Source organism: Falco cherrug, chromosome 16, assembly GCF_023634085.1.
Source record: "Falco cherrug isolate bFalChe1 chromosome 16, bFalChe1.pri, whole genome shotgun sequence".
Lineage (NCBI taxonomy): Eukaryota > Metazoa > Chordata > Aves > Falconiformes > Falconidae > Falco > Falco cherrug.
This window is the reverse complement of record NC_073712.1, coordinates 7,072,992-7,142,161: the sequence shown is the minus strand read 5'-3', so window position 1 is coordinate 7,142,161 and position 69,170 is coordinate 7,072,992. Positions and strand designations below refer to the sequence as shown.

General features: G+C 54.8%; 3 protein-coding genes and 1 long non-coding RNA gene across 7 annotated transcripts in view; 1 reads left to right on the top strand and 3 right to left on the bottom strand.

The window, feature by feature from the left end:
- Window positions 1–666: 666 nt before the first annotated feature.
- On the bottom strand, window positions 667–10,516 carry LOC114018080 (uncharacterized). 2 transcript variants are annotated; one of them, XR_008735389.1, is made up of 4 exons: window positions 10,257–10,516; window positions 6,963–7,209; window positions 4,082–4,143; window positions 667–1,487 (listed from the first exon to the last, which is right to left on the bottom strand). It is a non-coding gene; the product is annotated as an uncharacterized LOC114018080 (long non-coding RNA). The 2 variants fall into 2 exon arrangements; XR_003563498.2 differs by lacking the exons at window positions 667–1,487; window positions 4,082–4,143 and adding an exon at window positions 4,605–6,886.
- IL10 (interleukin 10) lies at window positions 7,220–12,745 on the top strand. Of its 2 annotated transcripts, XR_008735378.1 has the most exons (6): window positions 7,220–8,002; window positions 9,413–9,475; window positions 9,784–9,936; window positions 10,661–10,726; window positions 11,019–11,231; window positions 12,494–12,745. XR_008735378.1 is itself a non-coding variant. In XM_005447094.3 (5 exons), exons 1-5 carry the CDS (start codon window positions 7,844–7,846, stop codon window positions 11,109–11,111), a joined length of 534 nt encoding a protein of 177 aa, XP_005447151.1. In that variant the 5' UTR covers window positions 7,220–7,843; the 3' UTR covers window positions 11,112–12,745. The 2 variants fall into 2 exon arrangements, 1 of the variants encoding a protein (XP_005447151.1); XM_005447094.3 differs by having other exon boundaries at window positions 11,019–12,745.
- A 15,344-nt stretch (window positions 12,746–28,089) lies between these two features.
- MAPKAPK2 (MAPK activated protein kinase 2) lies at window positions 28,090–54,851 on the bottom strand. Of its 2 annotated transcripts, none has more exons than XM_055728358.1 (10): window positions 54,434–54,851; window positions 34,199–34,338; window positions 32,437–32,501; window positions 31,642–31,721; window positions 31,411–31,537; window positions 30,813–30,888; window positions 30,491–30,615; window positions 30,111–30,196; window positions 29,928–30,008; window positions 28,090–29,620 (listed from the first exon to the last, which is right to left on the bottom strand). In XM_055728358.1, exons 1-10 carry the CDS (start codon window positions 54,680–54,682, stop codon window positions 29,477–29,479), a joined length of 1,173 nt encoding a protein of 390 aa, XP_055584333.1. In that variant the 5' UTR covers window positions 54,683–54,851; the 3' UTR covers window positions 28,090–29,476. The 2 variants fall into 2 exon arrangements, with proteins under 2 accessions (XP_055584333.1, XP_027672213.1); XM_027816412.2 differs by lacking the exon at window positions 54,434–54,851 and adding an exon at window positions 41,978–42,046.
- Window positions 54,852–68,233: 13,382 nt separating this feature from the next.
- Window positions 68,234–69,170, bottom strand: part of DYRK3 (dual specificity tyrosine phosphorylation regulated kinase 3) — an 11,847-nt gene continuing 10,910 nt past the window's right edge. Inside the window, 1 exon segment of the mRNA XM_055728357.1 lies at window positions 68,234–69,170. This exon segment is cut by the window's right edge and continues 5,596 nt beyond it. The gene's annotated coding sequence lies outside the window, so the exon portion shown is untranslated.

Here is a 69,170-nt window from a genome sequence, read left to right as displayed (position 1 = left end):
GGTGCGTCCCTCCCCGCACTGGAGCTGCACAGCCGCCCCCCAGCTCATCCAGCAAGGTGGCTTAATGAAGGACACTACCACTCGCCTAACGAGGAGCAACACAGAGCTCAGGCATGACAAACAGTGCCCCAAGCAAAAGTCCTGGGGGGCAAAACCGTCAGGGCGCCAGGGGAGGATTTAGGGGGTGCAAGCTGCCCCGTGAGCGGTAGCTGCGGGGTAAGAGCACGGTCTGCCCGGACTGATCAGGATGATTTCTCCCCTGAGCTCTGCAGGGTGGCTGGAGGAGAAGCTGGGAGGGAAAAGCGCTGTCTTCTGGTAAATTCAAGGTGCTGCCCAGGAGGTGTGCAGGCAGAGCCACCGCTGCCGCGAGCACGCCCTGCAAGGGGCCATGCACAGCACCCGATCCCCCACGGAAACAGCTTCGGCCCCGGGATGAGCAGGAGCTGCCACGCGGCTGCCCCAGGGCTCCACCAGCCTCCCCAGGACACAACCCCCACTCACCAGGTGCATACTGAGACCTGCGTGTCCCCAGAGCCCCAAAGGGTTTGTCCCACCCCAAGCCTTGCACTGCCCTCAGTGGCAGGAGAGCCCCCTCTTTCACCATCCATCACAGCCACCGTTTGCTTCTGGGTATAAATTCCCGGAAAATCATGCTATGAGGCAAGGTTAATTTGTCCAGAGGTTTATCCTGTTATCAGCCTGCCCGTACAGCTCTGCCCTGGCCCCAGCACACATGGGGAGCATCGGCGTGTCCGTGGGACATCAGCGTTCCTACCGCAGCCCGGGCAGACCCACGCAGGCAGGACGAGCCCTCTGCTAACCAGAGCACCCTCTCAGCTCGGTGGAAAACTGAAGACTCAGTCACCTGCTGCACATTCCCCCACTGCACAAAGAAACCAGCAAAATCCCTTAAATCAGGGGCTTTGCCAGGTTGTAACTCTTACATTTGACTATATTTTCAGCAAACACACTGCCAGCCTCTTCCAAGGAGCGGGTGATGAACTGCCAGTCTCCTTTCCTGACAAGCAGCGGACAGCTAGCAGGGGAAGTTCACTTCAGATCCTTCTTCTTTTTTTTTTTTTTTTTTTTTTTTTGTAATACCATTTGCAGTGAAAGGGGGTTTCCACCATCCAGGTTCATCTCCCACTTCCTAGTTACAGCCCTCAAAAGCTAATGGAAAGCAATAAGCAAAAAGGGACATAAGAGCCTGATCCCATTACTGAAGGAAACCTTCCTCAGACTTCCACAAAAAGATAAATCCTGGGCAAATTGCTGAAGAAGTGCAGTGAGACCGGTGCTGAGCAGGAGCGGAGCAGACAGCCCAGCTCCCATGGAGGGAAGCAGGTGTTACCCCTGGGCACAATGCCGTCTCAGTAATAGCTTTTCAGTTACTGAATTCTACTGCTTTCATAACTCAAGTTCACATTTGCTTTGGGTCTCTGTAATTAGGATACCTTGCAGGAGAAACAGCCAGTTTGTATCACTCCCTGTAAAAAAAAAAATTAAAAAATATAATAATGAAAAAGAGAGAGAAAACAGAAGGGAGATCTGAACATGGAGGTAGAAAATCTAAACAAAATACGTAAACCTCTTTGAAACCTCCGAAAAGCACATCTGAAGGATCATTTTTTAATCAAAAAATCTCTGCTTACGTAGGCGAGGTCAAACTATGATCATTCTTTCCCCGCCTACCTGTGGCACAGCCCGACGCGCACCCTGTGCTGAGGCTGTTAATTAGAAATTCCTCAACTTAAAATAAACAGATTCACCGAGAGGAAAAAACTTCTAGTAATTCTGTTTTATTGCTTTTTCACTGAAAGGGCAGTGGTGTCAGCAAGAGCCTCCGGGCTGACAATTCTGGGAATTTGCATCATGAAACTTGTTCACTTTGGCGTCTGGGGGGGTTCTGAGATGCCAGGTCCAAGTGCAGCCACCGCTGTCACTTTGCTGGTTGAGTAACGCACCAGCTCAGACCCCGGCTTCAGCCTGTACAGAACGGGGAGTCCCAGGACTCATGGCGTTATCACACTAATGATTTTGGAGCAGAAAGCCACAGCGGGGGCACGCAGGGAAATCCCCAGGCAGCGCCGGAGATGCTGCAGCATCCCTCACGGCACCGGGGATGACCCGCCATCACGTGCCGTCACGTGCGGCATCGCCAGTTGCGGCATGTGCTTATCTGCGTGTTGCGGAGTGGAAAAGAAAACCCGGGATTTCTCAACCCACAGCATGAGCTGCTGGGCACCGTACAAAAAAAAAAAAACCAACAAAAAACCACCCCGAAACTCCACTGCGTGAGTGACCCAGCGTGGTGTTTGGCTTCAGGCCGAGGGTCCTGCTGCTGATGTGGAAAGTGAGTGAAGATGCCTCCGTAATCCACCCCGACGGTCACGTTACACTTCCGAGCAACTGGTTTGCATTATCTGATTTCTCAAACCATGATAAACAGTTCCTGTCTTACGACTATTCATAACTATAAATAGTTTGGATTTGTATTATTGGTCAGAGTGTCGATGCTAAATCATGAAAGACAATATTGACCAGAAGATCCACACAGCCCAGTAAAACCAAAACTAGGAAAAAGAAACTCATCAAAACAGCACTTGTGAAATGACCTGTTCAAGACAGGGGTTGCTCAAAACTGCCTCTGTAGAATGTTAAAAAAAATAAATAAAAAGGCAGTGCAAGAGATATTTGGGTGAGTCAAAATGGACCATGTATTCAGGATTTTTTTGCCTACTTTTACCTTCTTAACTTCCCTGCAAACGAACTCATCTGAGATAGCTTCATTAGAATCATAGAAGTGTTTAGGTTGGAAAAAGCCTTTAAGATCGTCCAGTCCAGCCATCAACCCAGCACTGCCAAGGCCACCACTAACCCATGTCCCTGAGTGCCACATCTACATGTCATTTCAACACCTCCAGGGATGCTGACTGCACCACATCCCTGCGCAGCCTCTTCTGATGTTTGACAAGCCTTTTGGTGAAGAGAGGGGTTTTTTCCTCATATTTAATCTAAACCACCCTTGGTGCAACTTGAGGCCATTTCGTCTCATCCTAGCGCTTGTCACTTGGGAGAAGAGACCGACCCCCGCCTTGCTACAGCCCCTGTCAGGCAGTTGGAGAGAGGGGTCAGGTCCCCCCCCCCCATTCTCCTCCTCTCCTGGCTGAACACCCCCGGTTCCCTCAGCTGTTCCTCACCAGACTTATGGTCCAGCCCCTGCACCAGCCCCGTTGCCCGTCTCCGGACACGCTCCAGCCCCTCAATGTCTTTCTTGCAGTGAGGGACCCACAGCCGAACAGAGCATCTGAGGTGCAGCCTCACCAGTGCTGAGCACAGGGGGACCATCACTGCCCTGGTCCTGCTGGCCACACTGTTTCAGGTACAAGCCAGGACGCTGTTGGCCTCCTTGGCCACCTGGGCACACTTCTGGCTCATGTTTAGCCGGCCACCAACCAGCCCCTCCAGGCAGCTTTCCAGCCCCTCTGCCCCAAGCCCGTGGCGGTGCATCCTCCCTGCTCGCTTGGAGCACACGCTCCCCACTCCCTGAAATGCCAGCGCTGAGATCTCATCGGTGTCTACATGGTCAGAAACAGGACGGGACAGTGAGCATAAGAATATCCCCGCCAACAACTTATTTCAGGAGGAAAGAAAAAGAGAAGAAAGGTAATAACACCTCTGTTTGTATCCGGTCCCTTGCAGAGGGGTGAGGGCAGCATCCTTCACCTGGCGGATGGCCCGATCCTGCTCCAATGGGCTCCTTAGAAGACCCAGCAACAAGAGGGTATTGCAGCAGCACCACCCTCACCCACAGCTCCGCACACCCCTCGCAGAGTGGCTTGAAATGGCAACGTACATGCAACCTGGGGGAAAAAAGCACAACTCGCTCTTCTGAGTTGGCAGAGGGCACCCTGAAGTCCCAGGGCAGGATATTAAATAGGGATGTTCTTCTCTAGCTACTTTATAGGCTGCTGTGGACTTGCAAATATTGGGAGTTTTATGTATGCAAATAAAAAAGTACAAATATTTCTCAGTTAAGTTAATCACAAAAACACTGACTCTACAGATGGGAGGAACTCACCATTACTCGATGCTTTTATGTGATGATTCCAGCTTCATTTAGATCAAATGGAAGTTCTGGACCTGCTAAGAATTTTTATGTAAGGCTCTTTCTATGTCATATTATAAGTCACATTAGAGGTCACAGTAATGTCTTCTATTCATGATTAGTAACCGATTTCTGGACACTTAGATGTTACAAGACAAAAAAATGAAATTACTTAAATTTCCAAAGAGTAATTTGGGATTTACCTGTTGAGGTCAATATGAATCACATTGCAAATTTTGACAAGGCTGCTACAAAGCAGGTTTCCAGAAGTGAAAAATCTGATGTCATGCATTGCCAGCACAAAAAATTCTTGAGAAAAAAAAAAAAAAAAAGGCATCCACTTTATGCTTCACCCATCAGGAACTGTTAGTCATCAGTGATGGGGCCGCTGAGAGAGCATTGCTTCAAAACTGCTCTTCACACAAGGTGAATAAAAGGCCACCAAGTCTCCACTTCCCCCAGAGCATCACTGGCCGCAGATGTCCCAGATCTGAAGGGATGAGAAATGGGAAATTTTTGAAAAGGAAAGAAAGAAACACACCATTATGATAGCCTGGAAACCTGGGGGATCCTCCAAGCTATATCTAGAATAGATAGTGCTTAAAATGCACAATGTTTCTTTGTCTGAAAGCAATGGCAGAGACCAAGAAGGAAAAAAAAATAATAAAAAAAATAAAAAAGTAAAAACTTGCTCACATAATAGCTTGCCAACATAAGCAAGGCTACACACATAGGCAGCCCCTTTTAACAAGAACCATGAGATGCCACCCAGCTCCAGAGGACAGGACCCCTGAAGACCCCCGAGCCCCAGCCCTGCACGTGCAGGGTCAGCCAGCACAGGTTGCTCAGGACCATGTCCAGGACCAGCCTTTCCTCCTGGCACACTGTGGGGGAAAAGCATTTCCCTCGATGCCTCTGTTTTACAGCAGAAACATAATTCTGCTGTCCTGCTGAGCATCTCCTGTGAACCTGCCGCTCTTAGAAGTTTGTGGGAGGTGGGGTAAAAATGTGTGAATGGCTTTTGAGTAACACGCTTTCCTTCCTGAAATGATCTTCTTGGCAAACATGAAAGCTGTTTCCTAAAGGTTTAGAAATACACCCACATCCCCCGGACACTCTTTAGGAAAAGGTGCTTTATTCATTCATGCAACCACTCCGTAGTACTTGCAGAGTCAATGCCTTTCCACAGCAGTAAGCAAGAATGAGTCAGAGTGAAACTGCACCGTCAAGATCTCTGACACGGCAAAGGAAATACAGGTAAACACAGCAGAGTATCATCCGTGCGCAGGCTAGAGTTTCCTTTGTGGAATGGACACATCTGGCTTACGCTTGTACCAAAAAAAAACCACAAAAAAACCAAAAAAACAAAAAAAACCAACAGGTTCCAAAACAAGGAGGAGGGAATTGCACAAGGCAGAGAACTGCTCTGCACACTCTGGATGTCAAAGTGAAATGACCTCATGGGGACCCCCAGGTTGTTCAAAATAAGAGAAGGTTAGAAATGAGCAGGCAGGAAGGAAGGAGGGCTCCCGGTGCCGTGCTGGAGAGGATTCCCGTGTGCCCAAAGCCCCTTTGCTTAGCATCCCACAAAAATACCGGCACCTAAACCTACTGCTGAGGATGAGGAGTGATAGCTCCGCTGCAGGGGAGCCGGTTTGCAGAGCCCAGGGCTGCATCCTCCACCGAAGGGCGTGGGTTTAGCTCCGGGCTTTGGTCCAGGGCTGCATGCAGCCCTGCTCCAGGGCACTGGCTCCTGACAGCATCGCACCTGCTGACCTCACCACATCAGTTTTGGTGCCCTGATGACGCCGCACCAGCCAGCCAAGTCTTGGCAGTGAAGCTTTCTTGACCCGTGGCAGATTTGAGTTAAGCTAAAGGGTGCAAAACACTCTCCCAGGGTGGGAGCCAAGGGGGAAAGCAGGGAAAGGTGGGATCCTACCAGGGGAATGGGTCAGGTTTAAAACTGCTTGGTTTTGTCCGAGCCACCTGCTGCTGCTCGCTCTGCTCCTTTCTCATAGCTTCTGTTGGCAGTCAAGAGGAAAAAACACCTGGCTGCAGGGGAAGAAAGGCGGGCGACCGGATCTGCTGTGATTCAGATGAACTAGTGTGCCTGCAGTGATTCACCGGGACCAGGCTTCCTCATCTCCTCAGAAAGAGGCAACATCAACAACAAAAGGAAAACAAATCAGAACACAAAACCCCAGATCGTTTCTGCCTCCAACCCTTTGATTACTAATATTTCATCCCCTTCACTCTTACTCACACATACGTTCACCGAACATGCCTCTCTCTTTCTCCTAAAAATAAAATTTCCAAAATCTAAATACATGGAAACCAACACTTGGCATTTTCCAGCTTTTTTGTTTTTTTTTTAACAAGTTCCTTCACAGAGGTTTGCAAATTCAACTTGGAAGAAATTCAGTTCAGTGAATGAAATGAAAAGTGATTTGTCCAAAGCAATGCATTGCAGGCAGCCTGGGAAGAGCACACTAGTTCAAGATAACACGGGAGCTTTCAGGGAAAATCCTCCGATTTCAGGAAAGCTGAAGTCATCTCCACTTTCTCCTTCTTGGATTTTCACATTTGTCAGTGAAATCTTTATCACAAGGGAAGCAGGGGTGAGTGTACTTGTATATATAGAATAAGAGCAGGGAAACGGAAAAGGAGATGTCAGAGATGGTAGTTTTATCAGAGCTGGGACAATAAGGCTCAGCTAAGCCAGTACACCCAGTTCACGGAGTCACCGCTGGGTTGCTTGGATGGGGCTCGTGTCCATCTCTAGGAAATGAAATCGGATTAAATAACCAGAAACACAAATATTTGTGACTCGCTTATACACTTTAAAACCACTCACCGATGTGAACGTAGTAGCTCCCATGGCACAAACCCTGTGCTGGGTGAGCAGCCAGGCAGCCGAGCACCAGCCCCGAGGGCCCTGAGCATCCCCAGCCGGGCTGGGCTCCTCCGCTCCATCCCAGCACCCCACAGAACTAATCCTGTTAGCGGTCAGACACACCACCAGCTGCAGTTCGGGAGCACAGCCTCTGAGCATGCTGAAGGCAGGGAGAATCCACACCAACTTCAGCAGATGTGTGCATTAACTGGAAAAAAAACCCAAAACAAAACAAAAAGTTAACATTTATTATGTGTATTCTCAGTATAGCATTAGAATGCCAAAGAAGGAGACAGTGTGTTATTAGAGGTTCATCAAAAGCAATGCTGCTGAATTATGCATGATGCTGGGGATCCTAAGTGCAGGTTTGATACAAAGCTTTAAAAATAGAAACACTTTTTTTTCCCCTGACAGTAGGGCATTCATCTGAAAATAAAAAGTCATGGTGAGAATGCAGAAGTAACCTCACACACAGCACCTTTTCTTCTTTGCATTGTATCTGAAGCTTTCCTCTTTAGCCACATTTAAATTTACAAGAAGCAAGCAATGAAAAAAAAAAATGCAGAGTCTAAGCACAAAAGATTTGATGGGGTGTGAGGAGAGGAGGGGGGTCAAGAGAACAGGAAACCCAAGTTGACGGGAAACCCAAGTGACATTTGGTTTTAATGAATGACTTAAAACCCCAATATTGCTCGCCAGGAAATGGGGAGAGGAAATTGAGCGATGTTTTGAGAGTATAAATTAGGGGCTCCATCAAGGTGAAGGCTGCAGATCTGCTCTTTACCCTCCTGTGAAATTCAGCTGAGAGCTGGACCAAGAGGCAAGCAGCCCATCTCCGCAGCATGCAAACCTGCCCAGCCCTGCTCTTGCTGCTCCTGGCTGCCAGCGCCCTGCCTGCCAGGTGCTCGCCCACCGAGCCCAGCTGCCTCCACTTCTCGGAGCTCCTGCCTGCAAAGCTCAAAGAGCTGAGGATGAAGTTTGAGGAAATTAAGGATTATTTTGTAAGTATAATCCTGCTAGTCTCTTCTTCTTGTTTTATTTTTTTGTTGTTGTTTTGGTTTGTTGGGGTTTTTTTTGCAAAGTTCAGTGATTTGGATGAGGAGGAAGACAGCTTCCTCTTGGCAGAAACGATTTGGTTGTGTATTGCATTACGGGCTGGTGGGGGTGAGCAAGAGAAGCTGGGTTTCATTGCTTGCTGAGAGACAATGTGCAAAGGCTTTCTTCCTAGTTTCAATCACAATGAGCTCGAGATTTCATAATGAATCCTTGTGAGCCTGACTGGCCAGGCTTCCCCCCAAGTGTTGCAGATGAAAGTATTCACTGAATTTATAGGTAGGAAATTGTCCCTTCTGCAGGGTGACCCAGGTCCAGCCTCGCTGAAGTCAATGCTAGAAGAAAAGGGAAATCTTTTGCTACAGACTTTTTCTTTGAAACAACCACAAAAGCCTGAACATGATGTTTTATGACTAGAGAAACGCTGCAGTAACTAGCACTTGCTTCAGTGCCTGTGGGAGGTCACGGCTTTGCACAGCTGCTAGCAGGACCCCGGGGCTGCTGAGGAAGCAGTATGAGATCTACTCAGAGCACCTAGTGCACCAGGACTGATAGAGATGGTTGGTCGCATCTTTTGTTACTATTTTAACATCAGGTTGTTTTAGCAATAAAACAAGACAGTTCTCCAGATCCAACCTTAGGCTAACGTCCTGGCTTGCATTTATTATCAAACAAACACAGCCAAGACTTTAGATTTCAAGCTTGCTGTAGATCTCCCAGTTAACATTGGGAAGGAATATTGTTAGCCTCTCAGGAAAGCTTTTAAGTAACTCGGTGCCATGGGGTGACGCTTTGGGTGTTGCCAGCCCACCCCACCGCAGCTCTCTGGGCTGTCAGAGCTGACGGTGCCACAGGGGTGCCGCAAGAACAAACACCCTCCGCAGATCCCTTCTCCCCCATTGACTGGAGACTTACAGGGATAAGGAAACCAGGGCGATTAAACCCTCCTGCCCGGGGCAGCTGGCGGGCAGACAGGCTGGGGGGGAGGGGTACCTCGCCCCAGGGGCTGCCCTGAGTTTGACACTCATCTGAGGAGGGATGCGTTTGCATCAGCGCTCTTACACAAACACCCTTTGCAGGAGTTGCACAGGAACAAAATCAAGGGCAGGGAAGTCTGTGATTTTGTTACCTTGCTGCCTCGACTGAGCTGTGGTTGCACTGCAAGGTCCCCAACCGGAGCAGTGGTGACTCCTGCGCCTGGCGTCACCGCGCTGTGCACGCAGGTGGGCTGGCTGCTCTTTGCCTTTGCTTCAGCCGGACCGTCAATGCAAAGCAGCGAAACGACCGTTTGGCAAAGGCAAAGGGAGAAGTGTTGACTGCCCGACTAAAGCTCACGTTTCCATTGCATCCTTCCACAGCAATCGAAAGATGATGAACTCAGCATCCAGCTGCTCAGCTCTGAACTGCTAGATGAATTTAAGGTAAGAGTGATAACTCTCATCTAAGTCCCTTATCCTTCTTCATCCCTTGGCCAGTGTTTTGTAAGAAAGGAAGCAGATAGGAAATCAAGGCATTTCCCAATGTCACACAAGGTCAGTTCTCCAGCCCAGCAGTGACACGTGTGTCTGTGGCAGGGCTGACGCATGGTTCTCCCCACATTGCAGCCGCAGCCAGCAGTGCTGTCATGCTGCAAGTGCTTTGACCACCAGCACGATTTTGATTTTTAAAAACACCCACACACACCGGCACTGGTGGCTGGCCCCAACACGGTTACCTCCTCTCGCCCCAGGGGACCTTTGGCTGCCAGTCAGTGTCGGAGATGATGCGGTTCTACATGGAGGAGGTGCTGCCCAGCGCCATGAGGACCAGCACGCACCACCAGCAGAGCATGGGCGACCTGGGCAACCTGCTGCTCAGCCTGAAGGCGACAATGAGGCGCTGTGTGAGTGGGGCTCAGAGTCACGGGGGTGGGGATGACATCAGTGCAGGGTCGGTCTCAGACCAGCAGCAGTGTGGGGAGTGGGTGCTGGGTGTTCCCAGGAGCAGGGGGCAGAAGCATGGGTGTCAGGGTGGTGTGGAGGAGCAGGGCTGTGGGCTGGCAGCCCCTATAAGGATGGGGGTTCTCCTAGCCTTGGCTCTCCGGGCTTTCATCAGTTAAATAACGATGCTCAGAGATTCTGTTCACTTATTTGCAGCCAGCCTCACCTGACAGAGTCTGGCTGAGGAGATAAGGGGAGGGAGGGCAGAGGGTCCATCCCTTACCTGGGTGCTGGAGCAGCGCGGCTCGGTGCTGATGCCTCCTGAAACCACGCCTGGGGTGGCTGTGACCCCATCGCCTGCCGCAGGCTGAGTCAGACGGGACAAACCCTGCCTGGGGCAGGGCGCACCGCAGGGCTGCCCTCACCCAGGGCTGGCTGCGAGGGGCACGGGGCTGGGAAAGGGTTCAGGATCCATGCCTCAGATCACGCCAGGCTCCTTTCATCAGTGCACGGTGCAAAGCAGCCACAGTTACTGCCCCAGCGAGCCCCATGGCCGCATGGGGGGAAGGGGAAGGTGGAGACTGGTGGGGCGGCAGTGACGAGGGGCAGGAGGAGGGGAGAGTTGCTGCCACACACCCCGGGAAGGAAACCTGTGTGGTTGAAGCCGTTGCTCTTGTCTTTTTGCAGCACAGATTTTTCACGTGCGAGAAGAGGAGCAAAACCATAAAGCACATTAAGGAGACATTCAGTAAGGTGAGGTCACCGTTGGCGTGGCTGTGCTGAGGTGGGAGGGACCCGCTGTCCCAGTAGATTTTGCTGCTGGCTTCAACTTAGGACAGAGAACAGAACACGAAAAAAATCTGTAATTATATGAGTAACTAAGGCAGAGGAATCCAGAGCGCGATGCTTGAAGGAGCAGCCGCGGGTTCCCCAGAGGGGTGGGTAGAGAAGCTGGAGGTGTCGGTGGAAGCACAGTGTGTCTAGCGATCGCGCATCACCTACGGCGGCACGCTCGGGCTTCAATGGGCTCTGCTCTCACCTGCAGATGAACGAGAACGGAATCTACAAAGCCATGGGAGAGTTTGACATCTTCATCAACTACATCGAAGAGTACCTGCTGATGAAGAGAAGGAAGTGAGAACGCCTACGGGGCTGCACCTTTCACACAAAATCCTGCTGATTGTTTCAGAAACCACTTTAGGCTGCAAGAGCTCACAAGAGTTTTAAGTTATCTTAGGGTTCAAGCCAAGAATTACAGGTCAATAACTTCCAGATTAATGTTGTATTTAAAAGGGTCTGTTTAAACAACTGAATTTAATATTTATTACTTCTAATACCTCAGTGTTTATGTTTACAATATGTTTTGAAGAAAAGTGTGATGAGTTTGTAAATACTATTTATTGTTCAATGTTTTAATACTGGTTTTAGTAGTGCTATTTTATTCATAGCTTCTAAACACCCAAAGCAGGGTTCTTCTGGGGGGCAGATAATGAGCAGAGCTTATCCTGAGTCCAATTTCACCGAGCACAGTCACCTGAGCAGGAGCAATTCCAGCTCTGAGTTCAACAAACTTTAATTTTAAGCAAATGAGAGCTCTCCTCATGCTCTATCCCTCTATTTATTTATGCAATCAAATGTCTTTATGCATAACCATGTCACTGTCTGTCACAAGTTCTGCAGCTGGAACTAGGCTCTGAAATATTCAAAATTATTCCATGGCTTTGCACTGAGCAAAACAATCGTAAACGTAACCACAGGCATTTTTTTCTGGTGTGCATGAAAAGCAATGTGGGGGAGGACCCGCACTCCTGCGAACCACGTGCAATCATGGTACAGCAGCAGATCAGTTAACCCCGCCTCTAGTCTTCAGCCTATATACTAGTCCAGGTTAAAGAAAAGTAAAAAAAGAAAATAGCAGTAAGAATGAAATGTTTGGTTCTAATAGAACTTGGCTTAAATGTTGCTAATGACTGACTTCCAGAGCTGCTGGGTCGGCCACTCTGCACTTTCTAAAGTTAATCTTACTATTTTCCAGTCTTTGATTGGGTGGTGTTGTTGTTGTTAGTTTTTCTTTCAGAAGATAGAGGATATTTAATTAACCACCATTTTAAGGTGGCATGGGTAATTTGCATTCAAATACATGAAGCTGCGTGCAGCACTGACAATATTGGATGCTGAGCCAGAGGAAATCGCCAAAACCCGGAGGCATTTGCTTCTAATATTTAGAAGTATTAGGGCACGAATATGATGAAACACTGTCAGTTTGTTGTTTGCTTTGTAAGTTACCACTGAAAAGAGGCTATTTATACTTGATTTATTCTATTTGTACATTTATGGTGACAGAGGGGCATTCCTGCTGGCAGTCTGCCCACACGGGAACTGGTTATCCCAGAGCAAGGGCAGCCCCAAAGCAGGAACGCTGCTCCGTGCGTCGCTCCTGCTGAAAGCAATCAGGTGGTGTGGGCTCAAGGGCAGTGTGGCAGCCAAACACTGTAACATCTAATTTATGCTTCTTACCAGGACACATTAAGCTCCTGTTGAGCCCACTCTGTACTTGTTTTTCCACCAAACGCCTGGATTTCGGTGTTGTAGGAGAAGCAAGGACAGCCTCAGAACTGCAGCAAGAGCCCAGAGTGGTTCCACTCCTGGGGAGGTCACGCTGACGGGGGGCACCGTGCCTTGGCCACAGCTTCTGTCAATCTGTGAACTTTTGCATGGTTATCTGTATGAAAAGAAATCTTCTATTTTTGCTAATAAAGACTTCCTAATGAATACAGCCTCTGTTCTGTGGGCTCTGTTCTGTTCTTGCAAGTTGTTAACAGGGTTGTAAATCAGCACCAGCGCATAGATGCTGTGCCCAGTGTCACCAGGCTGGGTGACACAGATCCAGGCAAGGAGGACCACCGAGGGTGCGTTGCAGGCATTAATGACCAGGGAAGTGAGAAGACCTGAGGTCCTCACATTTAAACACAAATTTCTGATTAAATACCTGCCACTGATTTCTTACAGTAGAGAAACACTGGCCCCACAGTACTCCATGGGTCACTCCGGCCTCTAACTCTAGCAAGTGTTTCAGCCATTGCCCTTTTCAGAGCAGCATTTACAGTCACATAACTCATTATGTGCCAAAAAGTCATCGCTAATCACCAGGGTTCAGCATCCCTGTGCCTCCCTTCCCCTGGTTTACAGGAGAGAGCACTGCTGCCTCTGTTTATCTACTGGGATGTTTTTAACTTCACATCTGCTCTCAGTCAGAGGCGGCCTTGATCCTAGATCAGACAGTAGATACTAGCTAAAAGCTAGAATAACATAAACTAACAACAGAACCGCTTGCTTGTCCTCAGGCTGGGGATTATGTACCTATGCACATGGATCCGTATGCACAGCAGCTGAATCCTGAACAAAACCGAGCTGGCACACACGTGGGAATTAACAGCTCTGTTACTAAGAAACCCGGAATTCAACCAGTGTCACCATTTCCAAACTCCAGCTCCCACCGACAGCCTGGGGTGGCTGCTGGCAGGTACTCACCTGGCCACATTCCTGTTTCACTTTGGAGCCTCTTTTGCTTTCACTGCTCTTAGCCCTTGTCTTGCAAGTCCGGCAGACTCCAGGTGTTGCTTGGCAGCTGGGGTTCCTTTCCTAACTGCATTAGAAATGAAAAAAAAAAAATTCAGGTAATACGATAATTTCTAGACATCTGTTCCTGCCCAGACTTCAGTCCGGTGTTGGCCAGTGGAATTGCTGAATTTGCCCCAAAAGACTGTGTTCTCAGTAAAACCTGCACTTAGGGGCACTGCTCAAAGCTTCACCCCAGGCAGAGCTGGTCCACACGCTCCCCTGACCCTTCTGCACCTATTTTCCTCCCTTTTACATAGCTTTTCTTCCCTAGAGAGGCAGGGAAGAGCTCTCAGGTCGAGGCAGGAGCCCCAGGACCCTTGTGAGCTACACTGGTGCCAGGACCCTGTTCTGTGCGGAGAAAAGGGCAGCATCAGCTCAGCTGCGGTGAGTTTTTCAGTAAAGCTGTCACTCTGGTTAAAGTAACCACAGGAAAGAAGCAAAGGGGATGCCTCTTGCTGTATAAAGGTTTCCAGTTGCCTGATGCTACAGAAGTCATCTGAATCAGAAGAAAAACGGAGGCAAAGCAAGTCAGCAATCTGGACGGATCAGCTGCCTGCTGGCAGGGACATCAGCGTGGGAGGGGAGCTAGCACGACAGGGAGATACAGCTCCGCTCCTCCAAAACTGGGCTGGGAATCTGGAGGGGCTGCAGAAAGGAGCTGTGGGGGTCCCAGCCAGGGACACGGGTTCACTGGGGGGAGCGAGGAACAGGAGCCTGCAGACACGTAGTGCTAGATCACCGTGCAAGCCATGTGCAAAGAAGTCCATGCCATTTGTCACCAAAACACAGGCATGCCTGCGTCATGATGCAGATCTGGTGGGCAAAGTCATGCAGACACACCTCTGACTAAACATACTGTCCCAGTCTCTGCTGGGATGGAGTTTGTTTTCTTCTTAGTAGCTGGTGCAGTGCTGTGGTTTGGTTTTGCTGTGAGAACGAGGTTGATGGGACACATGGGTTTAGCTGTTGCTGGGTGGTGTTTGTACTAAGTCAAGGACTTTTCCGTTCCTTGGGCCCTGGCAGCGAGAGGGCTGGAGGGACACAGGGAATGGGGAGGGGACACAGCCAGGACAGCTGACCCGAACTGGCCAAAGGGCTATTCCATACCATACGGCGTCATGCTGAGTATATAAACTGGGGGAAGAAGGAAGGGGGGACACCCGGCATTATGGTATTTGTCTTCGCCAAGTAACCATTATGCATGCTAGAGCCCAACTTCCCTGGGATGGCTGAGCACCTGCCTGCCCATGGGAAGTGGGGAATGAATTCCTTGCTTTGCCTTGCCTGCAAGCGCAGCTTTTGCTTTACCTACTAAACTGTTCTTATCTCAACCCTCGAGTTTTACATTCCTTTCCAATTCTCCTCCCCACACCTCTGGGTGCCAGGGGAGTGAGCAAGCAGCTGTGTGGTTCTTGGTTACCAGCCAGGGTTAAAATACGACATGTATGTATCATCCCCAAGACATTTTAGGAAGGGTGTTCTGGAAATCCCAGCAGAAGCAGTCTGGGCAAGCAAAGACAGCATCTACCATGGAGAGATGACGTCTCCAGTGGAGGAGCAATTGCCATGATTCATTTCTGGCTGTGCCCTCAAGCAGCCTTTTCCCATTGCTAGACCAGCCCCGTCCACAGCAGTGCCTCCTTGCCAGGACATGCCACTTAAAAAAAAAAAAAAGGGGGACCCCCCCCCCCCCCCCCAAGGGTAGCCTGCAGAGCTGAGACCCAAGACACCACTAAAGTCATCTAGGTGACCCACAATACCTACCTCATACCAGAATCACAGCACCAGCATCACCCAGCTCCCTGCTCACAGCATCTCGCCAGCCTGCACCCTGACCTGGCAGCAGCTCTGCAGACTCCCTTGGGTCCCAATGTCAACTAACGCATGTCAAAAACATCTACATTTTGGGGGGAAAATGACAGAAACCCCTCTTTTGCTATGGCAGCATGATGCTCTGTGCACGCAGCGGGTGAGCTGAGCTGAGCCAAGAGCTGGCATGCTGCTTCTGCTGTGATAAGGCCCCAGCATCCCTCCACAAAACGCAACAAGACAGTGCCCCCCTGCACACTTCTGCCATGTGCAGCCTTCTGCTGCTCCTGCAATGCTGAAGCTGCTGCAATGGGGTGGCTGCGTGCCCCAGCACGGTGCGTTATCCCCATCGCTTAGTGCTGATGTAGTTCCTGCGAATCTCAGTGTCAGTCTGGCTGTTACAGTAACAGCACAAGACTGTCACATAGATCGGAGGTGGTGGTTTTCTGGTTTTTTTTATCCCACAGAAAGAAATGGTTTCCTGGCTGGGTATCTTCTTCCGGATCGCTCAGCCCACTGCCTGCTCAGCAGCTCGGTACCTGGGAGCCTGAGTTACTCGCCCGCCCTGGGCTGAGGGGTCTGCCTGCCCACCCAGGCTGAGCTCCTCACCTGGCCAAACGCTGTGCCCTGACCAGTGCCAGAGACATTCCCGTATGGCACAGGCTGCATGGGGTTAAATCACTTTTGGGGTTAAAAAAAAAATACAATAAAGGTTCAAATATTATACCCTAGAGGAAAAGGACTGGGGATTTGGTCTAAATACAGAGAACGGAGGATTATCAGACCTGCAGTTCCCAAGGGGTGGTTGCACTGCTTTTGAAGAGCAGTCACCATCAGGCCAGAAGCGACCCTGCTGGGAACAGCATGGCCAATCCAGCCCATTATAACATAGCCAATACTACGTAAAAAAATCCCATTTCTCCCTCCCAGCATGCCCCATCGGTCAGTGCCACTGGTGCTGCTGCCTTCAGAGAGTAACACCAAAACCCACAGCTAATTTCCATTTTCCTCTTTAGAAAGTCCAGTCGGTCTCACCCAACGCAAGCTCCAGCTGCGGCTGAAGCCCCCTGTTTCCAACAGCCCGGTGCGGGGCTCAGCGGCACAGCACCGGCAGACAGGGACAGACAAACCACTGCGGCCAGCAAAGTCCAGGCTTGCCTAACCGCGCCACCACGCAGGCAGGGGGTTTCATGGTGAAACCGGCTGAGCTGCAGCGGGTGAATCACTGCCAGCGAGCGCCGGAGCAGGCGTGGTGCCAATCATCCCCACTGCCCGCAGCGTGGCATTTGCAAGATGCTGCAGTGCAGGCAGTCACTAACTCCTTCCACTTCCCACCCCCAACCCACCCCCTTTGGAAGGAATCCCAGCTCACAGGAAGGTGCAACACCCAGCCAAGAGAGAAGAAAGTGTGGATGCTGGGTTTGCACATGGAAAAAGTGGTTTCACAAATGCTTTAGTTTCATTGCTGCAACTTGTACACAAGCACACGCAGACAAAACTCCTGAGGGCTGGAGAAGTGCCCGAGCATCAGCTGCTCCCTGGTACGTGAGGAAGTTTCACTTCAAATAAGGAACATGCCAAAAGCGGCAACACACATGAGCATCTGCTGCCTGAAGGAGCCGTTTCTTCTGCTTTTTCTTTTTTTCCCTGCAGAAACTTTCCTGAAAGCCGTAAGCACCTGGTGCTGGGCAGTAGGTACCTGTTGTCCCTCCTCCGTCAGCTCCTGTTGGGCAGCACGGGGAGGGTGGGTGAGCTGATCCCACCTGCACCCATGGGACTGTCCCCTGATCACAGCAGGGCACACATAGATGGCTCCTCTCGTGGGCTGGGCATGAGGAACAAAACCCCACTGGCCTCTTCCTTGTGACAGAAGAAAAAAAAATGTGTCCCAGCATGAGGAAAATGAGCACCTTCCCTGGAACCCTTCAGCTTCCTGAAGGGAGGCTTTTCAAGGTTCAAGGACCTGGCTTTTCATGAGACGAGGGACCATAAACACCAAAGCAAACCAAGCAAACTCCGTTTTAACTATTTTTACATTGCAAAAGCTTTCAGAACTTTCCTGATTTAGGTTGTGGTTACAGTTAATGCCTGTTATTTAACCGGAGGTACCGCTCAGCCCCACACAGCTCGTGCCTCTCCCGTGCCCTAGATTTTAGCAGCGTGTGACTGAAACTGGGGGTTTTGTAATGAAAGAGGTCAGGTGGAGCAGGCAGAACAGGGCAGCATGCCCCGGCGGGGCACACGCCTTACCCAAGGGGAGCAGGGGAAGCAGGCATGGCCCCGGCTTCACAGCCTGCCACTTTCTTATCTCGGCTGCGCCTGAGTGGCGAGAGCTTGACTAATACCGGGTATGAGAGGGCACAGGATTACTAAAGCCAGGGGCGTGATGCCACCAGCACCTCGCTCGCCACAGCCACACTTTCGGTGCTTGGGGACCTGGTTTCTGGGAAGGGTTCATCTCCATCTCCTGGGGCCAGCATCCCGTGGAGCCATTGGGGTACAGCTGGACGGCAGGACACCAGCCCTGAGCATCCCTTCGAACCCAGGCCACTGGCGCATCCCACCCTTCCCCGTGGGGCTGCACTCCCAGCAGCTCAGCAAGTGAAACGTGAGCCCCACACCTATTCATCTGTGCTCTGGTGTTACCCGTAATGTGGAGGAGCAGCAGCTCTGGCTGTCTCATAGCAAGAGGCACGCAGAGGCGTGCGTGTTTTGCACCGTGGCATGGGGTCTGGCACACGTGGGGCTGCCCTGACCTGGCTATCAGCATTGCCAGGAGCCTTTTTGGTCTCAGCATCAGTGGGGGTAGCAAGCGGTGCTCCCACAGGGATCACACGCAAGGCTGATGAGTGGCTGCTCTTGCTTCCAAGGAGCAACAACAGTTGCTCAGTAAGTGCAGGCAGGTGCTGGCAGCATCAGTCCTGCCTGTGCCCCTCGCTGGGGACAGAGCCCAGGGTCCTGCATGCAGCAGCATGGGAGCCCTGCAGAGCTATAGGTTATATAGGAACAGGCCTCACTCCTCAGGGAAGACAAACAACCGTTCAACTGTCACTTTGTCCCCTGCAAAAGCCCAGCCATCAGTTTTGTGCCGCCTTTGAAGTTCAAGGGCAGATTATTTGGGAGGATTTCACCACCTGCCATGACTTCAATGTTTCTTCTCTACCACTGCGCAGCAGTTTGCCCAAGCCCTTTTCTGAGCTCTGCAGGTTCCTGCCACAAAATCATCTACTCTCCAACAGCATGGGAAGATACAAGGCAAATCATAAAAAAGAAGTATAGGTTAAAATACGCTCCCTGCCAAAAAGAGCCCTGAACAACAAAGAAGCACACTGATGGTGGGTGAGGCCCTGCCCCCAGCCATTGCCACCCTGCTTCACTAGTCAGGGTCCAGCATCCCAGTGCAGAGCTTCAGGAGCACCCACCTCTCTCTCCCGGTGCAGCACCAGGACAGCGATGGGAAGCCGGACCTGAGCAGCCCCAGGGCTGCAGCCCACGCTGCCCATCACCGACCCTCTGGGTTATACACATGGAGACGAGCAGCCCAGCAGGATGCATCTGAGGCAGGTGGAGGAGATGCACAAACCTGGAGGAAGCATCGTACCACTTCTGCTGCTGCCACGGATGCTGTTGAGAACAGAGAGCGAATTACAAACAGAACTGCTAAAAGAGGCTCTGGGGTAAGCAAAGCCAAGCAATTCCTCCGGTTGTACCCGCAGCTGGTGAACGGGGGGGTTGTGTGAGACCACAGAGACATTTGGGAGCGAACAAGCTGGTTCTCAGAAAGGTGCCTGTTTTCAGCGAAGCTCCTTTCCCATGGGGCGCTCTGGCCTCTGCCGCCAGCCAAGCCCCCAGCGCGCCCCACCGCCCGGCAAGATACCGAGCACCTTCCATCTGCATCTCCTCCGCACGCAGGCGGTTTCGCAATGACTAAGGGCTGGTTACCCTCGGCAATACAGAGACCCGCAGCAGGCTGGAGAAGCAGCCACCTAACAGGAACAGCAGCCGCTTGCCTTCCTCCCTTGCGCTAAATCGCTTTATCCTGATACATCCTGAGGCTTCAGGGAGGATTCAGGTCCTGATACTGAAACTCAGCCCCGAGGTGGTTCACAAGTCGCCTGTCGGAGTGTGAAGCAGCAGACTGACAATGCGATGCCACAGACATGCGTGAACCTCGCGGTATTTTGGGGTCTTATCCCAACTGGCGATCTGTCGGTTTGTGAGAGTGCGGTACAGATGCACCAGCTCACTCTTGGGGTTATTAGATGGTGAGGCAGAGGAAGGAAGGGAATTTATTGACTTGGTTCCCATCCATACCAGCTCTTTGGATGCTTAAATCAGAGCGCTTCCTTGGGCTTTCTGATGGAAGAGGAGATGGAGATTCCAGCCTCCAATGCAGGGAGAAAACAGTTTGGTACAGGTGCCAATTCAGCAGTTTAACCCAGCCAGTTCTCATTTTCTACCCTCTGCCTTCTGTAATTCATTGCTTTTTGCTTCTTGGCAGGGTCTCTCCACCATTTCATCACACCCTGAAGCAAAAAAATAGTTGGTTTTCCTCCAGACAATGGAGCTGGACTACAAGGTTCCTTTTCTGGCAGCAGTGCCAATTTGCTTTTTCCCTGAGCTGAAACTTCGTTTCCTGAATCTTTTGCAACACTGACCCCAGCTGCTGCGCTCGGCACATCTCACACACCCTCTCCATAACCTGCTCCAGCTTCCCACTGCTGGGTCAGCCAGAGTTGCTCTGACTCTCAGAGCAGTGGGGAACGGCTTTGCCTGTCCTGGTTGGAAAAGGTGCTGCAGAAGTCCAGAGCAGGATTCCTGTGGACCTGTTCTAGCCTAATAGAACAAGTTCTGGAGAACATCTTACTGTTAGTCGTGAAAAGTACTTTTTGTTCCTGAGCACCTTACTTTTACAGCTGGGTTTAAATCATCAGCCACCACTGCCTGTCATTCTACAGTCAGCACCAGCAGCCCTCAGCAGGATTGCTCTAACCCTGGGTTCGAGCAAGCCTGATGCTAACGGGTCCTTTACCAGTCTGGTATTTTTGAGCATTAAGCAATTCAGCTTAATTCAGCAAAAAAGCACGGCTCATCCCAAGCTCAACAGCAGGAAATCCTGATGACCTTCTGGTGCACCAGATCCCAATTCTTAGAAAAATACAACCATCATCTGCTATTTCACGGCAAGTTTTGTTTTTCAAATTGTACAGCTTACCAGTACAATTTGTCCCTGGGGTCCAAACCAACCTAGGAGTGAAATGCAACCTAAGTCAAAGCCTACTTGGCCAACAGGAGATGGCAGTTAGCTTCCACTCGATCTACAGCAGGCTGGCAAGTACGGATATGGGTGTAAAAACATCTACTCTCAGTCATAATCCTTGTCATTAGAAAACTAAGGGCACTAGCAAAATAGCAACTGTGCCCAACTGCTCAGGGCTCCTCTAGTCTCAATTGCACAACGTGTCTTCCTGTCCCAGGCATCCACGCGGGCCCCGAGGACAGTTTGTCCCTCTGGGGTTGTCCAGGGTTGACCAACCCTGTGGGAGTGCAGCAAACGGCCGCTGCAGCCCCGGCTCGAGGAGGGGGAGATGCAGCACTGCCAGCTCCCTGGGCCTCCCCTCTGCCCTTGCAAGAGCAGCAGCTACTTCTCACATCGACAGACTAGGAAACGGAGATCGTCGTGATTCATCTCTCAGGTAGCAGCAAACACTGATGATCTACCTGGAGCAGAGCCAGACTTTTGATTAAAACCAATCCCTCTGATAGTGAGAAATAGATATTTTTTTTCCTTAGCAGGAAGTTTGCTACTAAAAATAAGAAGGTGGGGTGAGGAGAGAGGGTTTATTTTCCTACTAACTACTAAAAATTAAAAATGTTGTGGTAAATCTTTCAAATATTCCTTCAGAGTCAGCAGGTCACACGTACAGTCCCTTGATTTTGTGTGAAGTGTTGGGCAGCTACGTCACAGCTCATACGTACATGGATTATGCGGTGAACGAGGATGCGAAAAGGTTACCTTAAGTCAAAATTCAAGTTGAATTCTGCAGCTTCAGCTCCAAACCGAGGCACTACTATTGGCACAAACCATATCCCTTCTTCAGCATCTGCACAGCATGGGATGCAGTTGGATTCCCGCGAGATTTCATTTGCGACTGTGAAAGGATGCCCGTCCGATGGGGGGGCAGCGCAGGGAGGGGGGAGGGCTGTGGGAGCGAGCACCCCTCAGCCAGGGCTCCCCGCAGACCGAGCTCTGTCCTCAGCCTGCTCCAGATATCAGCTGTGGAGATGATCCTGTCCAAAACCTGAGTCCGAGCCATGGCAGGAGGCTTCTAGGACGTGGCTAAAACAAAGCCAGCGTCATGGGAGCAAGGGCAAAGTCAGCGCAGGGAAGAGGCAGCGAAGTCATAAGCCAAATGCACAAGAGGACAACAGTCCTGAACACTCCCAGGAGACCTTAAATGAGGTTCAGAGGCAAGGCCTGGACGGTGGGGAGCCTCAAGAAGGAAGCTGCATGCTGCTTCTGGGTCATTTTGCATGGACCCAGGCATCTTCTGTGTCTAGAGCTACAAGATACAGCCTTTGAGGCCCAGGGATGCCCTTTGCCGTCTCCCTGTGACATTTCTCCACAGCTGCAAGCCCAGGAGAACACTTTGGAGGAGGACTGTATGAGAAGGCACTGGGGAAGGTGTTCAGCTAGAGGTCCTGGTTCTGGGAAGGAGTAGGAGCGATGGCCAAGGAGCCTGCTGCTGCAGGACGAGGGGACACTGAGGCACATTTTGGTGGAAGCTGAGCCGGGGGGTCCCTTGGGCCGGGCTGCGGGGAAGCACTTGTGCCTGCACTGCCAAGGCGGTGACACCGGAGCAGCCTCTGTTCGTCATTGTCACCCAAGGGCACTGACAGTCATCACCAGATCCAGAGGGTGGATGTGGGATTGCGTTGGCTGCATCACCACTCCTGGTTTCCAGTTAGGCTTGAAGTATTTTCAGAAAGAGTTAGCAAGAGAGCCTCTCACATGCATATCTCATTGCTCTTTATCTTGGCGGCTCATCTTCAGCTTGTACTTGAAATCAGCCATTTCTTCTCTTAAGTCAAGCAAAGGCCAGGATGAACCGGGTGACTTCAGTACAGGTGTATGTACAGAGATTGCAGGGGTGTTATGTGCCAGCTGGAGCTACCAAGGAGGAAATTAGCACCATCACAAATTCAGTTCTGGTCAACTCCCTCCTCTTGCCAAATTACTTGTAGTTTCAGAGCATCTCTGCTGCAAAAAGTGTGAAAAGAAGAAAGCACACAGGCTGGCGGAGCTGCTCAGCATCACAGCACCCAGTGCCCTGAGCCCCCCATCAGCCGCCCCAGCATCGCAGCATCCTCACCCCCATGGGAGCTCTCCCGGCTGCAGAGACAAACCGCAGATTCCCCAGGGGAGCGAGCTCCGCTGCGGCAAATCCCGGGGGAAGCAGAGCAGCAAACCTGCTTTTCCCCCATGGGGATGCACCTCTGCCAGCCCAGCAGCGAGTGCTGCTGCCAGCGCGGGAGCCTCGGAGCTGGGGCTGGCACGGGCAGCGTGGGGGCTGCAAAACCCCTCTGCTAAACGGGGCCAAGGGAACTGGAAACAGCAGCGTGAAATGGCAACAGCAGCAGTACTTAGCTGGGTCACAAGGTAACGTGGGATCCCCCCAGCTCACAAGGCTCAGCTAGATCCTGTGTGAGGACCCAACCCTGCACCAGATCACTGGAGAGCCCAGGATACCTGTGTCATGGGTATGGGGGGGCACACAAACTCAGGGGGTGTGGGGTGTGTGTGCGTTGAGTGCTTATAAATCCAAACCTGCTTCAACAGCCCCAGCCCTGCCCAGAGCATCCCCACACTGATGCTGCCCCATGTCCTCAGGTTTCCATACTCCACTCCCACGGCAGCTAGCAGGGCTTGCAAAGGGTCATGCCCACCATCTCTCGCATGTCCCAGGTCAGCGCCTGATGCAAAGATTTTATATCCTGGCTCTCCTTTGAGTGCTTTTTCCCAAGCACCACGTGTAGCATCAGTGTCATCTCCCCCAGACAACACTGGATTCCCTCACACCGCTTTTCTTCACCCTTACCTGATACCGGCAAGCAAATGGCACCGAGCATTCCCCCGCTCACAGCTGCCCTCTCCTCTGTTCTTCACCCTATTTATTTACAGCACTTCATGAGCAAATCTAAAAATTTTGCTTTCAAACCTGAAGCAACAAAATATTGCTCTGCGTGAGTAATTCTCTGTTCTCACCCGACGCCCACACTGACCCAGCTATTCCTTTTAGTATCAACAACTTTACAGAAAACAGACCTCTGTTTTTATCCACCTCACCAGCCACTGTGAAAGCAGTGACAGAAAGGAAGAGTCTGGCGTGCGGCAGTGAGCGCACAGCCCCTCTGACAAGGGATTTCTGCCGGGACGGGAGGGAGAAGCAGAGGGTGCAGGGGGGTGACACTGTACCCACCCCAGGGCTGGGACACACAGGAGAACCCGGGGAGCTGCAGTAGGACCACCCCCAGGAGACCTTTCTCCACTACCGGCTTCAATACCAGTGCCAAAATGGGGGGGCGGGGGGGTGGGGGGGTGTCGTCATGCAGCCCCCAGAGCAATCCTGCAGTACAGGCAGCTGGGTGGCCATTGGCGCCCGCTCTCCTCTGCTCTTCCCTCCCCGAACAGACAGAAAACATTTCAAGCTGCAAATCTTCCCACTGGAGTTGAGATTTGTGTCAGTGAGCACTGTGATTTCCAGAACAAGCTCTCAGCAATAAAGGAAACCTGAACACCCCCCAAGACAACCTCAAGGTTTTATTACTAGGATTACATTTGTTTAGAAAATCTCTTTTTTTTTTTCCAAAACGTTGAACCTGCGCAAGCTCATCAGACCTAACGGCAGCTGTGGGCTGAGCCCCCGGAAAAATCTGCCTGCGCTTCTCACCTCGCAGTGCCGTGCGTATTTGTACAGTCCACATTTCCACTTTGGTAGAGCAAGCGGCATCGTGCAAACAGACACGATTTACTGTTAGGCTTTTAGGTATTAGCTCACTGTTTTGGAACTTGGCAGCTAAAGAAACGACTCCTCCCTGCTTGGCTTTTGCAAGGGGGATCGGAGGAGGTCACCAAAGCTCCTCTTCTTGTCCATCTCCAGCTCCCATCTCGCAACAGCTCTGTGGGATTTGATTTCATTCCTTCCTGCCCCATTGTGCAGCAGCATCCCGCAGCAGCATCCATCCCGCAGCAGCATGTCTTGGAGCAGCCCACGTACCCCCAGGAACAGGACAAACGCTCCTGAGCCTTCCCTGCTCAAGTGCTACACGGTCAGAGCCACCACTGCTCACACCCCAGTCACCTTCTTACCTGTTCTACCTCTGGCACCTTCTTACGCCAAACAGCAAGGTGCCACCCTGCACCCTCCATCCGAGAGGCACAGCCTTGCAGTTCAGGCAAAGATGGGACCTCGGGTTTGGGGTCTTGTGCCAGCCGCCCAGCACAGTGCAGGGACCCCACAGCTCCAGCCTCTCCTGCCTCCACTACACCCACGGGGGGAGGGGAGACGGCACCTCGACAGCCCATCCTGGTTTACAGCCCCCAGCCCATAACTGCAGCTCAGCATCATTTACACCTTGAAATAACACGACACGGAATTCCAGCCCGATTCCTTCCCCCACCCGCTGGACAGCGAGGGAGCATCCCAGGCGCTCAGCTCCAGGGCCCATCAGCTGCAGAGCCAGACACGGCACTGCCTAAAGGCAACCAGGCTGCTCGGCCACAAAACCCAACGCTGGGCTTGTTCTGCCCTGTCCAGCCCGCGGGCAACCACGAGCTATGGCAGCATGAGTCTCAGGGACAGAGCACCAGAGGTGATACGGGATGCTCAGGGTGAGGGGTGCCACAAGGCCAGGCTGGGTCCAGCGGTGCACCCCGCATCCCACGGATCGCACCGGCAAACTTGCCCTAACCCTCGCTCTTCACCGCCCGCACAAGGACAGCGCGTCAGGTTTTGCAAATGCCTTTAAAGCACCATGAAGAGATGCAGCCTACCAGGCGTTTCTAAGACAACTCAAATGTTTCCTCCTGACAGATACAACATCGAGCCGTTTGCCAGACACCAGCACGTAAAAAAGTGCTTGTTTAAGCATTTTTAAGTGCAAAGGGGTGGGTTTGCACCAGGCAGAGGCAGCTCCGAGTTCCACTTTCAGCCTCTCACGTTACACTTTGTGCAAACGCCGCTGCACAGTGGTAAGTGTTTTGCTAACTTCTTGAAAAGACAAAAGTTTTTCAGTCAGTGCATCTCCAAACCACAACATGTGCCGACAGTTGTACCGTGCTGCTGGCCCAGGGCTGCGGCTGGAATCAGCCACGTGGGACCTGCAGAGCTGCCGTGGGGAAACTCCATCCAGGCTGCTGCTCCTGCACGCATCCCTCCTGGCAGCACCCTGCACGGGGCTCAGCTAAACCCCATATGCAATGGAGGGGGGGAAGAAAATAGAAAAAACAACACAGGTTGGCAAAAAGCAGAGCAAGCCTCTTGTGAACCTGATTTCAAGGTCACCAGCAGCTGAGGCGTGGGGAGAAACTTGGGACTCCCAGGGCCAGAAGACTCGCAAGAAGGGAGCAGAGCTGTGTACCACCCCGGGACCCGCCGCTTCTGGATGAGGTTGAAGCTCCAGGTCCTTCAAGGGCTGACGCTGTCCTGTCCCCCTCCCCACTACCACTTGCACATCAGTTCCTGTCCCTGAACCTCAAAATTTGCCCTGGGTAAGCTGAAGGGAAACATTTCCACAGCAGCAGCAAGAGCTCGCCGGGCTGCCTTCAGAGGAGACACGTGAAGCAGAGGCAGGAAGGAAAAAGCGGGACCCACAGGACAGTCTGTCTGTCCAGCGGACCCACGGACACCGGGCAGCCCGGCAGGGCAGGCAGGTCTCACCAGCACCAACGCAGAACCCTCCCAGGCCAAGCGATGCTCGAAGCGGTGGCTTTGATGAGCTGCTCAGCACCGGGGCGATGCTGGGGAAGCCCCCGGGACCAGCCCCACTCTGCCCTTAGCACCGGGGGTCCCACACGAACAGCTGGACACAGCGCTGGGGTCTGGTGCAGCACCCCAAACCCAACGGCACAGGAGTGAGCACTGGAGAAGATTCAGACTGAATTTCACCCAAATGTAGATTGAAAATACCTCTGGGGGCTCCTGCAGCCTGTTGCATCCCATCAATCCCATTAAAACCAGCAAGAGGCAGCACAAGAGCCGGGGGTGATGATGTGGTTTGAGCAAAGGAGCCCCCAGTAACTGGGGGGAGCATTGGGGTACCCCCTCCAGCTCACCATGGCTGGTCCAAAACCTGCATCCTCTGCACCACAGCCCGCCTGCAGCCAACCTGCATCGTAGGGTGCACATCCCACCCCGCATTTCTGTATCCCTAAAAGCCCAGAGGTACCAAGACCCTCTCCAGCAGGATAGGAAAGGTTGGGAACCCACCCCCCCCCCCGGCCCACAAGTCCCCTTCCCACGCCCCCATCCCCAGCACTTACTGTCCCATCCCGGAGCACCAGCTGCTTCGCCCCAGGGATCTTGTGTGGTTCCAAGGTACCCAAGTGCCGCAGGCGAAGCAAAATCCCGCAGCCGGGTCAGCGGAGAGGTTTCGGCAGCTCTGGCAGTGGCACCGCAAGGCTCATTCAGCCAGTGCTGTTGGAAAATACAGCTCCATCGGCCGGAGCAAAAAGTACCCCAGCTCCAAGCATGAAATAATGAAACAAATAATCAGAGAAAGCCTTTGGTGTCACGCACTTGGAGCCCTCCTGCTCCGCCGATTGGCAAAGCTCGTGGGCAGCGCTCTCGTACTCCCACCTGCCCAGCGCTCAGCTCAGGGACCACAAACTCACCCGGGGAGATGCTTGGGGGTCCCCAGCCTGGGCTCAGAGCCTGGTCCTGAGTCCCCCAGGGAAAAGCCCCACGCAGGGGAAGCAGAGAAGTGATGGCTTGGAGTCAAACAACCTAACAGGACCCGTCCGAGCCCCTCCACAGCCCCTGCTGCTGCACCAGCATGCCCCGTGCTGCCCACCCCAGCAGCCCCCCACTGCTGCCCCACCAGCAGTAGCAGGAGGAGGAGGGTGAGCAGGGTGAGGAAGGCATCTGGGGATCTCGCCACTTCCTCCCCTCCTGCAAACACTGCAGCCGACGCTCGTACAAGCAACGGCAGCAGCTCCCAGCACCCCCGCAGCCATAAACCCCAGCACCGCACCCACTGCGCACCCCGGGGGTGCCAGCCCAGAGGTGACAGCGGGGACCCGGCACGGCCGTCGGCAGCCCCAGTCCCCAAGGCCACGCGTGGTCCAGCACCCACAGCCAGGCTGCCATGCTGGATGCGCAGTTCCCCCTGCCGGTACCCGGGCACAGCACCCACGGCCACGGGTCCCACGTCCCCAAAGCCCCAGCCAGGAGGGGCACACATGCTGGGGAGGCAAGTGACTGCCACAGCCACGAGGTCTCGAGCGCCTGTCCCCAGGCAAAGCGATTTTGCAAGGACCAAAATGTTGCGTCCTCAGAGAACAACCTGGGGGAGCTCAGCCTCTTGGGTGGAAAAAAAGCAATTTCAAGACATCAGGAGAGCGGCCGCCCAGCCTGGAGCACCGGGGTGTTTCTTTGCAGCCACACAAGCAAGGAAGAGAGACTGGGTGACGCATTAAGTGTCTTTAATCCAAGGGACTGAAGAGCAGACCAGGAAGATTAGTATAAGCCAACAGACAAAAATTTTTTAAAAAAAAAAAAAAAAAAAGGGATAAAAATTGGTTTTTAAAACAAATTAAAATTCCATACAGTGTCTAAAAGATCACCTAAAAACTAAACATTGCTTAAAATTTTTTTTTCCCCATTCAAACACATTTAACGCAGTGAAACGTTGTGACAAATAATAATAATAATAATAATAATAATTCATGGACTAAAGACTTCAGAGCAGCCGTCCTGCTCCCAGGAGTGGAGGAGCATTGCCAGCCCCCCAGCCCCGGGGGGGGGGGGGGGGGCAGTGCTGCTGTCCCAGCTTGAGCTACGGCCCCGTGCCTTTTCCACCCCGCTCCACGCAGGACAGCATCTCCCCCAGGGGGACAGCATCTCCCCCAGGGGGACAGCATCTCCCCCAGGGCTGGGGGAGCGGGCAGAGGCGGCAGGGAAGCATCTGCTCCCCACGTCCCTGCAGAGCGGGGTAAAACAGGGGGCACTGGCCTCCTGCTCGCCCCGTTTCCCCCCCCCCCCCCCCCCTGCCCACCCCTGAGGTCAGAACTGGATTCCAGGCACAGGTACAGACTGCGGTGCCCACGGCGGGGGGCTGGGGGCCACACGCAGCTGCTCGCCCACGGACACGACACACACCCCACGCACAGACAGACAGTGACACAGACGGTGCTGGCGGGGAGCCCTGCGTGCCGCCCGGTAGAGGCAAGGCTTCCAGGCTGGGGAGGGAGGGGGGTTGGCTTTTGGCTACCGTGCTTTAAAAGCAGCAGTTTTCCAGCCAGCAAAGCAGCATGGCAGCCACAGGGACCCCCCCCCCTTCCCCACGCCAGCCCTGCCACACACAGCAGGACGGGGGAGCAGGCAGCTCTCCTTCCCCACCCCTAACCCATTCCCAAGCCCGAAGCCCATCCTTAGCCAGCATCCACACCAGGAACACACTGTCTGGCTTTCAGCTCTACAGTAGTTTTTAAAAAATATTTATATGTTATATACCCTAAAAAGGTCACCACAGGAATTTCCATGTCTTTGGAAGGAAGGAAAAAAGAAAAAAATCAAAACCATTTCACGAAAGAAAAAAAAATTATCCAATTACCAGCGGCGTTCACCTACAGGACAAAACCCCTGGCCGCAGCGTATGGATCTGACGGGGGAATCTTACCGCCTGCTCCAGCAAGGTCAGAAACACAGGTGAGTAGCTAAAAATAACTAGTCTGGTATAAATGTCTGAATTCCATGCGCTTGATATAACAGTCTGTCTCTTTTTGTCTTTTTTCTTAAAAAAAATATATATATAGTTATTGCTTTCTCAAGGGCCGGCGGGCGCGGGGCACCCTCAGTGGGGGAGCGCGGCAGGCTCGGTGGGGTTTGCTTTCTTCCGCCTCTTCATCAGCAAAGGGTTCGAGGAATCTTCGATTTTCTTGATCTTGATTTGTTCATAGTCCACTCGCATGGTGGCCAGCGCGCTCGTCATCTCCTCCTGCGGGCAGGAGGCACAGGCAGCGCCGTCAGCAACACCCCGTGCAGGCACAGCCCGCAGTCCCCCAGGACCCCCAGGGTGGCTGTCCCCCCTCCGAGCTCCCACAGGGACAAACTGCTGCAGCAGGGGCTGAGGGTCACACCGCCAATTTTTCCAGCCCTGTCCTGAGCACAGATCTCCCCGGGAGCCAGCACCCTCGCACCCAGCCCGAATTTGCCCCGTTTGTGATGAGAAGGCAGAAGCGGACAGTGCCCAGATGGCACCCGGGGCTCAGAGCGTTTCAGAGAGCAACAGAGGGAGGTTTTACCTTCACGTCCTCCCACAGATCCTTCTCCTCTTTCAGCACGCGGCTGGTGTGCAGCGGGGTCTGCGGCACCTGCATGGATTGCTGCCAAGAGCAGAGGAGTGTGAGCTGGGAGCCGCAGGCATCCCACCCCTGCCCCATCCTCATCCCCATCCCACCCTGCTGCCTCATCAACCCCGCACTCACCATGATCCAGGGGTGGTTCATGAACTCCGTTATCGTCATACGCTGGGTCGGGTCAGTCTTCAGCAGGTTGCGTATCAGCTGCTTAACTGGAAGGGTTTGGGCAGGGCTGAGCGTTAGTGGGTCCCAGGGGGCTCTCCCCATGCTCCAACCCGAGCCAGTGGCCCCACGGTGCCTGCATGCACCTCCTGTCCCCTCCGTGCCACAGAGCTCATCCTGGTCAAACCCTTCAGCCAAAGCCTCTCCAGCAAAGAGGCGAAGCTGCAGCATCACTGGGAGGTGGCCCACGCTTTCCCCCAGCCCTCGCAGCGCTGCTGGACACAGGGCTGGCCCCGATGGGAAACCTCAGCCTGGGGACAAGCCATCGCAGGCACCACATTTACCTTCCTCCGATACTTCGGACCATTCTGGATTGGGAAACTCGTACTGGCCCATTCGGATTCGCTTCTTCATGCCAGGTGAGATGGCCAGGCCGTGGTTGGAGTAGAAAGGGGGGTACCCACACAGCCTGCACCAGGGGAGGGAGCAGAGAGTCAGTGCGTTGCCCCAAAAGCCCCCCAGCAGCGCCTGTGGGGCACGGGGCAGTGCCAGGAGCAGGAGCAGCGCAGCTGGGAAAGGCTCAGCCCCACCAGCCAGCAAACAAGGTCAGAAGCTGCATCCCCGCTTCTGACCATGGCAGGACGGCGAGGGACCTGTCGGACTTACAGAATGTACATGATGACACCGAGGGACCACATGTCACAGGACTTGTCGTACTTCTCCGGGCCCAGCACCTCCGGGGCTGGTAAAGAGAGAAACAAAGTCCTGAGTCAAAGCGGCAGCGCCCGGTGAGAGGGACGTGACCATCCCACGGAGCTGCCCAAGAGCCGCCTGCAGCTCCGCACAGTCTCGGCAGCCCTGCTCAGAGCAGCGCCAGCGCTGCTGCATGGGCACCAGCACGGCCACGCAGGCAGCAGAGGCAGCAGCGGTGCAGGGTGGTGCCACCTTGCAGCCCCGAGCATGATGCAAGGGAGGCTGCAGCACGGGGGTGCAACGTATTGGCCACACACACCGACACCACGCTCATCGCAGCCCACCGAGGGGTGGCATGCAACCCCTGCACGCACCAGCGAGCTGCAAACCTGCACCCAAAGCAGCCCCCAGCCCCAGGCATCCCAGACAGGGCTCGCCCCCAACACCACGCAGGAGCTGAGGCTCCAGGCTGGATGCAGAGCTGATGGGCTGCACGTGGCACCTTCCAAAGCCCCCCGGCTCTGCCCTCCAGCCCTGCAAACCTGCAAGCTCAGGACCCCCAGCCACTTACCCACATAGTATGGCGTGTAACACGGAGTGGCCAAAGAGTTGTGCGTGGTGGTTTCTTTAGCAAAGCCAAAGTCCGTGAGTTTTAGCACAGCATTGGGCCTTTTGGAGGTGTACAAGAGGTTTTCCGGCTGTGAAAACACAGGGAAGAAGTGAGCAGAAGAGCCAGAGCAGCCTCAGCATTGCCACAGGCCAAGCGGGGCTCGGCATCGCTGTGTGAGCGTGCAGCACGTACCTTCACATCCCGGTGCGCAATGTTGATCGAGTGCAGGTACTGAATGGCTTCCCCAATGCTCTTCATTATCTCTGAAGCCTCTGAAGCAGCAAAACAAAATACATCAGAAGCGTTTGTAAGCAAGATAAAATGAGCACCATTCCCTGGGTCAGTCTGCCGACCAGGAGCCAAAGACTCTGGCTGAGGCCAAAGGGGTTTCCTCCACCTGAAGTCCCTCTTTCCAAGCAGGGCCCCCCCCACCACCCAACCACGGGTCAAATGCAAACAGAAGAGAAACTCCCAGGAGAAGGGATGGGGCAGGCTCCAGCCCCTGACCCCCCCCACCCAACTGCACAAGCCCCAAGGAGGGGCTCGCGCTGGGGCAGGGGGGCTGATCCAGCCCCCAGCACCAGTAGGGACCCCAAATCTGCAGGGAAAACAGCTGGGAAAGTTTTCCCCATGGGATGGGAAGCCAAGGGAGGCAATGGGCTCAGGGTTTGGGGTGTGCGGACACTTCTGGCCACAGGAGCAGCAGGGATGGGATCAATGAGCTGTATGAGAGCCACATCCCCTGGACTTCATGTTTTTTGAGAGGAGTGGGTGTTCCTGAAGGTGACTGAAGCTCCTGCCTGTGCTGGAGTGGGACGGACAGGGTGTGGGGGTGGCTGAGCAAACATCCCCTGCTCTCAAGCCAAGTGCAAAACCCCCACTGGGGATTCAAAAGAGCAACTGAGGGTTTGGACTGGACCAGAGACACTCCTACAAACATCCAGGCATGGTCAAAGACAAAACGCCTCGTCCCCACGGGCTCCATACCCCGTTCCGTGAAGGCCTGGTCTCCCCTGTCTTGAATTCGGCTGAAGAGCTCCCCGCCGTCCAGGCTGGAAGAGAAGCAGGCAGCGTTAGATGCTGCTGCATCCATCTCGCCACTGGTGCAAGTGGCACCGCAACCTCTGATGCTCAGCCAGGAGCTGCACAGCTCGGCAAGAAACAGCCCCCTTCTCCATCCCAAGCCCTTGGATCGGTGTTTCTGGGCACGGGGTGCTTCAGAGCTGCCTCCTTCCAGAAATAAGCGGGGCAGAGCCTCCGTGCTGGCAGCGGAGACGCTGGGTGCAAGCGGACGTGGTCTCCCCACCAGCCCACAGAAACACATTTACAGTAAAGACAGCAAACGTGGTGAGAACGCTCCCAGCACACCCAGCCCCATTTAGCTCACAAGCCAACCACCTCGCCGGCACACTAACCCCGTGCAGAAGTGCTGAGCAAAGACTGTGGCACAGGCGAGGCGTTAGCAGCACCGAGATGGGCTCACGGATAGGACGGGGGAGGCAGAGACTGAACCCCGCTGCAGCAAAGCAGGCGCTCACACAAGGTGTTGGAGAAGGACCGAGGAAAGCTTGGTGTGGTTCCCTCCCCAGCCAAAGGCTCCCCAGGTACCCTAAGGAAAAACCCAGCTCCCAGAGAGATCAGGAGTGAGATCGGGGATAATTCTCCATGAGAACAGGGATAACGGTGCTTCCTGTCCCTGCCTTATCTGACTTGAGCAGAAACGGCTCCCGGCTTCCCCAGCACAGATAGCATCTCCTGCCAGCGCCCTTGACATTTGCTGGACATGTGCAATACAGATCGTGTGCAGCTGCCGCTGCACGGAGCGGACAAGGAGACACACCATGCTCACACTGAAAGTCAAACGCTGCCTTGTGATGGGTGTTACACCCAGAGCATCCCTCAGGCAGCGGGCAGCTACCGCGGAGAGACGCTGCAGGGAGCTGTCGTTGCCCTGGGGGACTTGTTTCCTACCCTTCAGCTACTGCTTTCTTCCCACACAAACAGATGTGCCACACAAACCTTTCCCATCCCTGGCTGCCCAGCGTCCTGGCGTGGTTCTCAGAAGCCTCTTCCCACACAAGAGCCGCTCGGGCGGCTGCCGCGCCGCCTGCCCCGGCGCTGCTCACAGTGCTCCTCGCACCCGCTGCCCCCCCGGGCAACCTACTGGCTTGCCAGAGGAGAGGTTTTGGCAAGGAAGCTGCATCAAATCACAGCTGCGGTTGGGATGTGGTTTCAATACTTTCCCCTTCATTCCTCCTCCTCCCCAGGTTATATCAAGCATCTACCCGAATCAGAGCCACTCAACTGCCGCTGCAAGAGATGCAACAGCGTTAGTAGATGCGCCAGCTCGGCTTGGCTGCGCGCTGCCCAGCCGACTCCACCGCAGGCTGCTGGGGTGCCAGGAACCCACCGACTACCCTGACTTTCGATGGTCAAAGTCAGTTTGGTTATGATCTACCTGCAGCGAGAACCACAGGCCCTAAGCCTCCCGACAGCCGAGTGAGTTTTCAGAATGACTCAGAGCCAGCACAGCTCCTGCCGTCCCTCCAACGCCAGCAGTGCAGCACCTCTTCCAGGGCTTGCATCCCTACGGCTTGCAGGCTGCAGCCCCCAGCACAGCATCTCCCTGGGGTCCCCAGCACCAGCGCAGGAAGGTGCTCACCCCACTTTTGGCATCACCCCATTGCCCTGCAGGGCTGTGGGTGCTCCTGTGGGTGCTCCTGTGGGCAGAGGCCACCCCGGGACTCACCACTCCATGACGATGAGCAGACACTTCCTCCCTTGGTAGAGGTTCTCGTAGACGTCCATGATGCGGACGATGTGCGCGCACTGCGACGCTCTCCAGTGCAGCTCCACTTCCCTGCGGGCCTTCGGGCAGTCCTGCAGCATCTGCGAGAGAAGCGAGACCCCGTCAGACCTGAGCCCCCACAAGAGCCGGGCCATGGCACCCCCCGGGCACACTGCCCACGCAGGGAGGACGCAGGGGATCCCTGCAGGGGACGGGGCCAAGCGTGGGTGCTCTCTGGGGGTGGCATCGAGGTGAGCTCCAGCACGCTCTGTGCAATGCCTCCATCCCCATCTAGTGGGAAGAGTGTGAAGCCACCCGCCCTCGTAAGCCTCTTGCCCTCTCCTCCAAGGCTACAAAAAGCTTATCCCGGCTGCCTACCCCCTCCCTGCACCCCCGAGATGCCACCCCGGTGCCCAGCCAGCCTGTGCCACCAACCAGCAAGACTTCCATACTGCATTTAGGAGCAAACTTCTGCACACTGGTACCTCCACCACTGTGCCCCGGGGTGTCACCCAGCACCCTGGCTCTCCTCTTGGCAGCCCCCCAGCAAGTGCCACCCACCCATCACCTCCCAGACACCAGGCTGCTGCTCAGTGGCACTGCCAGGACCCTCCTGCCCTTACACACGGCAGAAAAGCACCTTGCCACGGCTTCAGAGGCCACCAGCCCCCAGCCACACGTGCCTGCGGACCGGACAACACAAACAGCCAGATGTTGCCTAAACAGCAGCTTTTCTCCCAAGCCGCAGCAGCTCTTTAATGAGGCCTCTGCCCTTCCCAGAGACAACTCGCAGTCTCCAGGTGCAGGAAGGATTTGCTCATCTGCCACATACTATTAATTACCATGTTTATCAGGATAAACAACTGGCCTTAATTATTATACTTCTAAATATAGAGCAACAAATGTGTCTATCTTGAGCATAGTTCATTTTCCTTCCTGTCTCCAGCAGCTCTTGGGGCCAGGCTCGCCGGAATGCCCCAGAGCAGTTCTGCACCTCGATGTTGCAGTGAGTAGGGACACATGGAAATGCATCCCACCCCCCGTGTGCATCAGTGGGAAACAGCAGGTTTGGTCATTTTACCAAGAGAGAGACAGAAACTTACTTCTTGCCCCTCTGCCCTCTCCCCGCCGAGCTCCCAGGGCTGCTCCGCAAGGAAGAGGAGCATCAGCCCCTGGGATGCTTCACAGGCTTGGCAGGACCCGAAGCGGTGCCCAGTGCATAGCAAGGACCCCTCTGCCACAGGGGGATTCTACAGGAGCAAGGTTTAACGCTTGCTGCAGCCCCAAAAGACACACACTGCCTGTGATAAACGAAATGCTTGCTGACAGCACTCGTGTAACAGCAATTTGCACTCCTGCCTGCAACGGGCCACTTGCCCTTAGCTGCAGGGCAAGGGACAAATAGGATGCACACTTCAGCCCCCTGCCCGTAAACCCTAAACCCATTAGGTGGGGTTTGGTCTCACCTCTCCCACCTCCCCAGCTCTCCTGCTTCCCAAGGAAACCCGTGCAGGTGGACAGGGTGCAGGGTGGCTTCTGGTACCAAAACATCTGGGGGCTCAGCAAAGACCAAAGTAGCCAAGCCACCCTTTGCACAACCATTTGCACCGACAGCATCGATGCAAAAGGAAGGCAGGAGGCTGGACAGCCCTTTCCTACTTTGCCATTGCTTAATTACCCTAAAAACCAGATCCTGCCAAAGCCATAAGCAAACACAGCGCCAGTCCCCCCCCCAGCAGCCACACAGGCAGGGAAGGGGCCTGGAGAAAAGCTTGGTTATTTGCAGCTCCGCTTCGAAAAGCCTGGCGTGGGGAGCCAGGAAGCTGAAGACTAAAAAACAATTTGTAATTACGCACTGGGAAAATTGAACAGCAGGAAGCAGACAGTTAACATCCTTCTGCACAAGACAAACAGGAGATGTACAGAAATATATATCCAATTTTTAGAGGTCACTCGGAGCGCTTTTAAAGGAGCTTAACTGTATTTCTAATGAACTAAGAGGCAGCAGCCTCCATTACCTGTACCAGCACAGCCCTGATGTTTGCTTTTGTACACAGGCACCTGCAGGCGAGCAAGCAGCTGCCCCGGCGCGCTCAGAACACGCCAGCTGCAGCTCAGCTGCACCACAGCCAGCTCCCTCTGCCACAGAGAGGCCATGGAGAGCCTGCTCGCCTGCCTGGGAGAGGATTAAACCTCATTAAGAGTCTGGTTTGGTCTATTTAGGAAATGTTCCCCGTGGCAGGTGACAGCGCCGTGACAAGGAGCTGAAGACCAGGTGCAATGAGGCTGCAGGGGGATGCGGGAGGGACGTGGCAATGCCCAAACCACGGCAGAAGCAACCCACAAGCTCAGCATCACCCACATGGCCTCCATCCTGCCCTCAGCACACAGCACCGGCTCCCTGCGCCCCAGGGTCGTGCTGAGCATGGCACAGGGGGGAAGGACCCTTCGGTCCTGGTCCAGGCACAGCGAGGGCAGCGCTTGCACCAGTTCCTCACCAGTTTCTCCTCAGCAGATAGCTCCCACAGCCGATGACTCTCACTCCCTCCTGCGCTCCTTGGCCGCAGCCAGCAGTGAAACCACCGGTGGGTGACATCCTGGCGTGCCAAGTGTCGCTCTGGTCATGGGAACTCCACATCGAACGTATTTGGGGGTGTGTGGTAACACTGCTCGGGTCCCTAATTTAGCTCCAGTATCCAGGGCAGCCTATGGCTGCAACAAGATTTATATTTCTTGGCTTGCAACAAGGAGGCTGGGATGGGAAAAGCACCTCGTGTCTCCCTGAGGTTCAGCAAGGGTGAACTGCCCCTGTCCCACCCCAGCTGAGGGTACCACTCCGGGGACACCGTCCCCTCCCACCCAGCAGCTTCAGAAGCAGGAGATTTTGCAACAGCCGTAATCCCGAGCACAACCAGAGTTAACCCTTTGTAGAGGGGAGACGGCAGCAGATGGACAACCTGCTGGAAACCCCTGACAGCCCCCTGCTGCTCCCAGCGCAGCTTTTCCACCTCTGTCCTCTTCTTTTCCCCTTCCAAGGGAGAGCTTCTTGGAGATCATTGTTTCAGATAGGAAAGGCTGCGCCACCAGCTCGCTCTTGCTGGAGTGGAGGGCTCAGCACTGGGGCAGCAGCTGAGCCCAGCACCGAAGCGGACAGTAACCGGATCCCCAAGCTACACAAGCATCCCCAGGATGGGGCACAAGAGCAGCGCTGCGCAGGGGGCTCGGCCACCGCCTCCGAGCAAAACCAGGTCCCTCGAGCAGGGGAGTCGTGTGCGTTTCCCTTTACAGTGGTTACATGCTTTAGGTGCTAGCTTTGCAGCCAGCGCAGGTCTCTGAACCGCCTCTCATCATCAGAGAGCATCTCTGCGTCTGGGTGTCCCTTCAAGACTGCGAGGGACAGGGGACAACCAGGACAGCCATGCACCCCAGAACCCTGCACTGTCCTGTCTCACTTCCCACTGGGAAGGAGGGAGAGCAGGGAAAGAGCCACCCCACCCCACCGCGGTTAGGGAGGCAATTCAGCTCTCAGCCGTGTTTCAGCTCTCCTCGCTGCAGCTCGACACCTCTGCGATTTCGGCAGACGGCGTTTGCTGCCATCCTGCGCCTTGGCTCAGCCCGGCTCCCCCAGGAGCCGTTACACGCTGTGAGAGAAATTAGTTACGTGCAAAGCTAAACACACTCATTAGCTTCAATAAAACCCACAAGCCAAGGGCTCTGAAACTGGGCCCACCAGCACACGGCACAGCCCAGCCACTATGTGTGGGACCCCCACGGCAGCAAAGGCTCCTCCCAGGCTCCCACAGCAGCGCCGGGATTTTCACCATCTCTGAAAGACAAACCCTGGAAGCAGATGCTGAAAACAAACCAGAAAACAAAACAGCTCGCGGGGCATCTGCAGGGGGATGGCACCCACCCAGCAAACCCAAACCCGGCAAGCTGCCTCCACGGTGCAAGGAACAGGGCTGCTCCCCGCCTGCCACCGGGAAGGAGCTTCAGCAGAAATGAACGGGCTGGGGGCTCTGCCCCGTCTGCTCGGCAGCACGGCGAGCTGCATCTCATCCCCCACCATCTCACGCCGAGCACAGTGAAGGCAGGTGGGCATGGGGAAGGAAGGAAGATGCCGGAGAAAACAAGGGGGCTGGAGCCACCTGCACTCACGTTCCCTCACCCGCGCGCGTCCTCAGGCACCACTGATTCAGTCTCGCCGCCTCCTCCTGGGATGATGTGCCATGAATCACAGCGGGTTGGCAAAGGAAGCTCCCTCCTCCGCTGGCACGGCAGGAGGTCCCAAACGACCCCGTCCCAGTCCTGCTGCTACCCACCGTGGGTGCCACTGCAGCCCCGAAGGGTACTGCCCCTCGGCGAGCCACGAGAACTTGCTGTGATCACTCGGATCGGCAAAATACCCCTGTGCAAGAGCTTGCAAAGGGAAACTCACCTCCCATGGGCAATTTCCATGAAAACTGAGGATCAGGCGCATACTGGCATGCCAAGCTGTTCATTTTCCTGGGCTCCTCCTCTTTGCTCTGGCTTCACGCTCACCCCGGGCGCCCCAGCTGCTCTTGCAGGCAGGGTATTTTTATTTCTGTGTGTATTTTGATCACACCCAATTCCCCTCGGTTCCCAGCAAAGTAGCACAGGCTGCACGCCTCACCTCTGCGGCAACTGCCCCTCCAACAGCCTCCTGCAACAGGACCTGCAGGAGCGTGCCCACGCCACCTCGAGGAGCTCCCCTCGGGAGCTGTCTGCACCACGGGGGTTAAAATAAACTCTTCTTAAGTTGCAATAAAAATAAACCTACAGTGAAGAAAGGCAGGCTGTCATCCTCCCGAGTTTTCAGCCCAGAAGCAAAGCAGAGGTTCCCCTGCCTGTACTGCGCACTCCAGGTTCCCCTGACTGGGCTAGCACGGGGCAAGGAGCACTTTTTCCTAATAAAGCAAAAGGATTTCTCTTCAAAGGATTTGCCTCTTCTAATCCCTCCATGAGCCCTAGTTGCCAACTGGCATCAGCTGCTTCACACATTTGTGGAGCCAGCGCTGGATGCTTTGCACATGCTGTTCCCACCTCACAGCACCGGGAAGGTAAAGCCCCCCTGCCCCCCGCCACCGGTCCCCGGTGCCCACCCCACGAGGCACAGTGCTGGGGGACCTGGATTAAACTGATCACCTCCCCTGTGTCTGTCTACGGCCTCTAATGCCAGCCCATGCGGGGAGCCCCCGAGCAACCGCCCCGAAGCTGCCCCAGCATCTCTGCTGGGACGGTTCGGAGGGGACAAGCAGCAGAAGGGCACAGGAGCGGCAAAGCTTCGTTCCACTTTTGCTGTTTATGAACTCTAGAAGGGAAATAAAATCACGAGTCCCAAAGCCCCTGAGAGGAATTACGTTACCAAACGCAAGGGAATTGATAGTTCAATCACAATGCAGTAACGCGCAGCTCAGGAAATCTCCCCCACATCACCAACCTTTACCTTAAGCCCATCCCTACTGCTCGCATCCCCCGTGACCCAGCGATGGGACTTTCCCCAGCTGGGGATCAGTTCTGCTCCATGCAAGCACACAGAGCCGCACAGTCCCTGCCTGAAGAGCTTTGAGCCCCAAGAGACCAGGCAAAAGCCTCATCCTCACGTTTGTTTTGCCCGGGGAAAGCCAGAGAGGAGACGAGAGGTGACGTGTCTGGAGGAGGAGCCGCACATGGGTCCTGCAGCGTCCTGCATGCAGCGTGCCCCAGCCTGCCACGCCAGGGTGCTATTTAGAAGGGTGGCCGCTGCTCCTGGATGAGATGGCTTCACCCAAGCCTCACGGTTTGCAAGGCAGGACAGTACCACCCACCTTCTGGAGGGATGCTGGTGGTGGCTGTGGTGCCCGGGCAGCCGCTGAGGCTTTGGCTGTTTGGGAAGGACACAAGCACAGCCGGCTCCATGCATCAGTGGCTTCATGCCCCACTGCCATGAACAAAAGGTCATCCTCCACATTTACTTTCCTCGGGGAAGATGGAGAGGTTGGAAAAAGCGTCCCAGTAAGACAGAATTATTCAGATTAGAAAGAGCTACACACGGAGCAAGACTGGAGATGCAATTCAGGCCGAGCAAACGTGAACTGACACACATGCTCGAGCTGCTCGGCTGCATTCTCCGAGCCTGAATTATCGGAGCGCTTGGAGGAAGACCCAGAGCCATCGCAGCGAGCGCGGGGAAAGCTTTCCCACCGTGCGGACCAAGATGAGCAATGAGCCAGGCACGAAGAGGCTGCATGTGCAAGGGGCAAGCTAAAAACCCTGCCAGCAGCAGCCAGCACGCTCGCGGGGGCAGATGTCGGAGCAGGCAGCCTCATCCCTGCTCCTGCGGGTGATTTTGCAACAGGGCAGAGGATGGAAACGGGGCGAGGGAAGAGGCAGCTATTGCACCACGCTTTCACAAGGAGACCCATCGCACCGCTCGCCTGCAACGGTTGCACAACCCTCCATGCCCTGCGTGCTGCCAGCTCCCCTGCCCACGGCTCCCATGGGGGTCCATGCCCACGACGGGATGCTCAGGACCCCCTGCCCTACAGCCCCCACCCCCACCGCCCAGGGCATCTGCTGAGCATTTCCCCGCTCTTCCCCACGACAGATGCAGCAGCTATTCAGCCTTTTCAGGCCGCAACAAAAGCCTCTCCAGGCACACAAAGGCGAGGAGCAGAAGAAAGGCTGGGGCTTAAATAAGAGCCACCTGCCAGGGGCCTGTGCCCCCCGTGCAACTGGGGTGCTGCTCCCCAGCCAGCCCCGTTCTGCAGAGCCCATTTACCAGCAGCACAATTATTCTTGGCACGTTGATTTCAAAGAAATGAAGCTCCGAAGCGGGTACTCAGAGGCAGTGCCCTGGATGCTGAGGGAAGGGCCACCAGTGTGGTGGGGACATGGCGGGTGAGGGCAGAGGAGGAGATGGGGAGATAGGAGGGGGCTGCAAAACTCATGGGAAAAAGTCAAAGCAGGTAAATGGCAACAAGGCGGCAGCACGAAGCATCCGCGCTGACTCACAGCACCAGCAGCAGGCTGGAGCTGGTGCTTAATGAACAGAAATAAATAGTTTCAAGCTTCACGTATCCGAGAAAAACAAAATTTGGGGCCAATTCAGTCCCAGGTTTTTGTTTTGGGATCATCCTCTTCTCCCCGTACACCAGAAGCAGCACCAGGTTTCAGTGACTCACCCACTGCTTGTCTCTCGGGATGCTCCAGGGCTGGTGTTAGTGGCCCAGGTGAGACAGGCACTAGCCATGGTCAGCAAGGCTCCCACGTCCTGCTGTGCAGAGGGATGCCCAGGAGATCCCAGGGAGCAGACCTGGATGGAGCGATGGAGCCACCCCCCTGGCCAGGACCTCCAGGACCTCCCTGTGAATCCAACAGGGACAAAGGGGGACATGATGGCCAAAATACCCCAACCCAGCCCATCCCTTCCTACAGTCACCCAAGATGTCACTTCCCACCAGGAAGTCTGAGCAGGGAAAGGACTCGGGGCTGGGAGAAGCTGCAGCCCAGCTCTGGACAGAGCCGCTGCAGGGGGGGTGATGCTCAGAGACCCCTCTGCAAACCAAACCAGTGCATCCCGCACGCCTGTGCTGCAGCCCCTGCCAGGGGCACGCCGCAGCCACCGGGGCCTTTAACAAAGCGAAAGGAAAGTGAAAAGCCAGGGAGGGGCGGACGTCTTCATGTGAGACATGGCTGCAGCCAGCGGATCTGCTCCATGCACAACCCCTTTACTCCCACCTCTTCGCAAAGCTTCGGGGCTGGGGTCAGCTCCTCCTCCTCCCCAAGCCCCATCCCCTGCCAGATTTCCTACCGGAGCTGCCGAGCTCATCAACAGAAAGGGGCACATACGTGCTTTTATGATAGGAAGTGGTTGATATTCGCAGGTGTGATTAATACATTAGTAAACACTAATGTCAACCATTAACTCAGCGCTGACCTATGTCCCCCCCTGCACTTCCCTCCCACAGGCACAGCTTGAAAAAGCCCCTTATCGCGGCGCTGGCACGGCCATCTCTGCCAGCCCCCTGCCCCAGGCCGGGGGCTTTCCCTCACACGGCAGACGCAGACGGACGGACCAGCTCAGCCTCTGCCAGGCAGCCCACGGACAGCACCCGGAGCATCCTTCTGGGTGCCTTGCTCTGCATCAGCCTCACCACAACCTTGGGGACACGACCCCACCATTACCTCTGACCCCAGGGGCAGCTTCGGGGTGATTCCACACACCGACATCCCAGAACTGCTTTTATTTTTGGACATGCCCACCCCTTCCTTAAGTGCACTGGAAGTGATTTAGGGGAGAGGCTCAGACCGCCCAGACCCACGCCTGCAAGCGGAGGAGCCGTGAAGCCCTGCCAGAAGCCCCACAAACATCCACTGCTTCCCGGCAGCTCCTGGGCTCATGCTTTGCACAAAAATGAAGTTTCTCGGGGCCCGACCCATGGGCAGGGCACCCTGCGGGACAGACGGGTGGCTGCCACCCCCTCCCAGCACAGTGATCCTGCCTGCTGCCTTTCAACACAGCAATTAGAGCAGTGAAAATATATATATATATATATTATTTTTTTTTTAAAGAGGGAAAAAAACCAAACAAACCAAAACACAAAGCCGCACCAAGGCCAACCACTCTCGGAGCACCATCCATCCCCGGCGCTGGAAGCAGTACAGCCTCGGGATGCGTTTCTTCCACCCATGCCAAGACTAAGGAAGGTTTTGTTTACACACCCTTGAAGCTTGGTGACGACAGCACGTTTTGCATCATTCTGTCCTTCCCCCAGCCGTTTATTTAATAGAGTTTCACCCTCATCACAGGCTTTGTCAACACCAGGGCACAGCAAATACCTTCCTGAGATGATGCCAGGGATGCGCAGCCCAGTGGTGCCCCACCGGCAGCAGCTGTGCCTTTGCCGGGAGATCCCTGCAGGGCTGCAGAGAGGAGCATCCCCCTAGCAGCTGGGATGAAACCTCGGAGGCACCCAAGCAGAGCCAATCTAAGGGGTTGGCATCGTCCTCCTGCACGGTGCGCCTCAGGCACGATGTCCAAACGGGTTTGAGGCTGCCAGGGCCTCGGGGCTGTGACTGTGGCTCTTCCCCGTGTGAGATAAACAGCTCCCGTGCCGGGTGGCCGCCGCTTTTGTTGGCAGCGGAGCTTGTTGTGCACAGGGGATGGCCAGGACAGGAGCGACCCAGGGATCTCATGAGACGCCTTTGTCTGCCCAGGCGCTCAGTGAGGCAAGGGCCCCGCGACCACCACCGCCCTCCGCCTGGTGCTGCTCCCTCCGCCTCTCACGCGGCACAACAGATAAAAAACCTCCAACACGATCAGCTCCGATGCAGCTGGATTCACGAGCCCACCCCCGGGGACGCACAGGGCAGATGAGGCTCCAGCACACGTGGGGCAGGGAGAGGGGCTGCTGCAGCCGACCCGCAGCGAGGCGTGTGATGAGAAGGGATGCTAACGAAGGGGCAGAGGAAAAGGGGAGGATTGCACCCCACTGGGTGATGGAGAGCGGCTGAGCAGCGCGCACAGTCACACGCTCCCGCTTTTCCCACCACAGCAGTCAGTGTTTTAGGGGAAATCCTGGAGGCTGAAGCAATGCAATGAAGGGCCAAGAGCCTCCTGCCACCCCGCAAGCCCAAGGGGCCGAGCAGGGTGGTTCTCCTCCACCAGCCCCTCTTCCCTCCGCACCAGCCATCCAGAGACTCCTTCAGCCAGGAGGAAAACACAGTTGCGTTTCTATTTTTAAAAAGCCCTTCTTTGCATCCTGCTGGCACCTCATTAAAGCTCCCAGGACACGGTGACTATTATTAGCTCCCTCCAGGCTTTCGGCAGCCCCGAGAGCCTCCGCGGCACCTGTTGGCAGCAGCCGCGCGGCCCCAGAGCCCGGGAGGTTTGGTGAAGCCTGGACGGAGCCCAGGCCACCAGCATCCCAGTCAGCACCGTAACCTCAAAACACCTCAGCCAACAAGCGTGCAAAGCTCATCACCAAGCGCCTGGGTGCACACGCTTCTGAAAACACCATTGGAGGAGAAACCTGAACCCCCTCCGTGTAACCAAGAGGGGAGCACCGGTATCTCCCGTGAAGAGGTCCTGCCCAACACACAGCACAAAGCAAGGGATCGGCAGCGGAGGTTTTACGCTTTTGCATCTTTTTAATCTATAGCAAAGACACATGCGCTCTGGGAAAGACTCACTGATGCTCCCGTGGATGCCCAGTACCCCACTGCTAGACAGCGTTTACCAGCAGGGGCCTTGACTTCTTACCAAATACAACAGACAGCAAGGGCAGCACGTTGCACGCGTTTTGCCTGTTAGATTAGAACGGGAAAGGGCTAAGAGGATAAAAGCAGGGACATTTAAACAAACTGACAACAAAACCTACTCCTGCAGCGACTGCTGCTCCTCTGGCAGGCCGAGCTGTTCATCTCGGGTATTGCCATACCCAGCCTTTACAAAGAAAGCTCCCCTGACAGACAGCGTTACAGACACCAGCTCATCCCGGGGCAGCGTTAACCGGGGCCCGGGGGAGCAGAGGCAGCCCCAGGGCACAGGGTGGGCAGGGGGAAGCTGCTCCCTCCGGGCTGGCCAGGGGCTCCTGGGTCCTGCTTTGTATGAATTTAAGCTTTTTCAATCCCACTTATTCAGGAAAAGAGCTTAGGGCTGGGGGAAGCCAAAGAGCAGACAGGCCAGCTTTTGTGCAGCTCGGCCAGCCGCCCACCCGAGGGCTCCAGCAGCCCCCGCGTTTCCCAGTGCAAACCCTGCGGCACACTGGTGCACACTGGTACGCAGCAGTGCTGGTGCCCGTGTGGCCCCGCAAAACCTAAGCAACCTCGAGCCAGCAAAGCCTCCGTTTCCTAAGCAAGAGAGAGGAATTAAGTCTTGGAGACTAAATTGGAGACTTAATTCCAATGGCCCATATGAGCAGCACCCCACAACAAGTTACCCCCATCTTTCCCACAGCGAGGTTTAAGGCTCTTTCCAAGGCTGCTGGCATGGTTTGGGTTCAGGGTGGGTTCAAGATCCAGATGTTCACTGCTGGTTAGGAGTCAAGTCACTAAAACCTTTGAGGCATCACTGCATCCCAGCTGAACCCTCCCTCCAGTGACATTCGCCTGGTTGTTTCAGTGCAGTCTTTGGGGAGAAAGAAGCGTGAAAGGAATGTTTTAGTAAAAGCCAGAGGCGTGTGACCTGCCCAGCACAGGCTGCCCTGGCTGCCAGAAACTGGCAAAACTGAGTTAACACCTAGAGCAGCCAGAAAACTCCTTGCCCTGGTTAGCTGGACCCCGCAGGGCTCAAGCCCTCCCCGCCCTGCAGTTCCTCAAGGCGAAGCCCAGAATATCAGCCAAAATCACCGCATGCTGAGGCACACGGAAAGCATAGTCCTCCATGAACTCCAGAGCGCACGAGGCACAGACCTGCTCCGAAGCTCCTGGGGAGCAGCTCCAGCTCCCAGCCAGCCTGCCCCACGACCGCCCGGGAGGTGCCAGAGCTGTCAGCAGCATGCAGAGACCACACTTTAATCCATTCCTAAACTCCTCAGCATCTTACTCACCCAGGCTTCATCACTCCAGCATTTGCATCTCTAATGACACCCACCCGAGGCCAGGCTGGCCATCTCCTCCAGCAGCAAGGAGCTGGGGAATGGGAGCACTGGGACACTTCGAAAAATCCTGGAGGACCCGGAGTCACCCCCTCCTGAATCCCACCACCCACAGCACATCGCGCATCATGGCAGAGTTTTTCTTTATCAGCAACTCTTCCTTACAACAAAAGATACTGGGAGTTTCAACCCCAACGTGGAATTGGCAGGGTGGGAGAGGAGATGGAGAGGGAGGTGTCGGCAGCCCTGCTCCAGCACAGACGCAGAGCAAGGAACGGGGTCGTTCCTTGCGGGGAAAAGCACCAGGGACAAAAGCAAAGGCCTCCACAAGCTCCTGGGCCAGCAAGGGGGAAGGTGTCCTCTGCAGCAGCCCGGCCAGGTGCCCAGCCAAGGGCTGCAATGCCCCCAGGCTCCCCAGAACAGCCGTGTCCCCGCACTGACGCTGCCCTGCCGGCGGCACGGGAGGCACCCACCTGAAAACACCGGATTCGCAGCCCCGATGACTTCCAGCTGATAACCCGGGTTCAAGCTTCCTGGCAAGGCCGCCCTTCCCAGCGCGGCGGCACCGCCACTTACGCAAGAGCCGCCCAGGTTTGCTCAGCAATCTGCCCAGCGCAACGGGCAGCGAGGTTGCGAAATGGCTGAAGAGGAAGAGAGAGACGCACCAGAGCCTGGAGGAGGCCGGGCTGGCCGGAGGAGGCTGTTACCGGCAACGATGGCTCCCGTAGCCTGTCCGTACCCGAAAGCAGCGGCTACGGGAACTGTGGGGCCGCGGGAGCCAGCACTCTGCTGGCGACAGGTCGCTGGCACCCACAGCGGCACCGCCTGTGAGCGAGCACAGCCCCTGCCCTTTTGCTAAAACTAGTGGAAATAGAACGTTAAAATTATATTTTAGATGCAATAAGGCCATCCTTACCAGTGAAAATAAAACCACACCCCTGTTACCAGACCATCTTCCCCTTGCTTTTTATTTTATTTATTATTTTTGTTAACTTGGGCTGAAGATAATGTGCATATTTTTCCGGGGGGGGGTTTGATGTGATTGTATCTGCTTTCCCCCCAGCCCAGCCAAGATACCCAGGATGCCATCCTCACTGCCGAGCAGCGCTGCTCAGACCCGGCTCCCGCTTGCACCTATGGGCGCAAGAAGCGATGAGCTGTGGCTACTGGAATTGCAGGCTGACAGGACATGCTGCCAAATTTCCACAGCAGCCCCAGTTTGCGTTCCAGCCGCACTTCCCTGAAAACACACATTTGGCAGGAGGTCCAAGAAGCCTTTCGAGAGGCTGTCCTAGCTCAGTGCCGCGCACCAGCGCCGGAGGACACCGGGAGGACAGCAGACGGGGAGAGCGCTGCTCTGTTTCCGAGCCCTCGGTAGAAGATGCTCCCACCCATGTGTGCCCACAGGAACCCCAGAGGTGCTGCAGCCCTTGGGACAGGGACAGCGCAGAGTCCCAAGCTGCTGTGACACAGATTTAGCCTGTTTCAGCGTGTGGCAACGACAGCCCCGAGCCCGATTTACCCCCCTGGTCTGGGGCCAACAGAGCTGGAGAGGTTGAACTCAAGGTGGGTGCCCAGCGGAGCCGGCTGCAGCCAGGGGCACGCAAAGCCAGGCAGCAAAGTCCATGGTGATGATGACGAAGAAACTGAGTCCATCCCTCCACTGATCCTAAATCTACAGCCCAAAGCGGGTAAGGATATCTAGCAAGAGCAGAGCCGCAAAGTCCCAGCCAGGCCGGGCGCCCCAGGAACATTCAGATCTGGGTTTGCGTTTTGAACTTTATCTCTAGTTTAGGCTACAGCTCGCTGGACGGCCAGGCACAGAATCACATGCGGCCCTGACGCCAACAGCTTGAATAATCTCATTACATATGACGGCAAACGCCGTGCCAGCTGCAGACGGCTCGAGCCAGCGCGCTCACCTGCCCTCTCCGCTGGGAGGGTGTACTTTGTCACAGCAAAGCCACGTACCGACGTAACACCATAATCCATGGGAAGATGCTGTCATCCTCCCCGGCAGCATCAGACTGAAGATGGAGCCACAGCGAAGCTCCACGTGCTCAGAGACAAACCACGCTGGTACCTCATCCTGTATCCCCCTCCCGACAGGGGGTACCATCCCCACCACCCTCCAAATGGCATTTTTGTGGCTCACAGCATCTCCAGCAAAACTCGTGTTTCAGGTCTTCTCGGGTCAGGGGGATCTACCAGCACTCAAGGACTCACGCCCAACAGCCCATTCCTGAGGCCACGAAGGAAATGGCAAGTTAATGCACTATTAAACCTGCCGGCCACTATAATCCTTACCTCAAATTGGTAAGATCTTAAAAGGCTGAAATCTTTGAAATGACTCAGCCATGAGGTACAAAGAAACAACAGCTTAAAAGGCTGTTAAAGCTCTCTGCATTCAGGCTTACTCTTGCGTGCCCTGCTCTAACCCCGCACCCGCTCCCCATCCATCTCTGCTGGGGAACCAAAACGAGAGCCCTCTCCAAAACGAGCCTCCAGGCACCAGTCACGCACGCAGTCCTCGTGCCGTCCAGAGCTGCAAGGAGAATGTATTTTAGCATCCTGCAGCCATGAAAGATGAGGGGCATCCACGGAGGAGATGGGAACCACTTTCAGTGGGATATGAGTCTCAGGGGCCTTTGAATTCCAATGCCAATGTCACCACCAGAGATGACCACGATGCTCGACAGCTCTGGACCACGCTGTGACTGCCCAGGCTGGAAAGAGGTTTCCTGGGGAGCGGTCAGCTAACGCTGTGCTCCCATGCCAGCCTCTGGAGCTGGTGGAGGGATCGCCCGGTCCTCGCAGATCCACACCCCCCCAAACCCCCCCCTCCTCCCAAACCAAGCTCAGCCGGGTCCTGAAGACCATCTCCCGGGTCCTGCCTCAGCTCTGCTGCCCACACCCCTGCCCCACAGGGCAGTGGAGCCCAGCGGCACAGGGCAGACATGGAGCTGCTGGGGGGCATCTGGCCAACACGGGGCCCCCAGAGCTGGCCCGTACCGGACTGCGGCAGCCGTCCTCGCCCGCTGCAGACAGCCCCGGCGCGGCGGAGGGGAGGCAGCGCGTTATTCTTGGAAACCAGGAGGTGAGGTCATGCTGCCTGAATGCTGCAACTTGAGGCCAGACGCGCGGGGCCAGTTGTGCTTGGAGAAGAGCCTGACTTCTGCAGCGGGCGGCCAGGCGAGGGCTGTTTCTGCAGGTCAGGAAGCCAGTTACATTCGAAACTAGGAGGAGGAAAGGGTGTTTTTTAACGAAGGAGGGCTCTTTCCTCCCAGTTTCTCAGCAGACAGTGCAAACCCCGGCAAAGGGATGGGTTTTAAAAGAGCATTGGCTACTGCCTCTGCTGCAAAGCCCTTGGACCACCCCGGTGTGGAGCATATGAGCCCACCACGAAGGCTCAGGAGATGCCAGATGCCAAAGCCGGAGCCACGCTGCTCCCCCGTCCCACAGGGACGGCCACACAGCCACTTCCAACCTGGCCATGCCTCCAGATGCCTACCATATACCCGCACTACCCTGCAAGCTCCACATCACCCATCAGGAGTTCATCCATCCCATCAGATCCCAGAGCACATCCTGGAGGTTTCCGGGATGAGAACAGTCACCAACTCGCTCTTTCAGGCTTCCTCGGCAGGAACTTTCCCAGAGTTTTCATCACCCGTGCCTACCCACCATCCAACGAACGCGTCAGGACACCTAGCTCTCAGTCTGCACAGCATCAAATTATTATTTATACACTGCTTTAAATGCTTTGGAGCAGGGAGCACGTGTCTGATAAAGCTCAGCGCCTGCTCTGCACCGCGCGCTACCCGGAGGCAGAGCCAGCGCCGCCGCAGCCCCGCAGACAAGCGCGGTCCCACACATCAGGCTTTCCCAACACGAGCGCTGGCAGATGGCAGAAACCTCTCCACAGGCCAGCGGGAGCTCGCTGTGAATGATAAAATAATCATTTTACCTGGCTGTACTTGGCTATTAAATCACACACACAGGAGCTGTATTTCTGTCCTGCAGGACAGCTGCGCAGGAAGGATTCATTCTGGAGCAAGCAGCTCAGCTCCTAAGCCCGGTAGCGCTTCTGACACTGCAGGACCTTCAGTAAATCACTATATCTCAGTTCCCCACCTCTGAAAACGCAAGAAACACCGATCTTTTGCAAGACCTACGGCTGATAACATCAGATTATTAAGAGGAAGAACCCCACCACTTCCTGAGCATGTGCCAAAGCAAAAAACAAGCCCCTGCTCCCAGGCCACTATCAGCACATCTCACTCACAGGTTTGACTGCTCAGAACATGCAATCATAGAACCATTGAACGGTTTGGGTTGGAAGGGACCTTCCAGACCATCTGGTTCCCACCCCCTGCCACGGGCAGGGACACCTGCCACCAGCCCAGGTTGCTCCCAGCCCCGTCCAACCTGGTCCTGAACCCTTGCAGGGATGGGGCACCCACAGCTGCTCTGGGCACCCTTCTCCAGCGCCTCGCCGCCCTCACAGTGAAGAATTTCTTCCCAACGTCTGTCTAATCTAAGTCTACCCTCTTTCAGCTTAATGTATTTCTAAGAGATTACAGCAAATCCTAAATCGTTTAAACAAACTCAAACCCCAAGTCAGTCGACTCCTTTGGTCAGCGAGATAATAAACCACCGCCTTGGAAACATCCCAGTGATGTCACTAGACTTTCCACAGCTTTTCAATCATGGCTTGCAAAGGCGGCCACAGCAAAGACATTTCTGATTATATAAAACACAAGGTTAGAGGTAATTAAAATAATCCCCTCACGGAGAGTAGGGCAGAAGTACAGCAGACACACTGCGAGTTGCTTCCCGTGAGCGTGAGCCCAGGACCTTCATCTAACTCCATTGTTTAGGGGTTATTTTTCCAGCTGGATTTTCTGGGGGTTAAAGCATTTGATCTCAAGGGAAGCTGCAGGAAGCCACGGGCAACAGGGTGCTTTGCTCCCCGAAACATCTCTGCAAAACCCCTAGCCATGATGGCAGAGCGAGCACGAGGCCAGCAGCTACACCCTGGAACTGCTCGGTTCCCAGCTACGAGACACCTGCCCGATTTCCATGATGGGCATCTTACAAGAAAGAATAATGAACCACGACTGGCCTTTTTCCTTCTTTGCCATCAGAGGAACCATCGCTCACAGATTATCTGATGAGGCTGAGAGCGAGACTGAGAGTGTTTCACGAACGTGCCCCGAAGCACCAGGGATGCTCCAGAAACGGGGCTGCCAGAGAGGGGACAAACGTGCAAGCGCTCTCCAGGGCCCTGCAAAGCTCTTCCAGCTCTTCCAAAGCTCACCAGTCCAGGGGAGAATCTCCCGGTTTGAAGCTGGGGTTAGGAGTGAAGTTCATTAATGGGTTTTAAAGGAAACCTGCTCCACAAAGAGCTCCATCAAGCGACGCGTACGGCAGAGAAAAACTCACCACCTGCCATTCCTAGTCCCCACCTGCGATTTCCTCGCCAAATGAAGGCAGCCAGCCACCAACCCAGTATCTCGCCTCAAGATTAGTCTTAAAAGTGGTATTTGCAGTAGGCGAGACAGACCTCGCTCCCAGCCCCACCGCTGGAGCCTGCGTCACTAATGCCAATGGCCTGACCACAACGAACACCGCCAAGTCAGACCAGCAGTGACCTACATACAGCAGGCTTTGCAGAAATTACAAGCCTAATTTTGCCTAATAATAAATCACACCAGGGTACAAGGAAAAAAAGGGGAAGAAACCACCTAGACCTCGCATTTCAGTTCCATGCATCACCTCTTCGCAGACTTTATGTTCCCACCCTGCAGGTACATCGCCTCCCATCAGAGTCGGGTCACGGGTGCGTGGGACCATCAGTGGCCTGCTTCCCACCAGGTAATCCAGGGATGCCACACTCCAGGTATTGCTCATTACCAAAAAATACAATAAAAATTGTGGGTGGGAAACTGCAAAATAAACAATAATGATCTATATGAAAAGTAACGGCATATCTCCTGTTTTCACCTAGGTACTACACAGCAGACGAAACTACCATCCGTTAACGCGCACGTGGCATCATTTTATTTAATGGTGCATCCCTGCCACACACTACTGCACTGGAAGGAGAAGAAAATGGGCTGTAACATTTTCACCGCTTCTGGAACACTGTCTCCAAGCTGAAACTCTCCCGGAGCGCTGAAAAGTTATCTTAAGAAAAGTGACTCTCAGCAAAATCCTCACCTAAATGCCTCTCTCTGTTCGGGAGAAAGAGGTTTAACAGCATAATAGTCGCTCGTGATCCAAGAGGAAGCACAACATAACCAGAAGACACCGTTAATAGCAGGGAGACACACGACAGTTTCCCTCTGATGAAGGATCACGTTGTACAAGATTTTGGAAGAGTAAATGTAAAGAGCAACGTTCCAAATGGAAAGGTTTGCTGCACAACCCAAGCAGGCAGCACAGAGAGGTTTCAGCTGTGGCTGCTGGCGAGGGGCCATCGGGAGTCTTTTAAGCATCATCTGAAACATGACAACTCGATGCAATCACTCCCGCAGATCCTGCTTTAGGTCATCTTTCCACACTGATGCAGCCCATGAGTAATTCGGATCCAAATACCTCTCTGCAGGTCTCGAACAGGGACGTTATCCCGGCTGCATACCAGGGGAGGGGGTGAAGCCAGCACGCATCGCGTCTAGGGCAGTCACCCTCGCCAAGTTTGGGCTCAGCAGTTCAGGCCAAATATCATAATCAAATAACCCCAGCCTGTGGCTCGCGCTCACCAGGGCCAGCTGGGTACGCACCGGCTTGTCCAAGAGCCCAAGCTCACACGTTGCAGTTTTTAAGGTGCTGGAAGGAATCGCTTACAGTAGCAGCTGCGCTGCTCTTTGACAAGCCAGAGACGCGTCCAACTGCCCAGCACAACTCTTCCCTCCCCGGCAGCGATGTGCAAAGGGATCAGGGAAGAGGAGCAACACTTTTCCAAAGCGGAGGTTCAGCATCGAATATACCTCACCCACCAAGAGCTGCGCTGATGCTCTGCACCACCCTGCTAACATCCTGTGCTCCAGGATGCTTCTCAACAAACACCACGGCCAAGGACCCAACACAACCCATGGCAGTAAATCCCATCCCCGTCTCCCGCACCGCGCTCCGGTACGGGCAGGGTAACGGCCCCAACCGCCCTACCCGTGCTGGGGCAGAGAGGAACCGCCGGCATCGGGCTCTTCTGCCATCCTTCCCCTTTCAGGGCTGCAAAAGGGAAGTGCTGGAATCTGAGCTTTAAATACGTGAGTCAACGGCAGAAGCGAGGAGGAGACCGTCTGTCAAAACAGAAGAGGATTTCACTAATTTCCAACCGAACGAGATGACAATACATGTCGTCTCAGAGTACGACGCAGTGGGGGTCATGAGAAACGCCTGCGTTTCCAAAGGAAAAGTCAAACTTTTATCGCACAACTGCCTCCCCCCCCCCCCCCCCATCTTTAACCGCAGGGTTGCCGTCCCTTGCTGTCCCTTGCTGACCCCACCACTCCTGTGGCACTTGTGCCTCCAAAGCCCCCTGTCCATTCACTCATTCAGGTTAGGAATCCCCAATACCAACAGATGGGTTGCTCAAAAAACAAAAGAGGTGGGGGGTTACGGGTTTAGGTGGGGGTTCTGTAGCCTTCGCAGCTCTCAGGGTAACACCGAGGGTTTGAACAGCTCATGTGTGGGCGCAAATTGCATCGACGCTGGAGAACACGACGCTCCCGCCGAGCAGACTGCCTGTACCCGCGGCACCCAGCGCCGTGCTCCGCAGCTCCGTGAAGCCGTTCAAACTTCCCGAAGTCTCTCCAGCAGGAAGACCCGCTCCCCGCTTTGCTCAAAAAGCTCGTTTGGAGCGAAGGAAAGCATTGCATCACCTGGTGCTAAACCACACGCCCTTGTATCCACCGTTTCACTATGCATCTTTCAAACAGCAGCAAGTTATGGATGAGGGATAAACGCTGAAATATTCCCTGTCGGGAGCGGGGGGCGACAGCCTGTCGGGAGCGGGGGGCGACAGCCTGTCGGGAGCGGGGGGCGACAGCCGCTTGGTACCACACGCCGCAGCCAGGAGTGACCTGCCACGGAATGGGACACGGGGCAGCCGGTGCCGGGGGGCTCAGCGCGGGGGGCGCTGCGTTTCGAGGTGCAAAGCCCAGGGGGGACTCCAGCCGGGCTCGGGTCTCCTCTCCGCTCCAGACCCCCCCGGGCAGGCTACCCACATGTCACCTCACTTCGTACCACACCAGAGAGCTGGAAAGCCATTCCGGGTGCTCCTTATGGTGTGTGGGGGGGAGTAAATATACACGTTAAAGCACAGCGGGACGGACGGGCAGCAGCCGGCCCCGCTGTCCGGCCGGCTCCGGAGCTGCCGCTCGCCCGTGCCTGCCCCCCGGGACCCCCCGGGCCGGCAGACCCCTCCCATCGCCGTCCGGCGGCGCCGCCGCTGCCCGCCCCTCCGGCCCCTTCCGCAGCACGGCGGCGGGGCGGGGGCAGCCCGGAGCCGCCCGCCCGGTGTGCCCGTGTTCCCCCCCCCCCCGGTGTGTCCCCCCGCCCGGTGCCCGAGGTGCCCCCCCGCCCCCCGCACCTTGAGAGCGAACTTCTCCCCGCTCTTCTTACTGAAGATCTCCAAAACTTTCCCGTTGATGCCCAAGCCCAGCACTTGCGTGGTGACCTTGTAGTCGTCCGTGATGGCATTCTTCCGGATCTGCAGGCCGCCCTTCCCCGGGAACGGCGGCGGCGGCGCGGGCGGGGGGGCGGCGGGCGGCGGCGGCGGCGGCTGGGGCGGCGGCGGGCTGGGGAAGCCGGCGGGCGGCGGCGGTGCCCCGGGGAGCATGGCGGGCGGCGGGCGGGCCGCGCCGGGCGGGCGCCGGGGCTGGCGGCTGGGGGGGCCCGGGGGGGGGCCCGGGGGAGCGGGATGGGGCTGGGGGGGGGGGTGGGGGGGGGTGAAGCAGCGCCGCCGCCACCGCCCCCCGCCGGTGCGCCCCGGCCCCGAGAAGAGCGATGGCTCCGGTGCGGCTCCTCCTCCCGCTGCCGGCGCGGCCCGGCTCTGATGTCAGCGCCTCGCCGCGGCCGGCCCCGGCCGCCGGGGGAGGGACGGGGCGGGGCGGGCACCGGGCCTGCGCCCGCTGGGGCGGGGGGGCGCCTCGGCCCGGCCCCGCCGCCCCCCCGCGCTCGCTGCCCGGGGGGAGCCAGCGCTCAGCCGGGGGGGCTGTCCCAGCCGGGGGGTGCCAGCAGGTCGTGGGGTTCCCAGCCCCGTTGCCTCCCCCCGACAGCTTCCTTCCCCCGCTGTCCCGGCAGCATCCCGACGGCGGCCGGGGGCAGCTCGGGGGGGGGGGGGCGGCTCGCTGGCGCCCCAACACCCTGTTTGGGAGGGTCCGGATCCAGCTCCAGGGGGGGAAGAGGGGGTGCACAGCAGCACAGGCACCCAGAGCACCGGGGCCAAGGCAGGGAGCAGGAGCGGGTCCAGAAGGAATAAAGACCATCCCGAGGGTAACAGATCAACCCCCATTTCCACACTCAGAACCCCACAAAGACACCGGTGGGCTGAGAGGGGATCTGTGCCGAGGTGCAACGCGCCCCCATATCCAGCAAAAATCCAATGAACGTTTTTTCAGCCGGAACACAATGGGAAATCAAGACTTTTCATTTATCGACATGAAAATCCCAGCCTGCTTGTCACTGATAATCCCCCTTTTCTAAGTAAAGGACACTTGTTTTTTGACATTCATCCCTCTCCCACCCAGCTGTCCCACAACCGGCGGGGAGTCCGCCCTGGGGAAGGGAGATGAGGACGCGTGCCCCGAAGCCATCTCGGGAGCGAAGGGCAGAGCCCAGGGACCCCCTGCGGCCCAGCCTGGTGCACATCCAGCCGCGCACACAAGCCCACCTCCCGTGGCACAGCCGAGCAGCAGGACACTTGGTGGCTTGCAAGGTGACAAGCAGCCCCAGCCACAAGGCAGGCACAGGCTCTGCTCTTGCTGTGAACCATGAGGAGCTCTGGAAGCCCCTGAGATGCACTGATGGAAGGGTCCCGGTCAGTGACCGCAACCTCCATCTGCACCCATGTCAGCAGTTTCTGGTGTCACAAGGACAGAGCAAGCCATGGAAGCGGGACTTCCCTCTTCTATTTGCAACCAAATGAAAGCAATAGTAAAATAAAATCAGTACAACATGCAGGAGAGGGAACACCAGGCCCACGGTACACAAGACCCACATCAGGTCCTCAATAAGCAGTGTCTACCATGAGAAAGGAGAATCCAGAGCCTGAAAGGAACAGGACAGAGAAGGGCAAGCCACCATCTCCACCAGTCCCTACAGACCAGCAGAGCCGCAAGCAGCAGAGCAGGGAGCAGCTGGTCCCTGTCTGCCATCCCAGCACCTCCAGTAATCAGTAAGACCCCCTCAGATTTTTTTTAATCAAGCCAATAAAACCACTCACGCTCTTTAAAAAGACACTTTTAAACCAGTGACTGATCAATAGCTGGGGTGGAGCAGCAGATCCAGCTAATCAAAGTACGTCATTAGCAGCAAGAGACAGAGCGTCTGTCAGGAGGTGGCAGCGATAGTCACCAGATGGGAGGGTGAGTAAACCTACACCAGGCGCTGGCAGCTTTATAAATAAAACTCTTGTCGAGTTGCTGGTGCCTCTCGCTGCAGGACCCGAGTTTCCCCAGAAAACCGGCAGAGCGGCAGGAGCCCTTCGGCTCCCGGCACATCGCGGTGTAAGCGTTGATGGCCAGAAGGTTTCCTGCTGGGAAAGTGGATTAATTCTGGGACCTGCAGCATCTCCCAGAATCTCATCCTGCATTCTTCACCCCAATAAACAAGAGACTTTGGGGGTCACATCCAGCGTACCCTGTGACAACAGATCCCGGATCAGAGATGTTCGGAAGCTGCTCTGCGGGGTTTTCCCAGCCTTCGGCACCCGTACTCCGGCTCATCTCCACACGCTGGGGAAATGAGCCTTTAAGCCCAAGTTTTCCTTTATAGAGGAACCTGGTCAAAAGGAAATGGTTGACCCATTTCGCTACTGTTTCCTCTCGTTTCACTCGTATTTGCTTTGTAACCCGACCCTTCGCCATTTCAAAGATAAACAGGCTCCAGAGGAGGCCCCTTGGGAGCTCCAGTTCCCAGGTTTCCCATGGAAACCTCCGTGGTTACTCCTGGGAGGCGAGGGCCCTGCCTCTGTTACAGATCCCAGACTCGGGGTGGGCAGGGACCCCCTGGAGATCACCGAGTGCACCCCCCACCAGGGCAGGCTCTCCCAGGGCAGGCTGCACACAGTCCAGGCAGGTTTGGATGCCTCCAGAGAAGGAGACCCCACTGCCCCCCTGGGCAGCCCGTCCCAGAGTGCCGGCACCCTCATCGTAAGGAACTTTGTCCTCAGATTCAGAGGGAACCTCCTGTGCCGCAGGTTGTGCCCGTTGCCCCTGGTCCTGTTGCTGGGCACCACTGAAAAGAGCCTGGCCCCATCCTCCTGCTGCTCACCCTTAAGGTATTTGTAGTCATTGATAAGATCATAGAGTCACCCACCGGTTTGGGTTGGAAGGGACCCTAGAGACCACCCAGTGCCACCCCCTGCCATGGGCAGGGACACCTGCCACCAGCCCGGGCTGCTCCCAGCCCCGTCCAACCTGGTCCTGAACCCTTGCAGGGATGGGGCACCCACAGCGGCTCTGGGCACCCTGTGCCAGCACCTCACCGCCCTCACAGGGAAGAATTTCTTTCTAATATCTCATCTAAATCTCCCCTCTTTCAGCTTAAAGCCATTCCCCCCTGTCCTCTCACTACACACCCTTGCCCAAAGCCCCTCCCCAGCTTTCTCGTCTGCCCCTTCAGGCACTGGGAGCTGCTCCAGGGTCTCCCCGGAGCCTTCCCTGCCCCAGGCTGAAGAACCCCATCCCCAGCCTGTCCCCACAGCGGAGGGGCTCCAGCCCCCTGCCCATCTCCGTGGCCTCCTCTGGGCTCGCCCCAGCAGGTCCGTGTCCTCATGCCCCAGAGCTGAGCGCGGATCCCCTCGCAGCCCTCTCCCGGCTCACCAGGCCCAGCTCTCCCAGTCCTTCCTCATACTGGAGATGCTCCAGGCCCCTCATCATCCTCCCAGCCCCAGCCAGCCCGTTCCCAGTAGCTTCCCGAACTGGGAAGCCCAGAAGCGGGCAGGGGCAGCCCACCCTGCCCCGGCACACCCGCGTCCCGGCTGCGGGGGTCACCCCGGGCCGCAGACACCCCGGTGCCACCGCGGCCGAGCCGCCACCAGGTGGCCCCCGGCCCCCGCGCAGCCGCTGCCCGCCCCGGGGCGGGGGGGGGGGGGTCGAGCCCCGGCACCTCCCGCCCGCCGGCTCCCTCCATCCGCCGCTCCCGCACGCCGAGGGGGGGGGGGGGGTGTCCATCCATCCGCCGCTGCCCCCATCGGAGGGGGGGAGGGGGCATCTATCCGCCGCTCCCGCACGCCGAGGGGGGTGGGGGTCCATCCATCCGCCGCCTCTCCTCCCGCCAGCCCGGGGTGGGGGGGAAGGTGTCTGCCCACCCCCAGCGGGGGTCGCTTTGCAACGTGCAGGGGGTACGGGACAAGCCGGGGGTTTAGGGTGCCTGGTGCAGGGTGGGATAAATAACCCACCAAAAAAAAAAAAAATAGAAAAACAACAAACAAAAAACGCTCAGACACCCTCCCCCCCCAAGGCTACAAACACCAAACCCAGCAGCAGTGACCTCCACTCCTCGGTCAAGATAAAATTTCATCCGGATGCAAATGGAAACGATTTTTCCCTTTCCAATCCCGTCTCCATTAGGGAGAAAAGCAATGCCCGGCAGCAGGCTTAGTTAACCACTTTCCCTAGCAAGTAATAAACTAATTGTTATTTGATTATAGCAGAGTTACCAGGAAAAATAGACCATGAAGATTAGGGTAACGATCATTAAGGTTGTACGCATCCTGTTCTCCCTGGGTAGAGTACCAGGCTGGTGAAAAGCCATCCCCCTTCAAAACTGGTAATACCTTTAAATAATCCTGCATGCTTTTCGGATAGGGGTAATAGAATTGAAAAGATGTTGTTAATCCCCATTACAGCTATTAATGTCGTTTGTAAAGCAACGGGAGGATGGGAACAAGGACAGGAGGCAGCACTGGAAGTGCGGCGTGGCAGGATTTTTCCCACGCGAAGGGAGCGCAGCACACTTGTGTGTGGGGAAGGGAGATGAGCCGGGGGTGCGAGGGGCCGCCCGCTGTGCCCCCAGCCCAGCTCTCCGGGATGCTCTGCACCGCTCCGGGAGCTCCAGCTCTGCTCCCACCAGCTGCTCCGCTCTCCCAGGAACCGGCTGCGTCTCAGTGTTTGGAGGTGATCCTTGTGCATGGTTTGCAAATCTATTTATAAAGCACTGTGGGATCTTTTAGGATGAAAGGAGCTATTATAACTTGGATTTATTATCCAACAAACCGCCGTGAATTTTCTCCACTTCACCCTTTAGCTGCTCATCTCGAGACAAGCCTGAGCAACACCATTTAGGCAGAGACCCTCTGGGGGATGTTTCTGGCTGGCAGTATCAGTCCCTTGCCAGGGACATTCCCTGCTGACACCACTCTTCTGCGGGAGAAGGAGGAGAAATGCCCCTTGGCATATGGTGGAGAGAGGCGACAGCTCCAGTGTTGGGCTTCCCCTGGGCAGATTAGCACCCGGCAGGCTCCGGCGTTGCTCGCATGCCCGAGTGGGACAGCTCCGCAAACCCTTCCCGCTGGACATACTCTAGCTGACACACAGAGCCCATAATTGCAAGACACGTCAGGAAACATTGGTCAGGATTATATCTGTCTGATTGATGGGGATGAGGATTTTCCTCCCCTCCCCTGGCCAGCTGGCTGCCCCTACACACGGTGCAGGGGAGGATGCACACGCCGCGGGTGCTGAGCTCCAGAGCAGCGCTCAGCGAGTCACGAGGGGCAGATCTTCGTGCCATGGGTGCATCTTACATGCGTCCACCTCCAGCAGCATCCCCACTGCCTCGGGGAGTGTCTAGGCCAAGGGTGGAGCACGTTAAAAACACACCAAAGCCCCCAGTGCTGACCCATTACGCTGCTTTTCTCAACACAGGGTGATTTTTCCACCTGGAAATTGTATCCTGATTCATTGCCCACAAGATGATGCCAAACGTACTTCCTTCACTCCCAGTCATAAAAACCACTACTCAGAAACACAGGAATATATATCTTCTAAAATAATTTGCTTTGAAAGGGACACAGTCCAACTGACAAGCAAAACCACAGATCCCACACAAGGGAACACAGACCTTGCAAGCAAATATTTTTGCCTAAAACATATCTGAGTGGCAAAGCAGCCCCACGGCCTCAGAGCAAAGAGCCATCAGCACCCTAGCCCTCACCTCACTTTTTCTAAAGGCATATTTTATTTATTTTCAAAGAAAATCCACAGCAATGCCACTATGGTGAGGGGATGGGATTTCAGCTCAGCAATCAGACCAAGAGTCTCTGATCTTTTCAATAAAAACGGGTCATGTACCGGGATCCTATCTGAGAGGCACCCAGTTCTCTGCAGCAACTGGGTCCATGCATGGCCCCTGTGGTCCTGGGGGTTCTCCAGCCACGCATGTCGCGTTTTGTAGGACAGAGCCGTCTGCTCTGCCACCCGCTGCCCCGATGACAGGGTGGGAAGGCAGATCCTGTCTCATGCCTCCACATCACTCAACACTATGTACAATTTAACTGGCAGCTCCAGAGCAGAGATAGGCAGCCCAGAGGCTCCTCTTTGAGTGCGAAATAACTCAGATGAACTTGAACAGACTCAGCTCCTCATCAGCAAGAGGTGGCACTGGAGCAGGTCAGGCTTTTGAGGTCAGAAGGGACCACACACTCCTGCACAGCACAGGGACCTCTTGCAGGGGCTCAGCCAGCAATAGCTGTGATCTGGAAAGATCGTCAGAGGCCCGACAGAAGGAAAGCAGCTAAACCAGACCCAGAGATGGACAGACAGTGTCCCCAGTGTTTCCCCAACCTTGAGCCTGTCAGCCAAGGGTGGGTGAGCCACAGGACACACCGCAGGATTTCGCAGGGACTCAGGGATGCCCTTACAGGCGCCAGCAGGAAGGGTGAGAAACATGGGATAAACTAGGAAAGGACACGGGATGGGCGCAAGGCCAGAGGCAGAGCAGCACACAGGGGTTACCGGCACCAGGCTGGGGCAAAGGGACTCAAACTGAGCACCCTGAGGCACATTGCCCTGGACAGCAGCTCTTCCCACGCTCCGGGGAGACAACAGGGCGAGAGCCCAGAGCAAGGCGCAGGAGAGGGGTCTGCACACCAGCCCGAGCTGAACCCAGCCTGGCAGGGTCCCCACAAGCCCCAGATGTGCCCCCTCCGTGTTGCCTCCCAGTGCACTTACATCTGCTGGCATCCACATCCAACCCAAATCCCTGCTGGACTGCCAGCAGGGAGGAGGCATTTGTGTGACAAGATTACAGAGATTAGCTCCCTTAGCATAAGCAGCTCCTGAGCTGGCCCTAATCCAGAGGGACATATGCAGCCCACACATCGCTGCCCTCTTCCCTGGGCTGTCCTGAAGGGCCCACACGAGCTGGAGGAGATGATTTGCACCAGTGCCTCTAGGTCACCGAGTGCTAGCAGGGGCCCTGAAAATGCTCCCAGCTCAGCCCCTGCTAACAGGACAGCTGCACTGGGATGGCTCTTTCTGCTCCCACCACCACCTCTCAGCCCAGTGCTTGCTCTAACGCGAGCACAGGCTCCTGGGGGCAAAGTTTGCCCTCTGTGTCTCAACACAGCCTCTCCAGGTGCTTTGTACAGCAAGCAAAGGCAGCACTACCCAGCTATAACCTAAAAACGCCCCACGTACACAACAGCAACTGCTCTCTGCAGGTTTCCTTCCACACAAACCCAGGCAGTTCTGCATCTTAGAGCGAACAGCTTTTTACACCCCACTGCCCAGTTTTCACCTGCAGAAGGCTTGTTGTGGGGAGCCCAACTTAGCTGCAAGCAGAGCCCAAAGCAAAGCACCGCAGAGCTCACAGGGCCGGGCTGCAGAACAAGCAGATGCTCCATCCTCAGCCCTGCAGCAGCACAGCTGCTCCCTGCAAGGAGGAAGGGCCAGCACAGCTGGAGGGATGCTTCTCCCACGGCAATTAATGGTATTAATTGCCAATAATCAGCAGCTGGGTCTCCTTGAACCCCAGGCACTCAGGTGTGTAAGCATGGAGCACTGCCTGCAGGGAGCGGGGAAAGGGGGGGGGGGGGTGCAACCTGTGAGAAAATATGAATTGTGTGAGCTCCTGAACCCACAGACCGGTGGCTGAGAAAGGCTGGGAGTGATGCCTCTGCGCAAGGCACGGAGCGGCCAAGGAGCTGCTTAGGCTGAGGGTCAGCACTGATGCAAGGAGCCACAGCTGGGGTGCAGGGAGCCCCGCAGCCCCCACTCTGGCACAGCCAGGGCAGGGGGGGCGATACAAGAGGCTGGTGGTGGGTCCCCTCAAGCCTCACACCCCACTGGCCCAGCCCTCGCCTTCGCCCCGGTGCTGGGTGCAGCGGGGTGCTGACAGGACTTTATCCGGGCTTCTGCACGTGGTGGAAAAACACTTGGGCCACTGAGCAAGAGGCTAAAAGCGCCTGGGGTCAGGCCAAGCAGCTGCTGGGGCCACGCTGGAAGGGCTTTGCCCTGAAACTGCTGCATCCACCCCGGCGTGCTTAAACCAACCACACGAGATTGCATTGCAGCAGGCTGGGACCTGGCATGCGGCGCGAGCCAGAAATAAAACTGTTTGTGTAGCAACTGAAAAAATAGCAACAGGAGCTAGGTGAGCTTTTTTTTTTTTTTCTTTTTTTTTTTCCCCTCGGTCAGAAATACTTATTTATTTGGGTGGAAGAGATTTGTTTACATTTTAAAGGGGTTTTGCTTTGGGATGTGAGCTCCCCGGGCTGTGACCCAGAGCCTCTCTATGCTGCAAGCAGCAGTGGGGGTGCTTCCATGCAGGTCTGGGGCTCCCTGGCCCCAGCAACATCTGCGTAGCCCTTTCATGTACTTTTGGACACTGGTGTATACTGGGAGATGCTGGATACAGCACAAAACAGAGCCAGCAGGATTCAGATACAGGCTTGCACCAGGCTGTACCCCGTGTTTGGAAGATATCACCTGTATTGCTGTGTGGGAGCCCCTTCCCAGCTGTTATTCCCACCTTACGGGCAGGGAAAGGGAGTCAGAGAACTGACCTGGGCTCCTTCAGGTGGGCTTCGGGCTCAGCACCGAGCGCTGTGCCAACGCACCCTCTGCAGCGGCAAGGTCCGGGTGCAAGGAGCAAACTCCACGGCGGGCAGAGAGAAAGGCAGGTAGATAGATAGTCTGATAAGTGAGTCCAGACCAGTTATATACAAAATAAGAAAATAAGCACCCTGCAAGCACAGGGTCCCCCTGCTCTGGGGCTCAGGGCAACTCTCCCAGGGCTGCGGTTTCCTGCGTGAGCTGCAGCGGGCGAAGCACAAGGTCACCCCATGGCAGGGACAAACCTCCCGTGTCCCACACCTGCCATCCCTGCTGCTGGCGGTGCTCAACGCCTCGGCACTGACACGTAGGGAGAACTCCGCAAATGGCATCCAGGAGGTCAGACATGGAGAAAGGAGGGGGGAGCACGCCTGGAATCGGGTCCAAAAGCTGCATGTGGTGTGACCCTATGGGAAAGTAAAGCATCTCTTTGTAACATCACCACTTCCCAGAAAGAACCACGGAGCAAGACCAAAACCTGAGAAAGCATTTCATAGAGGCCCTCTTATCCACTGTGTGTAATTAGGCCTATCAGTGTGAACGGTGCATGAAGCTCCTGTTTTAGTTTAATAGAAAAAAAAAAAAAAAAAAGACTCAGCAAAGAATATTTATAAAGGTTCGTGTCATTCTTGTGCGTTTCCCATCACATGGGGATGTGTCAAAGGATCATGCTTAGTCCTGCAAGTGCTGAAGAGGGGTCTGGAAATAGTTATAGTGAAGCATGTGATCCCACTAGACTGGGAAAAAGAAAAAAAAAATCCAGCTTGGAGGTAGGTCTTGGCTTTTACCCTTTGGCCATCTTATTGCTTCTCCTAAGAACACCAGCAATGTCCCATGCAGCGAGAAATGAGACGATGAGGGAGGTAAAATGCCGCTGCACATGTAACTGCAGCCAGAACATGTAACCAAGCCCTCGGTGGTTCAGCTCCATGCAATTGTCATTGCAAAATACATCCTGAATCAGCACCAGCTGGCTGGAAAATGAAAGCCGGGCTGTTTGCTCCCCTCTTGCACCTCCCAAAATAACCAGCGGCTTCCCTGTACTCACCCCCAGGCACGCTTGCTCCCACCCTTCCCAGCAATTCAGCGGGTGCTGCAGCGGGCATGGCCAGCATGCCTGGCCCCATCCTCTCCGTGCCCCTAGAAGTGGAAGGATTAAAAGGGCATTTTTGAAGATCACCAAGGTGTAAGTGTCTGGAAAGTGCTGGAAAACCGTTACCCCCTCCCAGTGCCCAGGGTCCCACGCGAAGGCTGCGCGGTGCTGTGGGGCACCTCCAGCAAAGAGGCAAACACCTCTTAAACCACCCCTGTTGTTTCCCCATTTATCTACATCTAAAGAAGAAATTAAGGACCTAAATTCTATCGGCGTGGAGCCAAAGGTAGGCGCAGCACATTTCTTCAGGCACCTCCAGAAGCCCAAGCCTGGAGGCAGCGACGAGTGCTGGGGGCTGCCCGTCTCCTGCCCCTGTCTCTCCCATGCCAGAGGAGCTGGCAGCATCAAGACCAAACGATGCCAAAGGCTTGTTACTCCCTGAGCTCCACACAGGGCAACAGCAATGAAGGGGATATACAGCTCATGTCCCAGAGATTCAGCCTCAGATGAAAAAATACCCCTCTCTGCTTGCTTGCACATATTTATTCTGTGCGTACAACTTTGAGAGCAGAGAAATCCTGGTGTAAATTACTTGCATGACCTTTCCTGTACGATGACTTTACAGCTGGCTGCCCACACCTCAAATATAATTTCATTTAGGCCATCATCAACACTTGCTGGAGAGACTGGCAGCTTCTATCATTAACGTTATCGGTGCTACTGTCACCCAGCGTTGCGGCAGCAGCTGGGCAGGCGATGGGCACGCAGGCGGGCTCCGAAGGCATTACTGCATCACACAGCCCTGGGCGACGCAGGATGGGACGTTTTCAGGCAGGCCCGTGATAGTATTGATTAAAATACTTTTGTCCTCTCCTCATCCTTTCCCCACTCCAGCAGGAGCAGCACCAGCTGCTGTAGCCCCTGCTGAGCGTGGCAGGGTAGGAATCCTATTTTTCCAATTCTTTTTCCTGCCCTACAAGATCTCTTTCCAGGTGGCCAGCCACTGCACAGCCCTCAAAGGCCACCACACACAACGCTCCGCTCTCCCAGCTCCTTCTCCGCTACAACTTCTTGCACCTCCAGGGATGCGTGTCCGCAGCAGCCTCGCCCCAGCCAGAAAGCCCCCCAGGGCAAGAGCTGGCTTCATCACTTCTCGCCTGGAGATCCCCTTGTTCAGCCTCACCAGTCTCTAACGCGGTGCATCCAAGGTGCTCACAATGCAATTAAAAATGTGAAGAACCGCGTACTAAATTCAACCTGTTTTAAAAACAATGTCACTGGTCTTCACGACATCCTCCAACAGTAAATTCTGTGGGCTAATCAGGCACATGCTTTCTTTCTTTCAATTCCTTCTCAGCTATGCTTAATTACACTTAATTATGATGATCATGGTCTCTGCCTTCCTACCTACAATCCAGTTGCCCAGGAAAATGATGCTCTCCCAGACGCCTCTCCCCGGCTTGCAAAGCCAAATACCCAAGTTCCAGAGCCAGCAGGAGGAACGCAAACCCTCACATGGCTCCGCTCCTCGGCCGCCATAAGAAAGCTCCTCTCGGCAGTTAAGACCAAGCAGGCTTAATGCAGGCAGCTACTCCATCCCCGCAGAAACAGCCAACAAGCTGAATCACACTTAAGGGACCGTTCGTTAAAACCCATCACAAGAGGCGAGGGAAAAGCTGCGGAGCACTCGTCCCGACCACCCCATCCACCTGCAGCTCTGCACCGAAGCAGAGAGCTGGATCCCAAACCTTCCCTCGGCTCCAAGTTCACACCTCACAGATGTGCAGCTGCTGGCTGCGACGGCACCGGTGCATCCCTGCAGTTACTGTGCCTGTATAAATGCCGGGGAGAGACAGAGGTGGGAGCACAGGAAAACACGTGGCGTATGTCACGTGTGCTTTGGTCAAAGAACGTGCGTTCACGTCATGAGAAGGAAAGCGTCTTCAGAGGAAAAGACATTTCTGAGCATCTGTGCATGTGGCTGTCCTCAACGGCACTTGTAACGCCTGTTAGGCTAATTTGACAAGAGGAAAGAAAGCAAGCCCAACGCTGCCTACCATTCACTACGGTCTGTGCAGGAAGAACTTGGTTTATAAAAGGGCTTAGATGAATCATATGAAGACTAGTGCCAGTTTGCTAGCTGATGCTTGGAGAACACCCGTAGGCAAAATTCACCTTTTTGGCCCACGCAGCCTTGAGCCACAGGCTGACCTGTAAGAACGGTGTGTGGAAGAGTCAAACCCAGTGCTCAGAAAGACCCCTGTGCAGGCTGACGTTTCCTTGACACCACCGTTCCAGCAGGCCGTTAACTCCAGGGCTGCCTAACGAGCCTGCCAGGCAGCTCCTGGCTGGCCATGCCGGCAGGAGCTGCAGCTCAGCCCAGCCCCAGCAGCCTGGAGAGGCTCCTTGTCGCTGGGAATGGAGCAGCCTCACCTCCTCCCCCTCCTTCCAGCCCAGCGAGCAGAAGGACCACCAGCAGAGGTAGCTTCACAGCTGTCTGGTGACCTGCGTACGAAGCAGGTCCAAGGGCAGAGCTCCTCTGGAGGGGAAAGCACGGCAACACCCTGCACACAGTGAGCCCCAGCATCATTAAGTTATTTATACCATTGCTGTTACTAAAAGATGCATCCCAAGTGTTCAGTCTAGTAATTTTGAGGCCCTTTGGAATGGCCCCAGGAAGTTCCTGGCTCTTATTTTCAGAAAAAAATCAGGTCTCTTTAAAACTATCAAGCAGAAGACCCAAATCTGAAGCTCCAACACAGTCAGCCACCATTGAGAAGCCTTGGCTTACCGATATAAATTAGACAGACAGCTTAAAAAAAGCCCTCAGCCTGTGTCTTTAAAGCATCAGCAGGCAAAAATTAAACTGGACACATTTGTGCTAAGCAAATTGTGCTAAGGAGAAAGAAAAAAGCTAAACTCACTAGACTGTCGCAGCTGCTTTTTAAAGCACTTTGTGCTGAACAAGTCTGCTATGCGGCTCGGCATCGCACTCTTCCTAGGCAAAGGTCGACAAGTTAGACCCAGCAAACCAAAAGGAATATTGCCAAATGCAAGCAAAGCTCTGCTGCTGCCTGTCAAAATGATTCAAGAATCTCCCAGTTAATTTTTCCTCCAAGAAACCACGTTAATTAATGAACAGCAACAAGCAATAATGGATGGAATATGCCACACGAGCTACAACGGGCCAGACTCCAGGCTTCTGCCCCACAATCTGACTTTGTGCAGAGATGCAGATTTTATATCGACATCCAATTTCATATTGACATCCCTCTGCATAATTTAGGCAGGCAGAATTAGGTGAATACAGCTTTAGTATCAGCTTCCCCAGTTGCTCGGCTGGCATGAAACAGTGTTTCTCTTTACAGCACACTGTGCACCTCTAAACAGCAGAATTTGCAATACAATACCTGATCATATTACATCAATAAGCAGTACAGCATGGCAAGATAAGCTTATTTTTTTTTAGGTGAGGTGCTGTGCCTGAGAAAATGCCACTCAGTCATACGAAATCCTCATACAGACTGTCCCATGAAAGTCAGTGACCACAGCAGGCTGAGCAGGCACCATGCCTGCAGGCTACACGGCTACGCGTACGTATATACGTCTACTGTAAACAAAGACATTCGGAGAACACTTACATGTCTGCACGTACGTATTTTGTTACTGTTTTCAGACTTGTGAACTTTTTTTAATCAAACATTTGCTATTCATCCACATTAAAACAGGGGGGAAAAAACAGTCACTCTGTGCTGTCCACAAGCTTTCTGCATGTAACACACATTGTTTAATCATATCGGTCATAGCTAGAGACCTTTTTATTGCAGCATGATTTCATCTTCAAACTATTCCAATATCCACTTGTGTACAGTAGGTTACCCATTTATAAGTTTCTAATAAAAGCAAATCTTCCTTAAGTGGCTATTACTGGATTTCTCCTTCCAGCTGAGGGATAAGCAGAATCCTGGGCTTTAAAAAGATCTCTAGTGGGCTGAATAAGAAAGTGACAACTGAAGAATGTCATGGCAAAACTTCAATATGTTCTAATTACAGCACCATTAACGAGAAGAACATTTGTCAGATCGGAACATTCATCACGTTTAGCGTAGACACACTGAAATCATCTAGTCACATAAGAGTCTGAAAATTTTCTGCTTCTCTAGTTAAATGCTACAGGAGGTAGTGTGGCAATACAAGGTAAGTTGCACCATCTGGAAATAATTAATCCTTTTTTTAAAAAAAAATAAATCAAGGCCTTTTAGGAATCTGCACAGTCTGTTGCTAAAGAAAATTATGTATTTATTTTCTTTTAAAAATTAACTGAAATACAACTTTAGGAAATGCCTGTTTGTTACATTTAGATACATAGTTTGAGACTGACTTATTTCCAAAGTGTTCCTTCACAGAAAGCTATATTCACATGCACCTTAAATGTCTTCTACGTTCTCCACCATACTACACCTCATCACAATACTTACAATAAAAAGGCTAACCTGTAGATTTTTCAGACATTGACATTTAGTATGAACATCTGCAATGTAGAAGAAACCCTGAATAGTAATTTGATTGCACCAAGACAGATGTCGGCTGGTAAAATAATAAGGCACAGTACTATGTATAGGGAACATGGGTTATTCTTTTAGCAACACAGACTTACTGACCTAGCTAGCCCGTTTGCGAGAAGTGGGTTTGGATTAAAGTCACTGCACTCCGCGAGCACAGGGACAACGTTCACCTATCCAAGACTGCTCTGATGACCCCAAGGATTTTACACATTACAGCAGGAGTTAAACTGTGAGATGATCAGTGGAGTTTTAGAACATGCAAGGGCTCTTTTATGGGGAGGCTGAAGCATATACACTTCCCCCAAACCCTTATCAAACTCATAATAAAAAAAATAATCAAGTGGTATCTGTGATAAGCACTGGGTATAACAACACGATGTCCAGTTTTCA

What these genes read in the sequence shown, in the direction of transcription:
- MAPKAPK2 (XM_055728358.1), bottom strand. Translation starts at nt 54,682, where the DNA reads ATGCTCCCCGGGGCACCGCCGCCGCCCGCCGGCTTCCCCAGCCCGCCG. An exon ending in TTACACGCCATACTATGTGG is followed by an intron (nt 30,889 to 31,410) that starts GTAAGTGGCTGG and finishes TCTCTTTACCAG; the next exon opens with CCCCGGAGGTGCTGGGCCCG. An exon ending in GTCCGAAGTATCGGAGGAAG is followed by an intron (nt 30,197 to 30,490) that starts GTAAATGTGGTG and finishes AAACCCTTCCAG; the next exon opens with TTAAGCAGCTGATACGCAAC.
- IL10 (XM_005447094.3), top strand. Translation starts at nt 7,844, where the DNA reads ATGCAAACCTGCCCAGCCCTGCTCTTGCTGCTCCTGGCTGCCAGCGCC. An exon ending in AACTGCTAGATGAATTTAAG is followed by an intron (nt 9,476 to 9,783) that starts GTAAGAGTGATA and finishes CTCTCGCCCCAG; the next exon opens with GGGACCTTTGGCTGCCAGTC. An exon ending in AGGCGACAATGAGGCGCTGT is followed by an intron (nt 9,937 to 10,660) that starts GTGAGTGGGGCT and finishes GTCTTTTTGCAG; the next exon opens with CACAGATTTTTCACGTGCGA.